This window comes from Olea europaea, chromosome 12 (genome assembly GCF_002742605.1).
Source record: "Olea europaea var. sylvestris chromosome 12, O_europaea_v1, whole genome shotgun sequence".
NCBI lineage: Eukaryota > Viridiplantae > Streptophyta > Magnoliopsida > Lamiales > Oleaceae > Olea > Olea europaea.
Window position 1 is genome coordinate 12,952,933 of NC_036248.1, and position 71,246 is coordinate 13,024,178.

The 71,246-nt window shown below is 34.1% G+C and overlaps 6 protein-coding genes, 2 long non-coding RNA genes and 1 other non-coding gene across 15 annotated transcripts in view; 3 read left to right on the forward strand and 6 right to left on the reverse strand.

The window, feature by feature from the left end:
- Nucleotides 1-953, reverse strand: part of LOC111405706 (pto-interacting protein 1-like) — a 6,855-nt gene extending 5,902 nt beyond the window's left edge. Inside the window, exon 1 of one of the 3 annotated variants that reach the window (XM_023034710.1) lies at nt 711-953. The gene's annotated coding sequence lies outside the window, so the exon portion shown is untranslated. Of the gene's footprint in view, nt 1-675 lie in introns of all 3 variants that reach the window. The other 2 variants (XM_023034709.1, XM_023034708.1) reach the window with 2 other exon arrangements.
- A 625-nt stretch (nt 954-1,578) lies between these two features.
- Nucleotides 1,579-5,591, reverse strand: LOC111405707 (pto-interacting protein 1-like). 3 transcript variants are annotated; one of them, XM_023034712.1, is made up of 4 exons: nt 5,327-5,591; nt 4,027-4,089; nt 2,894-3,027; nt 1,579-1,986 (listed from the first exon to the last, which is right to left on the reverse strand). In XM_023034712.1, exons 3-4 carry the CDS (start codon nt 2,976-2,978, stop codon nt 1,598-1,600), a joined length of 474 nt encoding a protein of 157 aa, XP_022890480.1. In that variant the 5' UTR covers nt 2,979-3,027; nt 4,027-4,089; nt 5,327-5,591; the 3' UTR covers nt 1,579-1,597. The 3 variants fall into 3 exon arrangements, with proteins under 3 accessions (XP_022890480.1, XP_022890481.1, XP_022890479.1); XM_023034713.1 differs by lacking the exon at nt 4,027-4,089 and having other exon boundaries at nt 5,362-5,591; XM_023034711.1 differs by lacking the exon at nt 4,027-4,089.
- Nucleotides 5,592-15,680: 10,089 nt separating this feature from the next.
- LOC111405708 (squamosa promoter-binding-like protein 1) lies at nt 15,681-21,613 on the forward strand. Of its 2 annotated transcripts, none has more exons than XM_023034714.1 (11): nt 15,681-15,855; nt 15,935-16,840; nt 17,100-17,296; nt 17,379-17,944; nt 18,452-18,526; nt 18,683-18,790; nt 18,885-19,005; nt 19,108-19,249; nt 19,399-19,537; nt 19,830-20,462; nt 20,945-21,613. In XM_023034714.1, exons 2-11 carry the CDS (start codon nt 16,245-16,247, stop codon nt 21,374-21,376), a joined length of 3,009 nt encoding a protein of 1,002 aa, XP_022890482.1. In that variant the 5' UTR covers nt 15,681-15,855; nt 15,935-16,244; the 3' UTR covers nt 21,377-21,613. The 2 variants fall into 2 exon arrangements, with proteins under 2 accessions (XP_022890482.1, XP_022890483.1); XM_023034715.1 differs by having other exon boundaries at nt 17,100-17,281.
- A 2,983-nt stretch (nt 21,614-24,596) lies between these two features.
- TRNAF-GAA lies at nt 24,597-24,669 on the reverse strand. Its single transcript has one exon. It is a non-coding gene; the product is annotated as a tRNA-Phe (tRNA).
- An 11-nt stretch (nt 24,670-24,680) lies between these two features.
- On the forward strand, nt 24,681-27,668 carry LOC111405710 (autophagy-related protein 8i-like). Its single transcript, XM_023034716.1, has 5 exons — nt 24,681-24,833; nt 24,922-24,977; nt 26,191-26,243; nt 27,141-27,259; nt 27,361-27,668. Exons 1-5 carry the CDS (start codon nt 24,788-24,790, stop codon nt 27,465-27,467), a joined length of 381 nt encoding a protein of 126 aa, XP_022890484.1. The 5' UTR covers nt 24,681-24,787; the 3' UTR covers nt 27,468-27,668.
- A 364-nt stretch (nt 27,669-28,032) lies between these two features.
- Nucleotides 28,033-31,164, reverse strand: LOC111405711. Its single transcript, XM_023034717.1, has 5 exons — nt 30,933-31,164; nt 30,800-30,848; nt 30,619-30,708; nt 30,395-30,457; nt 28,033-30,233 (listed from the first exon to the last, which is right to left on the reverse strand). The coding sequence occupies exons 1-5, from the start codon at nt 31,034-31,036 to the stop codon at nt 28,470-28,472; spliced, it is 2,070 nt and encodes a 689-aa protein (XP_022890485.1). The 5' UTR covers nt 31,037-31,164; the 3' UTR covers nt 28,033-28,469.
- Nucleotides 31,165-46,307: 15,143 nt separating this feature from the next.
- Nucleotides 46,308-48,660, reverse strand: LOC111406979. Its single transcript, XR_002705011.1, has 3 exons — nt 47,647-48,660; nt 46,966-47,152; nt 46,308-46,873 (listed from the first exon to the last, which is right to left on the reverse strand). It is a non-coding gene; the product is annotated as an uncharacterized LOC111406979 (long non-coding RNA).
- A 9,074-nt stretch (nt 48,661-57,734) lies between these two features.
- Nucleotides 57,735-58,461, reverse strand: LOC111406980. The gene is made up of 2 exons (XR_002705012.1): nt 58,374-58,461; nt 57,735-58,162 (listed from the first exon to the last, which is right to left on the reverse strand). It is a non-coding gene; the product is annotated as an uncharacterized LOC111406980 (long non-coding RNA).
- A 3,909-nt stretch (nt 58,462-62,370) lies between these two features.
- LOC111405712 (shaggy-related protein kinase alpha-like) lies at nt 62,371-67,121 on the forward strand. 2 transcript variants are annotated; one of them, XM_023034720.1, is made up of 13 exons: nt 62,371-62,654; nt 63,928-64,118; nt 64,212-64,304; nt 64,387-64,446; nt 64,572-64,844; nt 64,997-65,071; nt 65,189-65,245; nt 65,336-65,476; nt 65,568-65,618; nt 65,748-65,843; nt 65,928-66,011; nt 66,530-66,632; nt 66,735-67,121. In XM_023034720.1, exons 2-13 carry the CDS (start codon nt 64,005-64,007, stop codon nt 66,815-66,817), a joined length of 1,230 nt encoding a protein of 409 aa, XP_022890488.1. In that variant the 5' UTR covers nt 62,371-62,654; nt 63,928-64,004; the 3' UTR covers nt 66,818-67,121. The 2 variants fall into 2 exon arrangements, with proteins under 2 accessions (XP_022890488.1, XP_022890487.1); XM_023034719.1 differs by having other exon boundaries at nt 62,372-62,705.
- The last annotated feature ends 4,125 nt before the right edge of the window (nt 67,122-71,246 follow it).

A 71,246-nucleotide genomic window follows, 5' to 3' on the forward strand; every position in this document is an offset into this window, starting at 1 on the left:
ATCAACCAATATTGACATAAAAAATTTTTGGCAATGAATTTATTTCTCATTGCATCCTGTACCGTATATATTGTTGCCAACATGTCTTCAATGTCTTTTGTTGTCAAAATATCTGAGTAGAAGCCAAACAATGTGTTTGACAAAGAGTTGCAGGTGTGACCCTAATACCATTTCCCATTTCAGTCTTCATCGAGTCAATGCAAAGGTTTCATCCTCCCTGATCTCTCTAGATCAGGAGATCGGAAAATAGGAACCATTTCATCAAGTCTATGCAACAGTTTCATCCTCCATGGTTTCTCTACCTCGGGAGATGGGCAAATAGGAACTATACTTGATCGCCAAAGCGGATAAATAATTAATACTTGTAACCAGGCATTTAAACTCTTTATACCTTTAAAATACAATGACTGTGTAACGATTCCAACACAAGATGCATTCATTCGTCCACAATGTTGTAGATCGAAACAATATAATACTCATAAACGGACAAACACGAGAAGGACGGAAAACTAATTTAGATATTTAAGACAAGACTGTTGATACGAACAAACACAGGGATCTAGGAGGAACCAGTTAGATAACATATGATCATCAATTATAATTGAAGCAACAAATTCAAGTAACATATTTATCAAAAACACCAAGATCAAAATTGAAGGAAAGCAATAACTAAACCTGAAATCAGCAAGCGATGCAAGAGAGTCTTATACCAATATACTCAAGTAACTCCACAATCCACACACTGAGTGAGTCAGAGAGAAAGCGATATAGAAGAGAGATTGGGCAATCGAGGAGAGGATGATCGGAAATCGAATCCGGCGATAAATGAGGAAGGAATTAAGCGTAATGGGAGAATCAATGGGTTTATATATATTATTATAATGTGCGTGTGAGAAAGAGAGAGACTCGTCTTTGCTTATATAAAAATCGGGCTTTGATTCGTTCAAGAATCGAGTTAACTTTGCATAATACTCGAAGGTTTAGAGCATGTTTGAGTTTGCTTCTTTTGTAGAAGTCGTCAATTTTTAAAAGAGGAAATTAGATGGCAAGGTCAAAAGGTGAGATGTCTTCATCACTTTCGGTTTTTAGAATAGAGTAATGGGCACAAAATTATTATTGTGCAAATCGTTGTTATCGTTTCATTGTTGATACTTGAACTCACGTATCGATCATTCTTTGCACAAATTATTCGTGCCGTCTCATCCCGTTTATTTTCTATGTCAAATGTTCGCATGTAGTCTACTGGTATGATTTGCTTAATGACACTTGGTTAAGACACTAACTAACCATCTTTTTCCATTTAATCCTACTTAATCTTATATGGTAATACTATCTGCATATAAATTATAGGTTTATATCAGCGTATATATGTGTGCAAAAAAAATATATTCAGATTTATATATGTAAAATTATACCAAATCTTCTTTCTACACCAGAAAATAACAATGAATTATTTAAATGCTCTTTAAAATTTATTCCACATTATCTGCATAAAAAATCTACGTTTATTTGCATCCTAGAAGGGAATTTCGAATTGAATTTTTCCATCATAAATTCACACAATAAAATATTCTACACACAAACCAATAAAGTTTCTTTAAATTTTAACCACACATTCTCCAAAAAAAATATTGTTCAAAACTCTACAATTTCTCCTATAATGGGAGACAAATAGGCTCTTAATGCTGAATGCCTGATTCCTCATAGGACTGAGTAAGTTATAATATTCAAATGAAACCTGGGCTAAGAATTCGTCATCTGGTTGCTTGCTTGCATCCAACTTCTTTATTGCAGCAGCCCTTCCATTCTTAAGGATTCCATAATATACCCGTCCATATGAGCCTTCCCCAATTAAAGAATCAGAGCCAAAGTTATCTGTAATTTCTTTCAATTCATCCCCGGGAATTGACGGAACTGCAATAGGCTGGACATTAACAGCTTGAGATTTCAGTGCAGCATCTGTTGTATGATAATGTCCTTCATTTCCTGGAGGAAGAACTCTAACTTAGTTTAAACTTGGTCTAGTCACTAAAGATAAAAATAATATGAATCATGTAGCGTGAAACAGGAAAGAAAAAACAAGAATAGAAAAGTCAGAAAGATCGCAAAGTAGTAGTGAATGCACATATTTCAAGGTGTCGATTAAATCAGACACCTATAAACAATGAATAAATCCACCTGTCTTAGCTGAATGCTTGACTTGATTGGAGAATTAAATCATTCTAAACATTAAGTAAAACCAAAATTCAATACTTCTAAGTTTATCAATGTAGACCAGAATGATAAACAATGTTTAGAAGGACTGTAATGTTTAACCCACCCAGGCACTTTGTCCCCAGAAAACATATGTAAATAAATTAACCAATTCTCAAACAATATTGAAAATCGGTCTGATTTTCTAAGTCCTAGTTAATTATTCTATCATAAAAGTAGCATTGATACTATCGGCGTGAATATTCATCCTGTTATCTATAATTTTTTAGACTCTTTGTTGCTACATCACAACTACGCAACATTAGAATATTGTGGAGAGGAGGTGTACAGAAGGAACAGGCAAGATACTCTAGGTGAATAGTAGCACTACAATTATTCAACCCGTATAATATCGATTTATCCATGTGCTTTTCTTTCTAAATAGAAAAAGGAAGGGGTTGAGGGCCCAACAGGACAACAATAACAAACGCATGTAAAGGAAGAAAAATATATATTACATCATGCAAACTAGGCAAATAAACCAGATACATAGCAGATTAACGTAGAGGCAAAGTTAGAGCATTCATTCTAATAGCAAGAGCAATACAAACAAACTAATTTAAGCTAATGCAGAGAAAATTGATTGTCATGACTTGGTGCCCTTCATGTGAATGCCTAAATATGGGGTTTTCAGATTTACCAACTGAATTTTTCATCATATAATGGCCTCCACCATCAGCATGTTTACCAATGTCATCTTCTTCACAACAACCAAAACAGCTCATGTTTGTTTTCCTCAAAGTATCTCCTCTCCGTATAACAGGATTCCTTTTCCTGTAAGAAAGAGAAAGCTCCCTTTGATGCGTAATGCATAGCATGAAAAAGGATTTAATGAGCTAGAAAGAAACTGTATTTCTGAGTCAATATTCAGAGTAATTCCATCTGAATATTTGGAAAATCGTACAAAATTCATATTCAACGGAGCAACAATTTCCAAAAAGTTAACAAATTTAGAAAGATTTCTACTGGAGCTTAAACCTTTCAGCAAACGCTTATTTGACCTAGCCACAGCACTTTGATTTCAGTCCAAAAAGTGCAAGAAAATTATTAGAATACAACCATTTTACCGACTGCAATTCTGCATCTTTTCCATGCTTCCGGGGTTTTCAGACTACTTGCTACACAATTAGCATAATTATGATAAAAGTGTAAACAGAAAATTCTGAAATCAAGGATGTGAAATGACAAAGACGGTTGGGGTGCTTTGATCAAGCATAAATCAACAGTTCATGACTCAAGGACCACTGGCTGAAAATTATGGCAGTGTTTAAAGATATTTCAAAATCTTGTATACAAGACCAAATGTAGACTACTAACACTACTATTATATTTACTAAGTTTTTTACTTCTAATGTAATATTAGGTCTAATACAAGCTATCCAATAGCACTAGCCAGACTACTAAGCTACTAGTAAATTTACTAAGTTTTTCAACTGTTGATGTAATATTAGTTGTAATACAAGCTATAAACATCCAATAACACCAGCCACTAATATCATACTCATTGGACACCGACGCAGTGATATATCAAAAGGTGTACTAACAGTTGTACAGTCACAGCGATAAATTTTTGAATTGTTGTTTATGCAAAGAGAGCGGTATAGTATGATGCTATCTTGAGCATTATCTATTTCAGCTGAATCAGTATTATCTACTTTTTATTTCAGCGGCATCATTTCTTTGCAAAATATAAAGTAAAATAAATTCACGATTAATTGCACAGTTGTCACAAAATACAAGATCGTGATATTCACCGGCTCTAGTAGTTCTTACCATGTTGTGATACATAATTCAACTTGCACGCTTCAAAATTTGTTCAAAGCATCATAGTTTGAACTGAAAAGACAAACATAATAAAACCTACAATAATCATCAATATAAGTAAAATAATTAACCAAAATCATTTTCATCCCCTTTGACTGCAACAATTGTTCATATCCATGTACATGACACTACCTAGTTCCTTGGGTGTATAATCAAATAATAGACTTGTTTCTAGAAACATGCCTGGTCATACCAAAATCAGTACACTGAGACAGGTCACTTGAAGGAGGTTAACTTCAGAAAGCATATCCACAACCTTGTCTTTGCATTTTGCTTCTTCATCTGCCATGTCATTGTAGCTACTTCCTTCCCCATCAAACTTTGGAGCCATCATTATAGTTGTCAAGAGTTATCTTTCTATCATCCTTTTCAGTTTTTGAATAGCTCTCAAGTTAGCAAGAGTTATCTTTTTTCTTTTTTATGCTTAGGATCATTCTTAAAGAATTTCCATAACCGAGGAAGTGCATCTATAATAGCATACACAATTATAGATTCTATCCTGATTTATAAGACATGTAATAAACTGATCAGCATTTTGCTAAATTTCATTAAATTGCTCGGCATCATTTCTACCATCAACCAATATTGACATAAAAAATTTTTGGCAATGAATTTATTTCTCATTGCATCCTGTACCGTATATATTGTTGCCAACATGTCTTCAATGTCTTTTGTTGTCAAAATATCTGAGTAGAAGCCAAACAATGTGTTTGACAAAGAGTTGCAGGTGTGACCCTAATACCATTTCCCATTTCAGTCTTCATCGAGTCAATGCAAAGGTTTCATCCTCCCTGATCTCTCTAGATCAGGAGATCGGAAAATAGGAACCATTTCATCAAGTCTATGCAACAGTTTCATCCTCCATGGTTTCTCTACCTCGGGAGATGGGCAAATAGGAACTATACTTGATCGCCAAAGCGGATAAATAATTAATACTTGTAACCAGGCATTTAAACTCTTTATACCTTTAAAATACAATGACTGTGTAACGATTCCAACACAAGATGCATTCATTCGTCCACAATGTTGTAGATCGAAACAATATAATACTCATAAACGGACAAACACGAGAAGGACGGAAAACTAATTTAGATATTTAAGACAAGACTGTTGATACGAACAAACACAGGGATCTAGGAGGAACCAGTTAGATAACATATGATCATCAATTATAATTGAAGCAACAAATTCAAGTAACATATTTATCAAAAACACCAAGATCAAAATTGAAGGAAAGCAATAACTAAACCTGAAATCAGCAAGCGATGCAAGAGAGTCTTATACCAATATACTCAAGTAACTCCACAATCCACACACTGAGTGAGTCAGAGAGAAAGCGATATAGAAGAGAGATTGGGCAATCGAGGAGAGGATGATCGGAAATCGAATCCGGCGATAAATGAGGAAGGAATTAAGCGTAATGGGAGAATCAATGGGTTTATATATATTATTATAATGTGCGTGTGAGAAAGAGAGAGACTCGTCTTTGCTTATATAAAAATCGGGCTTTGATTCGTTCAAGAATCGAGTTAAGTTTGCATAATACTCGAAGGTTTAGAGCATGTTTGAGTTTGCTTCTTTTGTAGAAGTCGTCAATTTTTAAAAGAGGAAATTAGATGGCAAGGTCAAAAGGTGAGATGTCTTCATCACTTTCGGTTTTTAGAATAGAGTAATGGGCACAAAATTATTATTGTGCAAATCGTTATCGTTTCATTGTAGATACTTGAACTCACGTATCGATCATTCTTTGCACAAATTATTCGTGCCGTCTCATCCCGTTTATTTTCTATGTCAAATGTTCGCATGTAGTCTACTGGTATGATTTGCTTAATGACACTTGGTTAAGACACTAACTAACCATCTTTTTCCATTTAATCCTACTTAATCTTATATGGTAATACTATCTGCATATAAATTATAGGTTTATATCAGCGTATATATGTGTGCAAAAAAAATATATTCAGATTTATATATGTAAAATTATACCAAATCTTCTTTCTACACCAGAAAATAACAATGAATTATTTAAATGCTCTTTAAAATTTATTCCACATTATCTGCATAAAAAATCTACGTTTATTTGCATCCTAGAAGGGAATTTCGAATTGAATTTTGTAATAAAATCTAGTTTGATGGGTGAAATAGCGAGTTTTCGTTAGGCCAATATCGAAATTTGTAAACATTTAACGAGTAGTTAGTCAAATATCGAGTTTGAATGGGAAATCTTGAGTTAGTCATTTTTTTATTTTTTATTTTTTAAATCAACAACTCCAATTGCCTTCATTATTTGGGTTAGACATTAAAATTGGATAATGTTGTGTGTACACCTGATGGTGTACACACAGCTTTACACCCCTCTCACATGGAGGGGGGTCACGAATATTTTATTACATGTGGACCTCCCTCCATGTGAGGGAAGTGTAAGCGTGTGTACACTATTGTATACGCACAGCACAACCCTTTAAAATTAATTATGTCTTCAATTGTTTATTATTTACCATGTGAAGATTTGTGTACAGAAGTTATTCGAGCTAACTTCCGCACAATCCACAACAAAATCAAGATTTACACAATAAACTCTATATTAGCTTAGCACGCTCGACGTTTGCATAGCAAACTCGATATTTAACATGTTAACTCAGCAAATATCTACAAAATTCGATATTTGACCAACAAAACCTCATCATTTCACCTATTAAATTAGAGATTATGTACAACATCCGGTCCGAATTTTACTTTGAGAATGCAGAGGCCAGAGGGTAAGTTTAGTAAGCATTAATTTAGTTGACTCGCACGATCCATTCTTCTTCTCTCGTGCAAAGAGGGAAAAAAGGGTTATTAGGCCCCGTTTGATTGCACGAGATTTTCCATGGAACTTGAAATTCGAATTCCAACTTCCACTTTTAGCCTGTTTGATTGACGGGGTAGGTGGTTTTTGATTTTCCCCCTTTTTTTTTTTTTTTTTTTGCTTTTTGTTTTTTTTTTTTTAAATTTTTGGCAATGGGAACAAATTATAGGAACAATTGTAAAAGAGGATATTCCTAAAATTGACAATTTTCATGTAAAACAACCAAACGAACATCAAAATATAGATGATTTTTTGATCTTTTTTTTCCTTTTTTTTTTTGGTTGGCAATGGTAACAAATTCTAGGAACAATGGTAGAAGTGGATATCCCTTAAATTAACAATTTTCATGTAAAATAAAGCCAAACGAACACCGAAAAACACTTTTACTTCAACATTTTCCACGTGAAAATTATACCAATCAAACACAATAATTTACAATTCCCAATAAAACAATTTTTAAATAATTCAATTCCTTGGAATTCATTTTCTTTCGACCCAAATTCCATCTTCGCAATCAAACAGCTTAATGTTTTGACCAATATACCATTGGACAAATTACATGGGTGGATTACACAACCATTTGACATAGCAAATGGACGAATGAGACAACATGAGTGCTTTGTGCAAAGAATGATCGATTTGAAGGGCAATTGTCATAAGTGAAATGATATGGATCATTCAACGATATGAAAATTTAACGAGAATTTCCATTTCTAGTTCATTTACATAATCGAGTCTTCATGATGAATATGGACAATGAATTCTATATTAACGAGAATCTCGTAAATTTTATATATATTTGATTAGAGAACATTTAAATAAAGGCATTACAATTAATTTGCAAAAGTAAATGAACATATATTAAGGATATATGAGGTTTTCATTATTTTTTTTTTTTGACTAAGTAGATTAGTCTAAAAACTTTCATTTTCTACATCTTGATACCAATAAATTGACCTTTTTTCTCTTAAACTAAATCAAACATGCTAGCTTACTACTACTCCTCCTCCTAACTCACGATTGGATCACTTCTGATAGTAATTCTTTTGAAGACATTTTTAGTATAGATTCCCTTTATTTACAAGTTCATAGGATTCAACTGTTAGCTTCGCTAATTCTTTTTTTATTATTTTTTTTTATTATTTTGAAGGGTGGTTGGGGGTGGGGGAATCCACCAAGTTGTGAATAAAACATCCTTTCAATCATGAATACGTAAAATCACTTACCAAATGCAATGAACTTTTACATATGATTGGATGTGTTGGTTATACATGTGAGCATGTGATTCTAGTCCAATAATATCATTTCATTAAGACGCCACTTTAAATGTGTCGTCGTTTGTAATTTTCTATAATCCAAAAAGAATACTCATAATCGATTTAGAAATACACCAAATTTATTTCATTGACGAATGATGCATAAGTCACAGGGAAAGGGAACGTCATTTTTTTGGGATAGTGTATTTTGGAAGTGAATTTTTGGAGAATGTATGATTAAAAATTGGAGAAAAAAATTGAATTTATGTGTAAAATTATCTTATGGGATAATGCGTGGTTGAAAATAAATTTTGAAAATAATGAAATTCAAACGTGGGCTTAATTTTATTCAAGAATTATTGTCTAATAATATACTTATAACTTATTCATGAGATGCGCTACACGTACAGATGAGGGGTTCACAAAATCCCTCTAGATCACATACAACAGGGGTGTGGGTGTTTTTTGACAATATTTTATTTACATGGATCTCACCCTCTCTGTACATACGAAAAAACTGTTGATTCATTGTCCTTTACAATACAAGGCAGTGCTAGGATCCTTGTCAATTGCATGTTAGGTTAGATTCTAAAATTCTGAACAAGATTTGAGGAGGAAATTTAGGGTATTGCCTCTTTGCCAGCCCCCTCTGCCAGAGGTCTTACAAAGCCTCTGTCATAAGGTGGGTCCTCCACCTCTTTAAAAAAATACCTCATAAATGCCTATCCACCATATTTTGTGTGAGGCCTGTAAGGGATCTGGCAATGTAGCAAAACCCGAAAATTTAGGTCACTGCTAACTGCAAAGCACAAAATAGTAAGGGGATTGTTTTGTTAGGTTCCATGATCAAAATTTCCCAACACATGACCAACCTCAACCCTTGATGTCATTTTGTATGACAATTCAAAACACAAAAAAAATAAGCCCCTATTTGATTGAGATAAAAAAAAGAAAAAGAAATTTTTAGTAGATTTTGATAAAAAATTGATGAATTGTGTGATTGAAAAGATGTATATCTTGTACGTGTGGTTATAATTAATTATTGATTTTGATATAAATTTTGAACCATTTTCTAATATGAACCAAACACAAATATTAATTTAATAGAGTAAGAAAATGACTCGACTATTAAAAAATTGAGAAAATTACAAAATAAAAGTTGTTTAACTATTACAATTCAAAAATTAGGGATAGAGTTCAATTTTTCACAAATTAGGTAGTAACACAATAATTAAGATGGTGTTTGACATCCATTTTCATGGAAAAATGAATTTTAGAATAGTAAATTGATGGAGACTACGTGGATGAAAAATAAGAAAAAAAATTATTTACGTGTGATATTATTTTAATGAAGAACGTGTTGTTGAAAAGAAGAGAGAGAAAAATTCATTTTGAGAAAAATGGGAATCAAACGTTGTTTAAATATTAAATATTTCCATACAATTCAATTACAAACCCTGTCATTTTCATTCTTCTCACCCACTCTCCATCTTCTTCCTCTCCCTCTCAAGTCCTATTCCCTGGTTGTCGACGTTGTCGGAGCACTCGCTGTCACCGCCACGAAAATAGCACCGTTGTAGTGAAGAGATCGGAGCTTCTACGAACGGAAGCATAGCAACAACGATATGTACACGAAGGACATCATAAATCTTCTTCAATTTGTATAGGTTTGTGCGTCGTCGCTCATTTTCCCTTCTTGTAGAGGCGCTTCATCCATTATCGGAGATGGTGGTGCTGTGAACGCCGCTGCCCACGACTCTGCTTGTTTTTTTTTTTAGGTTGTTGGTAGTTTGCTTGATTGCATGGTGGATCTGGCGGATGGGGGTGTGTTTGGATGGCAGTTTGTTTTGTGGTGGTGACAGTTTTTATGTGGTGGTGAATGTGTCAGTTTGGGATGTTGAATTGCTTGAATAGCGGTCGGAAGAGACCCGTCATGAGGTTATGGTTGTTTTTGTTGTTGGCGGTGGTTATGATGGTGTTATGCAGGCGACGACTTTGTGGCGATGGTCATGGTGGTATTGTGGAGTGAGCGGGATGGGATAGTGATTGTGACCAACTATTTAATTGATTTCTGATAAAAAATTGATAGTGGATCGGGATCGATGGTGGGGTTATTGGTGTATGTGATCAACGCTTTTGTTTTTTGTGACTCACCATTAAACCGTGATCTTAAAATTCGATAATTTGTGACTAATAAATTTGAAAATCTGCGATCGAAAATAAATTGTGACCTGTATTTTTTTTTTTAATTTGTGACCAATGAAATAAACCGTGGCCTATAAAAAAATTTATTGTGACTTTGAAATAATTTGTAACCTACCAAATTTTTGATTCTTAACCTCAAAATAATCTATGACCAATTAATTTGACAATATATGCCCAGTAAAAAAGTTGTGACCTATAATTTTGTATATGTGACCATTATTTGTATATTTGTTACCTTATTAAGTTTAATTAATTAGCTAATATATGAGTTTTGCATTTTGAAAATTGACATCTGAAAATTAAGGCCTTGTTTGATTCTCATTTTTATCAAAACAAAATACATTTTTCTCATCATTCTTTTTAACCACACATTCTTCATTTAAATAATATTATATGTAAATAAAAAAATTTCCTTATTTTTCATTCACACATCTTCTATCAATTTACTATTCTAAAATTCATTTTTCCATAACAATGGATGTCAAGCACCCTCTAAACTTGTCATACTTAACTCTTGGTTTTTGAATTTTTCCCTTTTAAATTTCTTACAAACTTGAATGAACCCTGTTTCTTGAACAGTCGTGTTACTGTTAGAAAGAAAAGGAAAAAAGTGTCGCCGAGGAATAATTCAGTGGTGCAAAGGACATGAGTGAGGTAGTCTCAGCCTTGCTGGTAGCTGTAGTGTGAGAGTTCGATTCCGGAGATATGAAATTGGACTCTTTGTGGACACTAGTGTGCGGGTAAGCTCTTGTTCCCTAACCTATTGGGGCACATCCCGCGATTTACCTCCCTCACGATACTTTAGGGGCAGAGCAGTGGGGGCCCTCAAAGTTGGGTAGTGATGGCAACGGGGCGAGTGGGGCGGTGCGGGGGAGGGTTCGGGGCAGTGTTTTGTCTCGTTTATTGCCCCATTTAATTTTTTTTTACATAACATCAATATTCAAAGAAACGCTCGAAAAAATAATATCCAAAAAAAAAATTTATTGTTATTTTTTTAATATTCACAGGGAGGGTTCGGAGCGGGGAATTATGCCCCACCCCGCCCCATCAACCCGTCGGGGCGGAGCGAGTTAAATTGTCATCTCTAAGGTTGGGGTTCAAACTTCTTTCTTTTTTTTTGTTCAGAAAAGGAAAAAGGTTAAATATATTCACGTGACATTTTGTAATAACTTTTTTCACATTATCATATTTATTTCTCCAACATTATTCATCGCATTATTACTATCAAATTAACATAAATTTTCCCTAGTCATGGTTTCTTTTCAAAATTTTCTTTAAGATTAAACTAATTTCTCAATTTCATTTTTAAGTATGCAAAAAAATTAATAATGCAATATATTTGTTACGCCTCGCACTAAACCATTTCGGCAATAGATTCCCTCTCGTCTATGAAGTGCTACGTGTTCCAACGATGTGTTTCCGAAGTGGTTCGACTTCAGCCGAACCCCAACCCGACGCACCGCAAGGCACACACTATAAACTAAATCTGTTGAAGCGACCGAACTGTCCCCCGATAACCGAAGCGCTCGGCTATCCGAGATGCTCCCTTGACAGACACCTCTGTCGCCAGTTTCAGAAACACATCTCTGTCAGAATCCTCTATGGATGTGACATCTCCATGTGTCTAGTTGATGTGACATCAACTTTATGTCAACTCAATCCAAGGAAATTAATAACCCGCCCACTCTAGACATAGCTGATTGACGCCTACGAGCAGACGTCTCACGTCGTCAGATGCATACACGTGTCCCACATTCAACGGTGCTCCTCACCTATAAATAGTCAAAATTTGGCAAGAGGCAAATGTAATGAAACATATACTAAGCTCTCCACACACAAGTATCATATATTCTTCTCCCCGCTCTCTTGCTTCGACACCGTTCCGATCATCCACCACTGACTTGACCGTCGGAGTGTATGCGGCCACCACTACCACGCTAGTTCCAATCTTGTGCTCCTGATCATGCATTGTTGTGTGTAAGGAGGAACACGTGAAGTGGTTCTCGGTTGGCCACGTGGAGGTTCATTTCGCAAGGTCAACAATATTTACCCGCATTTTAAAGTATGTTAACAATGTTTTTGGACGAAAATTATGATTAAAAATAAATTTTGATTGATAAAATGTAGAAAGTAAGAATATGATTAAAAAATAAAAATATAAGTGTAATAATGAATAAAAGATTAATTACTTTCCATTTAGCCCATGTTTGTCATTCATTTTTTCTACAGTACTTATTTTAATCACACACTCATTAAAATAATATCACACGCACATCAATTTTTTTCTTTTTTAACCACACATTTTTTATCAATTAATATTCTATCATATATATATTTTTTCAATTTAATGGAGCAAACGGAGATCTATTTCTAACTTCTAATAAAAAGGGGAATGAGTATCTACTATTGATACAATAGTAAATTAATCTAATTTTACTATGCATGATGTCATTTTTTATTTTTCATTTTGTTTATGTCAAACAAATATTCTTCCACACATCATGCCACTAGCATTAAAAAAATAATTATGTCAAACAAATGTTTTTCCACACATCATGTCACTATCATTAAAAAAAATAATATAAACTGATAAAAAAAACACTTTTCGCACATGAGTTTAAAAAAAAAAATTCTTTGTACAATGCGGAGAGACAACAAACCATGTGCGGAATAAAAAAGGAAAAAAACTCTCCGTATAGTGCGGAGAGATAGCAAACCATGTAAGTTGGCAAACTCTCCGCACAGTACGAAGTAAAAAAAAATCTCTCCACACAGTGTGGAAAGATGACAAACACCATGGCAAAACTCTTCGCACAGTACGGAGAAATGAAATTCTGTGCGGACAATGTCCTCTCAAAGTACGGACACTTCGTACAGTCGGACTAAAAAAAACAAAAAAAAAATTTCGCACGGTGCGGAGAGTTGGCAAATTTTCCGTACAGTGCGAAGTTTAAAAAAAAAAAAAAAAACCTCTCCGCACAGTAACTGTCACGCGCGTTGCACGAGTTTTGCATTTATCGTATTTTTATTAGTTTATGAATTTTATTTTTTTGAAAGTTTTTGAAACAATATCTAGAAATATTTTCATGATATAAAAAAATAATTGCAAATTATTTTTACAATTGCATAACAGTATTATGTCATCTAGAAGAAATATACTTATATATTTCACACTTGAATAAGAAATATACGAGATTATACAAATTATTTTGCTTGTATTCTTTGATAGTGTTGATATGATTTAGTTGAATGCGAAAATTATATTTCTAAATGTTGTGTAATTCAATATTGGAAAATTGAAGATTGAGCACCATATTCATATGCATTTATAATTTATGCTTCATATATATTTAATATTTAATTTATGCTTATGTTGAAAAAATAAAAATCTGAAATTTTTTTTGAAATTCGATTTGGCAAGTGAATATACGGTGTTCTGCATTCTCGGTGTTTGTAAATATAAAAATCGACATATAAAAATATAGTAAACTGCAAATACGGTAGGCAGCATATACGATAAACTGCAAATGAGTAAGTTGTTTGCAAATACGATAGGCTGCAAATACAGTAAGATGTAAATACGATAGGCAGCATATACGGTAAGTTGCCTGCAAATACGGTAAGTTGCATATATAGATTTATAATTTATTATAAATGTACAAAATTTATTTAATATTGAATTTCTTAAGTATTAAATGTTGTAATTCAATATTGTTTCATTTTTTATAATTGTATTTCCGAAAAAAAAGTGGTTATGAAATTGCTAATTTTTAAATGTGTTTTTTTTGTTGAAGATAAAAATAAATTTTTTTATATTATTTGTAAAAAAAAATTATTATAATTTTATCAGCGTAATAAGAAGATTTATTATTTATTTTTATTTTTTGTATTTTGTAAAGAATTTTGTTTATGGTGATTGACAAATATTCTTCCACACACGCATCATGACAACAACATTAAAAAAAAAATTTTAGTATATATAAATTTCATGAGATAAAAAAAGAAAGACTCCGCAAAGTGCGGAGAGATGGCAAACTATCTCTCCACACAGTGTGAAGAGAAAAATAAAAATTTTCGGGACTTTATCTGCAAGTTCCAAGAAACATTTTCTTAAATAACTTTTGAGTAATGCATTGAACACTTTAATTCCTGACCTACAACCCGAAAGTATAATTTCATTGAAAATTGTATCCGCTTCTAATGTCCAAGAGCTGTTATTAAGTAAGTGTAAAATATTGAATTTGGGTGGTATCCTATAGTTTCCGTTTGTGAAAGCAATGCCATAGTACTATCAATATCCCATTCTTTGCACAACTCACATATTATTTCATTGTATGAATCACGAGAAAGCTCATTTCCAATACTGTAAATATAATTTGCATGCTCAGAAATTGAGCTATGACTGAAATTTAAAGAATACATAATTGATTTTGAGTCATGTTTTTCGACTCTGTTTTATTGTGTATACGAAAAATTTATAATATTAAAATTTGACTTGTAACTAAGAAATTTGAAAAGAACTTTCCGTACTGTGCGGAGAGTTTTTTCTCTCTATACTGTGCAGAGAGTTTGGAGTTTTTTTTACTCCGCACATAGTTCAACTCTCTCCGCACTGTGCGGAGAGGTTTTTTTCTCTCCACACTTTTTTTTTACTTCGCACATGATTCAACTCTACGCACTGTACGGGGAGTTTTTTTTCTCTCCGCACTGTACGAAGAGTTTTACTATGGTGCGTACCAACTCTTCGCACTATATAGAGAGATTTTTTTTATTTAACAACTCATTGTGCGAAGAGTTTGCCAACTCTCCGCACATGGTTCCACTCTATTCGCATTGTGCGGAGAGGATTTTCCTCTCCGCACCTTTTTAATTTTTTATTTTTACTCTGCACTTGGTTCAACTCTCTCCACACTGTGCGAAGAGTTTTTTTCAATTTTACAATATTGAATTACAAAAAATTTAGAAATATAATCTTCACATTCAATTCAATCATATCAACACTATCAAAGAATACAAGCAAAATAGTTTGTATATTTCTTATTCAAGCATGAAATATACAAGCATATTTTTCTAAATAACATATTACAATCCAATTGTACAAAAAAAAATTCAATTATTTTCTTATATCATGGAAATATTTTTAGATATTGTTTCAAAAACTTTTCAAAAAATTCAAAATTCATACCCTAATAATATTACGATAAATATAAAATTTGTGCAACGCACCGAAAGCGACTTGTTTATAAAAAATTTTGGTGTAAATATTCGTAAAGTGAAAAAAGAAAAACCAATAGCTTAGGAAACCAAAACCACCACTCACCCCGCTACAGTACGACATTTCCCATTCATATCCCACTGTGGTCTGCCCCGCACATTTCGGCGTCTTCCCCCACTCAACTTGCCATTTGTTTTATTCTCTCCTACCACGACTCGCCGGAACACGTACAAATTAAGTCAATTGTCCACCAGGTTTTGTTGTTTTCTTATAGTAGCGTTTATTTTCTTGATTCTTTTCATCTTTACTTTACTGATGTTGCTATCATACCAGGTTGTATTGGGAATCTGGGATTTTATTGTAATTTCATATTGATTTTTGGAATTGGAAAGGTTTGAGGCTGTTTAGAGTGAATTTGGTTATGTGGGTTGCTTTGAATTGGAATCACGGTTGTGTCGGTGTACTGTTTTTGGACTTCTGGAGTAGAACAGAGGCTGACTAGTTAAAAATTAAGGATTTTGTATCTAAAGGTAGCAGCTTCAAAGATTTGATTTCTGATCTGGTCCTGGAATAAGAATTGAGCACCTGGTTGCCTGGTTGCTCCCCACTTTTGGCCCTTCTTGAGTTTTTGGGTAGTAAATCTATGGAGGCTAGACTAGGATGCGAAGCTCCAGTTTATTATGGAATGGGTTCTGCCAGTTTAAGGATGGTGGAACAGAGAAGCCTGGAATGGGATCCCCGCGATTGGAAATGGGATGGAGATCTCTTCCTTGCTACCCCTATCAATCCTAATCTCTCGAATTGCCCGAGCAGGCAGTTTTTTCCACTCGAGACTGGAATAACTACAACTGGGGGTTCTTCTAACAGGTCCTTCTGCTCTGAAGAATTGAATAACGGGACTCTTAAAGAGAAGAATGATTTGGATAAGAAACGGAGGCTTATTGTTGTTGAAGATGAGAATTTGACAGACGAGGTTGGTAGTGTTGCACTGCAGCTCTTCAATGAAGGCAATTCTAGAATGGAGAGAGGTGAGGCGAGCCCTGATAAAATGCCTGGGAAAAAGACCAAGTTCACTGGAGCTACTTCAAGTCGTGCAGTTTGTCAGGTTGAGGATTGTGGGGCTGAGCTGAGTAAGGCCAAAGAATATCATAGACGGCATAAGGTTTGTGAGATGCATTCCAAGGCCAATAAGGCAGTTGTTGGTGGTGTCATGCAACGATTCTGCCAGCAGTGCAGCAGGTTGGTCCAAATTCCTCAGCCTCCTTGAGTTTTCTAATGCTATCTTTGTCAAGTCATCACTACTATCTTGGGAATTTGTTATTTTGTTCGTAATGCTCCAAATAATTATGTTGAACATATCTTTACTCAAATTTGGTTTTCAGTAAGGTGCAGGATTTGATGTTACCGGGGCCCAAGTACTAGAAAGCTTTTAGAAGCACATTATTAATTTCAGTAGGTTTTGTTTTTTAGATGCCTAAGGTTTCTTGCATATCTGCAGGTTCCATGCTCTCCAAGAGTTTGATGAGGGTAAGCGAAGTTGCAGGCGGCGTTTAGCTGGCCACAACAAAAGGAGGAGGAAAACCCAACCTGACAATGATAAAAACAACAGCCCTATGAATGATAATCAAACGAATGGTTATCTATTAATGAGCTTGCTGAAAATACTCACTGACATGCATTGTAATATAATTTCATGCAAGTTCTTTTCGTTTATTATTTTCAATTATCTTATATACGTTTCATAAAAACTGATTATTCTGGAATCCATGAGTTGCAGCCAGTAGATTGAACAACAAAGATGATCAGGATCTACTATCTCATCTTCTACAGAGCTTTACTAGTCATGGCAACTTACAAGGTGAAAGGAACATATCAGGGCTTCTGCAGGAATCTCAAAACGTGTTGAGGAGTCTACCATGTATGGAGAATTCGGAGTCGGTAGTGGCCTTGCTCTCAAATGGTTCTCGTGGCCAAAGACAACATTCTATGATCCCCGCTGATGATATGCCAAAGAAGGACAAGCCCATACAATCTGCAACTTCTCAAAGGCCAGACATTGCGTTCCCTGTCCTAAGCAGTTCTCCAGCTTATGAAGTAGTCAGGGACAATTCTGCTGGGAGAAGCAAACTAAATAACTTTGATTTGAATGATGTATATGTGGATTCTGATGAAGGCACTGAGGATGTAGAAAGGTTGCCCACCCCTGTGGATCTGGGAGCTGGTTCTCGTGAATACTCTTTATGGGTGCAACAAGAATCCCATCAATCCAGTCCTCCTCGAACAAGTGGAAATTCAGATTCAGCATCTGCCCCATCACCTTCCTGTTCCAGCGGGGATGCTCAGGTATATTTAATTATGCAGTGTACTCTTCATATTCTTCACCTAGAATATTTTAAATTTTGTTATTTTTGTTGTTGGTGCTGAAATTTATTTTCCATGTCAAATCTCAAGCTAAAAATAACATTGATTGGTATAATTGGGCATTCACTTGTCATTCTATGAAGATGTTCGCCTTGAGTTTTTCTATAATTAGGAGAGTTACATTGTGTGATAATCAACAGTTTTTTTTTTTTTTTAATTGTATCCCACCTCTGCTTATCGTTGTAGTTGTAAAAACCATATTTTTATCTTTCGGTTGATGATAAGAAATTGATCCATCATCTGAAAATTGAACTGCTTTCTAAGTTCATGTAGAATTTAGTTTAATTATCAGTTGGACTGATGTATGTTATGCAAATCTTCTAGACACACTTTTGTCTGGATTTTAGTAAATGAATAATTTCTTCTTTGATTTAGCTATTTAGCAGTGGCATTGATCAATTTTAACTTGTTTTACATTCCATTTTGCAGAGCCGCACAGATCGCATTGTTTGCAAACTATTTGGAAAACAACCAAGCGATTTTCCCATCTTTTTACGATCACAGGTATTTTTGAAGTTCCTTTTACTTGTTTAATCCTAATTTTTCTTTCTAGTTGTCGTTGGACAAGCAATCTTCCCCAGCCAAAAAGGGGGGAAACTGAAAAGATAAAACCTCTTTCTTTCTCCAAAAGTTTAACAATGTAAAATTTTGAACTTCCAGATTTTTGATTGGTTATCTCACAGTCCTAGTGACATAGAGAGCTACATTAGACCTGGCTGTATCATTTTAACAATTTATCTTCGTCAATCTGAGTCTGCATGGAAGGAGGTATGCTAGTTTTTATAAATGTGATCGTGAAACTTCTGTTTCTACATTTGTTAATTTACCTCATAAAATTCTTAAATCTAATCACTTTTTACAGCTCTGTCGTGATTTAAGCTCCAGTTTGAGTAGGGTTCTGGGTTTCTCTAATGATGACACTTTCTGGAGCACGGGATGGATTTACATCAGGGTGCAAAATCAAATAGCATTTGCATTCAATGGTCAGTGTATTACTTGAACAATATTTTTTTCGATCATATGTTAGCTCAAGGATTCTAAGTTTTGTGTAAGATTGGTTAGTTGGGTCTGTTCTTGTACTGCAGGTAACGTTGTTGTGGATACCACTTTGCCTTTCAGCAGAAATAATCACAGTACAATTCTATGTATCAAACCAATTGCCGTGCCTTCATCTGAGAGAGCTCAATTTGTTGTTAAAGGCTTCAATTTATCGCGGCCTTCGGCAAGGTATGTTTATCATTTGTTATCGCCTTATCTTGTCCATCTTGTGTTGTACCTGCCCTCCCCAATATTCAGAAATTGTTGTGTCATTTACATTGGACATTGTGTCAAATCAATGGAATGTCACATGTAACTGTTAAACCTTTGTTTGCCAGGTTACTTTGTTCCATAGAAGGTAATTATCTGGAAGGTAATAATGACTCGTTGGAACTTGTTGATTGCCTTGAAGGGAATGTTCAGTGTCTGAACCTCTCCTGTTCTATTCCAGCAGTTACTGGGAGAGGCTTTATAGAGGTGATGTCTATTCCGTTTGTAATATGTTGTGTTTTATAAGGGGGTGTGTCATATTTTTTATCTACTGCATGCATCATTTTGTGCAATATCATTTATATGTCAGGAAAGCTGATAATAAAACACTCTAATTTAGAGGATTAATTCTGTCTGGCCTCTTGCATTGACTTGACTTTTATGCAGACAGAATGTCCATATTGTAGAGCTGGGTTCTGTGATTCTCACATGATGTGGCATGGTGGCCATTTAAATTTACAAGCTTGCTAACCTTTGTATGTTATCTGAAATTATTCAGGTTGAAGATCATGGTCTCAGCAGCAGCTTCTTTCCATTCATAGTTGCTGAGGATGATGTTTGCACTGAGATCTGTACACTTGAGAGAGAAATAGAATTGGCTATGACAGGTTTGTTCCTCGGAGGCCCTGGAAAACTGGAGGCACACAATCAAGCCATGGATTTCATCCATGAAATGGGATGGCTTCTCCACAGAAATAGTTTGAAGTCTAGGTTGGGGCACTTGGATCCCAACTCTGACTGTTTTCCTTTTGAACGGTTTAAGTACCTCATGGAGTTTTCTGTTGACCATGATTGGTGTGCTGTTGTAAATAAACTCCTGGGCATTCTTTTCAGTGGAATAGTGGGTGCAGGAGAGCAGCCTTTCTTGAAGTTTGCATTGCATGAGATGGGCCTCCTTCACCGAGTGGTGCGGAAAAATTCTAGGTCTCTTGTAGAACTACTGTTGAAATATGCTCCAGAGAGTGTAGCAGATGAACTAAATTTGGAACACAAATCCCTGGTTGAAAGTCATGGGGATTTCTTATTCAGACCTGATGTTGTAGGGCCCGCAGGTTTGACACCTCTTCATGTTGCTGCTGGTAGGGATGGATCCGAGGATATACTGGATGCACTGACCGATGATCCTGGAAAGGTAATCTAGTTCGTCTTTCCGCACCGTCTGTTTTGATGTTCACGGCGAGCCATATAAATTTGTTCTACCACGCATGCATTCTTCTACCAAACCGTTCATATCTTACTGCACCTGTGCTATATTTGCTTGGCCTTTAGAGCATTCTTACATGGTAGAGCTGGTATTGGGTTAATGGATTTTGACACTCGTGGCTCTACTCTTATTAGCATTCAATTTATCAATGAACTAGGGCCGAGTACTGCTGCTTCTGTTTAAAAAGATCTTGCCAATTTACCGCATGGATTTATGTAGTGCATGTTTGGCATAGCTAAATTTTATTTTTACAGCTGATCAAACATACTTTTTATCCACACATTTCGTAGGACCTACAACTTACTACCTGCTTATTATCCACACATTCCATATGAATCACAACTTATTAGAACTTATAAGCATGACCAAGCAAGCACTTGTATAATTAAATTGCTGGCGTTTTAATTCAGCTTGGAATTGAAGCTTGGAAGAGTGCTCGTGACAGCACAGGATATACGCCTGAAGACTATGCTCGACTGCGAGGCCACTATTCCTACATTCATCTAGTGCAAAAGAAAATTAACAAGAAAGTATCCTCTAGGCACGTGGTGGTTGATATTTCTGGCACTCTTTCTGATGGAAGCATCAATCAGAAGCAAAATGGAGGGGTTACAACTGGTTTTGAGATAGGAAGGAACATTAGGCAGTCTTGTAGGGTTTGTGATCAGAAGCTTGCTTATGGTATTGGCAGGCGATCTCTGGTTTACAGGCCTGCAATGCTCTCAATGGTGGCCATAGCTGCTGTGTGTGTTTGCGTGGCTCTTCTTTTCAAAAGCTCGCCTGAAGTTCTCTTTGTGTTCAGTCCCTTCAGGTGGGAACTGTTGGACTATGGTTCCGGCTGAGTTTGACACGAAACAAAGTGTATTAAAAGAAATAGGTCTTTTATATTTGTATAAGCTGTAGAGTTGATACAAGTACAGAAATAGCTCTTTTGACAAGATTTCAGAGTATTACCCTATTTATGTTGTTCCATGAAAATGTAATTTGCTTTGCTTTTTTGTGTTTGGGGAGTGTATCTGTAACTTTTATCGCTTAAATAAAAGCAACTTACTCATGAGATTGTCGTGAGATTTCTCTTCCGTGAAGCAATAGGCCACACCATGTTAGAAAGAAGCTATACATATTTAATGCTCTATTGAATACACGTCTACACGCTCCTCACATGAGGAGGGGGTCATGCCCAATAAAAAAATGCACTGGCTCACCTCTTGTGAGGGGGGTGTAGCACGGCTCTGAATGCACATGAGCTGTTCACTGCATTGGAAACTTTCCAGATGTTGCATAAATTATTTTTTATTTTGAAAAACGTCCCATTAATTTCTAATCTGCATGTGATGAGACGGGGTTGGTGTTTGTGCTTGATGGCAGAGACTATCGTGTTTGGGTTATGTCTAGCAAGTTGTTGACAGATGGAGTAACATAATGGATGCTGACAAGATGTAATTGGATAAAAAAAGTTGATTGCAGGAACGGACCCAGGATTGGATCCAAGATCGGGCTACTACGTGAAAAAAAAAATTTACATATAAAAAATTGATTTTTTACCAAAAAAAAAAAAAAAACCTTAAAAAAAAAAGTTCTTGGGCCTGAGGTGGGGGGGAGGGGGGGCTACAGCCCAGCCTAGCACCCCTAAATCCATCTCTAGTTGATTGTATTTAAAACAGTTCAATGATGAAATATCGTGTGCACTATGTTATTTATTATGTCAAGAATTATGTCACTATGATTGATCATGTTTCTATGCCTCGAAATTTGTGACAGGCTTCGAGTCACATTCATCAAGTAGCTAATGTCGATAATTTGCCAAGCATCTGGCATCAGCTCAAGTATCGGCGGGGCCATGCAGGCATCTTTCATGAATAATTACTTTGTTGCATTTTGTTTAATTATTATTTTTAGTATCAGTGAATCACCATTGATTTAGTCTGAATCTGAAGTCATGTTAGGGAGACATAGTTGGCATTGTAGTACTACGTGAAAAAATATAAACAAGACTGTATTAACATTTTCATCCAGATTAAGGGTCCGATTATAATTAATTTTGAGTTTGCTTCATGTAGAAGAATTTTCTCAATTTACTTCGAAATTAATTCTCAAAAGAGAATTCTATTTCGAAAGTGCTTTTAGAGAAAAACACATTAAACCAACTTCTTTTGAAAACTCTTTTAATTAGAAGAAAACTTTTACAAAATTCATCAAATAAGTTCAAAATCAACTTTTGAATTTCAAAACCTCCTTTCAACTTTTCAAATACATGCCAAACGGAGTATATTCTCTCGTCCAACATATGTTTTGTCATCAATATTCTCACATTTTTCTTCTTTTAATCGTATGTTTATGTGTTGCCGCCTAATGGAGGGAGCCAAAATAATATAATAATGCTATTTTCAGTCGTTTACTGCGGTAGTCGCTGTACGTGGCATACACATGGCAGGTGGTTATTTGATGCATTAATGAATAAAAAAGCTACCACATTAATGTATCAAATAATCACCTGTCATGTGTATGCCACGTAGGGCGACAACCGCAGTGAGCGACTACGAATAGCATTACTCCAAAATAATATCATCTTCCATTAGAGAATCTTTATGTGAAATGTGGAGATTTGCATAGCTGGTTTCAAATCTTTGCTCAAATTGTGTTTTTGGTCCATGTCTTTCAAATGTGACACAAACGGTATTTTTGAAAAATACGTGCAATGCAGTTGTCCATTTTTTTTTTCCATGGATAATTTCATCAAATGACTTTTATCCACTTAAAATGCCCTCAAAAAACAGAAAATATAATTTCAAAACGGAAAAAAATTAAAAATGAAAAGTTTTATCTTCTTCCTCCCATTCCACCGTCACTGCACTCATGAACAATCGGAAACTCTCATTGAAAAATGAAGAAAGTCATTTTATGTTTATATGCATACAAGAAGAAGACTACATATTATCTCTAATAACCTTCATATATGCTAAACTTGAGTATTTTGGAGGGAACGATGAAAACTACAAATTGCACGGTCAAGTTATAGATAGATATATAGTTAAAGTGCAAATAATGAGGTCCAGATCCTACATGAAGCAGAACTTGCAACCTTTATTTCATTTTCTCCATTCTGTACTTCCCCTGAATCCAATTACAAGTTCATTTTCATTTTCATTTTACTGGTTTCAAGAAATTAATTGAAAAGATTGTTGTTTTCATATGCCAAAAAGGAAACTCATTTATTTGTAGAAAATTTATGTAAGGATTCAACTTTTCTATGCATCAATGCTATGAGTACAGATTTTTTTTTTACAGAATTGATACAGAAAGACAGTTGTCTTCTTGTAATTGGCCGTTGTCAAAAATAGTTTTTGGCAACAGCAATATTATATTAACAAAATAAACTTTTCTTTGACATAATATGAAGAAAAAAATTCATTCATGTTCATTTTCAATTGGAAATGTTACCACAATTACTTTTGTTCTATGTTTTTCAGTAAATTAAAGTATGTAATATCAATTTTAGTAAATGAGGCGTGTGACAATTTTGTTATGCTTGCAAGTCCTCATAGCTGTAGAAAAGTTGCAGAGTTTCCGTCCTGCCCTTTTAGACGTGGCGATAGTTGCAGTGTAGGGTGGATTGAGGGAATGATAATTTTTTTTTTTAGAGTGAGAAAATCATTTCATGAAATTCTCCCTTGAAATAAAAATATAATTACGATTACATTGTGCCCACATAGCTAACGGCCATAGTTAATTCCATCCAAAGGGACTATTTGTTAAAAAAAAAAAAATAATAATAATAATAATAATAAATAAATAAAATAAATTTGGAATCATTTGTACGACATTTGAAAGATTTGCACCAACCCTTATGTACCACAAGGGTTTTCTATGAAATTAATAGCATTAAAATGTCCGAAAGTGGATGGAAATGCGGTGAGCGTGGATCGTTTATATTTAGGCGGGCTCCCCTCATGTGAGGGTATGGAAACCATTATGTACCACAAGGGTTTTCTATGAAATTAATAGCATTAAAATGTCTGAAACTCTTGTTTTGAGATAAAAGACAACGAAAAAGGATGGAAATGCGGTGAGCGTGGATCGAACACGCGACCTTCAGATCTTCAGTCTGACGCTCTCCCAACTGAGCTATCCCCGCTTGTTGGGGAAGGAATTTAAACAAATAATATATTTTCAAAACCAAATTACAATCTTCCTCCCCCAGTAATCCAGTTTCAGCGAGGTTTCGAAAGGGCAATTGGGAGTTGTAGAAGAAGATGGGGCGTGCCAAGGTTCAATCCTTCAGACAACAATTCTCTTTCGGTTCGTTCTTTCTCTTTTATTAATTATCTTTTCGACAAAATGTCGCTATTAATAATTAATCCATGTTTAATTCAATGATAATATACAGAAGAAAGATGCCAAGAATCACAAGAAATCATCGTCAATTATCCCGACCGAGTACCGGTAACGTATTCTTTTTACCTTTTTCACAATAATTTTGTTCTTAGTGTTCGATATCAATTGAACTAGATGCTGAAATAATTGCAAGTTTATTCGTTATTTGAATTTATAATATGCATCTTAAGTATCAAAATATGGGGCAGTTTGCAATTTCTAAACTGTCGATGTTAAATGCTTTTCCAAATTTTGGATTGGTAAAGGAAGCTTGGAGGCTTTAATTTGCTGAGTTCATCTAAAAAGGACCTAATTGCCAGTCATTTTCTTTGCATTTATATCAGTTTTCTTATGAGACATTGCATGGTAGGACATGTTAATTGTAAAATCCCAAGTCAGCTACTTATAAAAATGATAACTAAGATATAAGGGTCTGGGCTACCCCAAGATTTACTAGGACAGACTCTCAAATACGTCACAAAATAGTGCGACATTGTCACGTTAATGTGCCCTAGAAGCAATTTATCTCGTAAACCTTGCTAAGTACCTTGTCATCACTCCATGATGGCTCTGATTCCGGCCAATTCCCTTCTACTTCATCCTTTTACTTTTCACTTTCTTCATTGCCATACAAAATGATTAAGGATGGAGTGCTTAGGATCTGCAGAATTCTAAAACTGCAGAACCAACTTGTTTCATACCTGAAGAACAAGATTTACACTCTACGCTTTAATCTATGCTGAGATGGGAAGGGGGAGTGATGACGAACACAACCATACAAAAGCAAGATTGAGAAAGAAAGAGAAGAAGAGTGAGAGAATAGAAATAAACTGGGGAAAAAAGTATCATTTTTTATTCATATCAAAATTTTATATATGACTATGCATAAGCCCCTTCATTTAAACTAGTCCTAATTGAAGTAGGAAAATACTGAAAAATCTATTCAATCAAACCCTAATCATGTTATCTAAAATAAGCGTCTAATTTGAAAAGTAAATTAAATAGTATCTTTACTAAGATTCCCATCGGGGGGAGGTAAAGATATCTGCAGCTTTCAACCTTGATCTGTATACTTGAAAATTGCATTTGTAATTTATCTAACTACGGGGTCAAGAGCTTTAATCTTTGCAGAAGGCAGAGTTGGTGTATACTTGATTGACTGAATAAAAAATTGATAATTGTTAAATTCTTGGTGCCACCATCCACTGAGAGCAATTTCATAATCCTTTCAGATTAATCTCAAGTTTATCATGCCATTATTTTCATTTTCTGCTTATTACAGGTGGTAGTTGAGAGGTATTCCAAAACTGACCTCCCTGAGATGGAGAAGAGAAAGTAAGATATGGGTGTTATGGCCATCACTAAACTTCCCTTTGCTTTCTCGCCCTTTTTATGCCAAGTGGTACTAGTTACTTCAAATAGGCAATATATCTCCGTTCTCTTCTTATTTATGGCTGTTTACAGGGAATGTGCATGTACACTTGCCTTTCTTCGTAATACATTAATACAATGACATCATTTGTTTGTGGGTCTTTTTGTGCTCTATGCATCCAAAGAACAAAATATATTAGAAAAACAGACAGACTAGTTAAACAGAACAGCTTTCTTGATAGTACCCTTAGTCATTTAATCGTACTAATTTTTGTGAACAATGCTTTCCAGTGTGTGAAAATTATCCTGGCATCTCTCGCCAACTACATGCAGAACAATCATTGTTCCAAAATTGTTTAGGACTCGTTTAACTTTTTCTGTGTACTGGTGCCGTGTTCAAGAAAGAAGGCTGGTTTAATGTTCTTTTGTGTAAGCTATTCTTCTCTTCCCAAGATAGTAATTTAACTTTGAATTTAGACGTGTCCACCACATGTCATTCTAGCAAGATGCTCTAGGCATGAGGTGTAGTTGTTCCTTTATCAGAAGAAATCAATTTGTTTCTGGAAGTCATTCCTCAATTGATAAGTTTTACTGAAGTGGGGGCTTGTGGTGAGTCTCTGTCTGTACCCCCTCAGTTAATGCATCTGTCTCTTTCTGCATTCATGTCATTCAAACAGAATTGTATTTTGGAAACTCAAAATTGATTTTTATTCAACATTTTTTAGTTGCAAATCTTCTTGTGTCATTTATTATTAGTGACTAGCCTGTGAATCAAAGTTCAATCCTAAAATTTGTTGAAGATCGAAGTTATTCATGAACTGAGATGTGACGATCAAATCCTTCATTTGCTTTTGACGGCAGATTCCTGGTCCCCCGAGACATGTCTGTTGGGCAATTCATTTACATCCTGAGTGGCAGGCTCCATCTGAGTCCTGGGAAAGCTCTCTTTGTATTCGTGAAAGATACCTTACCTCAAACATGTAAAATCTCCATTACCTCTCTTAATTATCCTTGGAGTAGTAATGATATGCGGTTCCTTCATAAGGGGTGATCTGTTTATGTTGTTAACTGTTGGTTGCAGCAAGCTTGATGGAGTCTGTATACGATTCATACAAGGATGATGATGGGTTCCTCTACATGTGTTACAGCAGCGAGAAAACCTTTGGTTGTTTTCTTAACCCAGTATGATGCCACCACTTATCTTGATTATTGTACTGTTCTTGTTTTGATATCATGTGGGGATATGGGCAACTATTTCGTTTCTTTAAATTCACCTCTAATCAGAAGTGTTTAAATCAAACGTGTGACAATATTGTGCATCTTCTAACAATGAGGTGCTGTTTGGAATAAAGGTTTGGATAGTATTTGTTTCTGTAAATTCACCTGTAATTAGAAGCATTTATATCTACGTTAAAAAATATCCACGTGAAACAGATATTTGTATGTTGCTTGCGAGTTGTGTGTCAGGTTATTGAGAAGCAATGTTTATACCGACGGTACGGATTGTTGTTGTTTTGTACATAAAACAGAAGTTTGTCATCGTCATCGATGCACACAATATAGAGTCCAAATCGCCATTTATAGTCACAAATAGATTCGTAGTTAGTTCGTGGTTAACAATTAAAACTGCACAGGAAATTGAAGAAAAAGCATAGCCTTGAGGGACCAAGATACATGGAAGCTCTGAACGAATTGGGATTTTTATTTTCCAGTATACAAATTATAATGGAATGAAAACTATGACTTTCAACAATTCACAGCAAATCAGACGGGTAATCTGAGCATCATTTGAATTCATTCAAGAAACAAAAAGTTCCAAGATTCATTATAATATACAATTTCATATAAATACGATACTGTGGAAATTCCCACACATGCAGTGTTTCAACACAGTTGAGAACACCTAAAAGCTTAGAACTGATAATCCGTCATTCTATGGCAACCATCCCTGCACCTTTAGATTGAAGACTTCAGTAGAAAAAATACATGTACATGAACAGGGCGTAAAAACATGGACCTTTGTCAAAAGGGGAAACCCCAGCAGCATTCGGCAAAAACTGTTTTAACTTGGACTTCAAATTACTGCAGAAGCAACTCATCAAAAAAGCTAGCTCAACTTAGAAAGTCGTCAAACCAACAGATGGAGACTTCAAATTACTTTCAGTTCCTCAAAACTTATCTCCTTTCGCTTCAAATTTTCGTCCCTTTCGACGGAACTGCCAAAAGCCTCTGACCTCCACCATTTCGCCAAACGCCATGCACAGGCAAACCTTCCGAAGCATTATCCTGCTTGTCTGAGGCTGCCTTCCTCTGATTTAGGTCAGAATCTGAATCAGGATCCGAATTTTTATGATCCAAGAATGCTTCGGCAGAGCCATCACCTAGGCGGTTTCTGTGGAACTTCGAGGTTTTTTTCTGTTGTTTACCTTTTCCATTACCATTTCCTGAATTTTGATTGGACATACCACCAGCTGACGTAGAGTTGTTCTTGCTTTTCTGCTTTATAGATTCGCTCGATCCTCTCAATTCAGCTCGTGAGTCGTCAATCACCATGTTTGATTTGCCTTTTCGAGCTCGATACTCATCCTTAGACAACACTTCTACATCTTCATCTGAAGGCTTGTTGCTCGACTGCAGTTCTTTTACAGTGCTAACAAAGTTGTCTGCTAAGTTATTTTGTGAAATGCTCTTTCCAGAATCTAAAGCTTTGCCTTTGCCTTTGCCTTTACCTTTCTTAGAACTATTACCATCTTTCAAGCTAATACCACTACTACTATAAACATTCTCTCTTGAAGCGTTGTATTTCATATTAGCATTGTACGTATCAATCAACTCTCTCTGCTTTCGAGCATCAGGAAGGAGTCTAGTCAAGTCTAGAACAAGATGCGACAAACCAAACTGTTCCACACAAGCTAGATATGTTTCAGTGTCCATTAAATCTTGACGAAATTCACTGGATATCATTTTAAAAGCAGTGTATTTCTCCTCGTCAAACCCTAGAGCAGCACGCATTTTCTCCACCAAAGATTTGTTTGCACTGTGAACGTCTTCCACCTTCAAAACAGCTTGGTCACTCGCAGGTTTCTTGCTAGGGTGAGCTACAGAAACTGGAGGGAAACCAGAATAGGAAGAGTCAAAAGATACCCTCTGAGAAAGATTAGGGGCTGATGTGGAATGACTGATCAGATTTGTGTTCCCACTATTCTTGGATGAACTTAAAGAACCTGCAAATGATGAATCGTGAATTGACAAGGGTCGTGCTTGAGCAGAACTTGAATGACTAGATAAAGCCGCTCCATTTTCCATAGCACGGCCAGAGCTAGATGCTGAACCAGAAGCAGAATTTAGCGCAGGCCAAGCATGAGGATTAACTGTTGGTTTCACACGTGCTGGTGCTTGTTTAGACTTGCCGGAGCTAGATGCTGACCTAGAACCAGTATCTATCGCAGGCCATGCATTTGAAGTAATAGCTGGTTGGGCAGGGGTACGGCTCGCAGCTGACCAAGGCACAGCAGAACTAGATGCATTGATTTTTCTATTGCTCTGACGTCGGAGTTGTGCAGCCATAGTGTTCTTGTGTAAAATATCTGGTTGAGAGTCTTGTTGACCACCTCCTGGAGCCATAGAGAGTGGAGGAAACAAAGACTCGAGTGTAGAATTTCTTGTTATCTGTGACACGGCTTGAAGGTATCTTGAAGTTGGCTCAGCATCAGCGGTAGCTAAAGATTCAAGAGGTGGAATAAGAGACTCAACATCACTAATGTCTCCATGATCAGCACCTGCATTGGAACTAGACGATGTGACATGAAATCTACCATCTGAACTGGCTGTCTGTAGACTTGCTTGGATTGCCATAGAGAGTTCATTATCAGAAGTATCACGATGGAAGTTACGTCCCCTTCCACGCCGATTATCCTGTTCATTACTTCGCCGATATCGAAAACTGATAGGTATCTACGCAAGGATAAACCAAGACAGCATGTTTTAATACTCATGTAATAAAGAGAAAAATGAAAGATGAGTCATTCAACAAAAGGGGTTGGCTCTAAATGAATAGTGCAGTAGTTACTAATTAGACAAAGGGGGTGGGGGTCAATTAAGTTGGATAAAGATACCTGAAGAGCAGCACTACGCTGTGAACGAGACATACGGCCTCCATGCTCTAAAGCGTTGTGCTTCTGAATTGAACAAGCAAAAAATTCAAGAAACTGTTAAACACCAGAAAATTAAGGAATAATAGATAGATTATAAAGGTCATTGTCCATGCAAGGCTGAAAAATTAACATAGCAATCTTCAAGCATGAATGTTAACAAAAATGCATATGCAGGATTTGCAGACCTTCAATTCAGGTTCAAATTGGAAGACAATGAACTTTTTGGCGAGGCATGCCTCATCCTCGCACAAGAAATGATCTCGGCGGAAGTGCACCTGAAAAAGAAAATAAAAATTCCTTTCGGATAAACAAATTAAGGAAGCAATTATGAAGATTTCAAGAAACTGCCATGTAGTAACCTCTAACCTCCAAGTCGTCATAATTCTTGTAATACTCAAATTGTCCTGGATTCTGCCTGCAAGAAACAAAATAAGATTACAATAAATTCTACATATGTTGATAAAATCCAATCAATAGTAAGCAGAAGCCCAGAAATCACCTTTGGCAGATATGACAAGTATAATGTTCAGTGGACATGTGCGTGTACAGCTCATTATCCCCGTAAAAAGGCGTCTTGCAGAATTCACACAGAGGATGCCCCATGAAACCACCTCTTTCACTTTCAGTTCCATCCACCTCAGAATCGCCAGTCTTTATATGCTGACTCAGTTGTGCTCTAGTGTATAACTTTTGTTCACATATAAAAACCTGATTGAATCAAAAGCAGCTTGTCAGGTCTTCTAGCCAAATTTATAATGAATCGACGTAGTTAAGAGGACAAATGCTGGATTCTTATTTAGAGGGGAAAAAAAAAGAAAAAGGGAAAAAAAAAAAAAAAAAAAACAATGGGGATATACATCATCTAATGTAAAAATTGAAGCTCAGAACTCAACATGCAGAGAACTGGAGTCAGCAGCATTTGTGTCAAAATACAGTCAAGATAATCCCTCTTTACCAAGGAAAATACAGTCAGCTAATGTCCTCAGATATAACAGGAGAAAATAAGTTATCAGACAAATTCTATTATTGATTGTGTGAGTTTCCATTTCCATCTACTGCATAAATGTGGCATGTTGACCAATGTAAACATCTCATGTGGAAATCTAAGAAGCACCAATACTTGTAAACTTGTTACGTACCCGCATCCGATATGTATCCAAGTTCCAATACTCTCCGATACCCTCCGATATGTACCGGGATGCTTTTTTTTTTTTAAATTATTTTACATATTAATACAGCAGCGGCGATCATCGCAGATGAATCGCAGGCGAGCGACACAAGTTGAGCAGACATCTTTGTGGCCGCACTCCCCGTACGCCACCCACTCCAACACCTCCGCACACACCGCACAGCTATCGTCCATCGCCATTGTTCTCTCGTCTAAGATTGATTCAGAATTGAAATCGAATGTGGATTGCGCGAACGAACGGGACAACAGGACGATCTAGGGTTTCTAGGTGGTCAAAAAACTCAAAATAGAAAAAATTAGACAAGACGGTTCATGTGATACAATAATATATATACGTAGAGTAGTCGAATAGCAGTACATTTAGGATTTCTAGTTTTGACGCGTATTGAAACGGGAATATGAATAGTTTATTGTACTTTTAAGTAAGTATTAAGTCCTTGATTGATTGAGGTTTTAATTTAAACTAAAATAAACAATCAATTTTAATAATATATTTTATGGGATTCACAATTTTATCAATTCTTATCAAAATATTCTAAAAATCTAGATTTAATCCCCACGGGGGCTAAGTATATGCAATAAAATAGGCATTTAAAAATTTAAAAGCCAATATTGTGATTGAATAATGCTACTTTGACAGAAAAGATTGACAGAAGCAATGCTAGATCTTAGGTGACGAGAAGTGATTTGATGTAAAAGATAATTGTGTTTTAAACCGTTCAATGATAAAGTACCATGTAATATTATGACAATCATTATATCAAGTATTATGACATTGGAGCATGGGGAGGGGTTGGGGTTGGGGTTAGCTTCAATTTTCGAAGCCACCCAAATGGATCAAAACCATATTGATTTGTCGATTGGATCGACTTTCAGTTAATATTTAACTCACGAAGAAGATAATGTGCTCCGTATCCTTAATGTTTAAATTAGAGAAATAAGGCGATTATTCAAATTTTTGAAAATCGGATATTTAAGAATTTTATTAATTTAAATAATTGGAAATGTGGGGCAATTTTTTTATTGATTATACAATATGTTTTGATTTCTAGTCTTTATCACTATTCGTGTTTGTAGAAACATGCATGGCATGTAGAACGTGCATAGGTAACAAAACATGACTGTGGTGCTAGTTTGGGGTAAAAAAAAAAAAGGTCACACGACACAAAAAATTAATTGTTTACTCAATTGTATTGATTATACAATATGTTTTGATTTCTAGTCTTTATCACTATTCGTGTTTGTAGAAACATGCATGGCATGTAGAACGTGCATAGGTAACAAAACATGACTGTGGTGCTAGTTTGGGGTAAAAAAAAAAAAGGTCACACGACACAAAAAATTAATTGTTTACTCAATTGTGATGGACGATTGATAAATATAGTTCAGCAATGCTTGTTGACACTTCAAGCAAGTTTGAGATAGCCAACGCTTAGATCCAGCTCTGTCCAAACTTTTTTGATTCATCCCAACATTCCCCACTTGTCCTTTTTTACATTCTCATTTGTGATGCAGTATAGACGATTTGATATGTTTTAATTAATTAACTATGATGAAAAAAAAATGCCTAATTAGATATTGAGTTTAATTGAATTTGGTCTAATATGAATATGTATTTTTAATTTGATGTGTTTAATTTTATTGAATTGGATAAAATTTAAATTAATTTAATTCCAAATTTATTTTTTATAAATGATTTGATGGTTTGCAAAAATTGAAATATAAATAAAACCACTTTGATTTGGTTCTAAATCAAAATATAGACAAAATTCATGTGGAACCAAATCTACAATTTCGAAAACCCAATTTGGAGTAGTATTTTGATGAAAAATTCGTGGTCAAAAATAAAATTAAAAAAGGATTTACATGTAATATATTTTATTAAAAAATACGTGGTTAAAAATAAGAGAGAAAAAAGTGTATTTTGAAAATTATGGGGACCAAACAAGTAATTATTGAATTTGGATTTTGACAATTTCGTTGTTCAACCATATTTGACCCACATTATTTGATGTTATAAATTTTGAATTAGTGTTGTTTGGAGAATGTGCGATAAGAAGAAAATGTTTTTGATTTATGTATAATAATATTTTATTAGAAAATATATGGTTAAAAAGAAGATAGGAAAAAATGTATTATAAATTTAATGGAGTTCAAACAAGTGCTAAATGCAATCATAAACCAAGCCCTAGTCTAGCCCAATGTTGGAACCCAACGTCGTCGATAGACCACCTAGTTGCAACCCTCTTAGAAAAGCCCTAATATTTTAGGAGACCATTGGTGGCATCTTTTAGAGTTAATTGTTCTGAGGAAAAATTACATAAAAACCAACATTTAAAGATTACTTTCAAAAAATAAGGGGAATCAATATTGGGGGACGTTTGTTTCCTATTTTTTGTAAAAATGAGAATGAAAAATATAGCTTTTATGGACTCTACACAAGTGATAAAAATTCAAATTTGGTGGCTTGAGCCTTGATATGATGAATAACGATCATATTTTTCATTTTAATGGAGAAAGAATGAAAAATAAATAGGGACTTAATTTCACAAATAAGATAGTAATTAAAAATTATTAAATTAATTAATACAGGTTTAATTATGGGTCCGTTTGATTCCTATTCTTTTGTCACAAAAATAAAAAATATGCCCGTTATCTATCGTATCAAGTCACCTTATTTGACTTTCTATCTCTTGTGTAGGTCTCGTAACAAATATATTTTTTATTCTCATTCTTAGAAAAATGGAAATCAAACGAGCTCTATAGAAAACAAATATGACCCAGTTTATTTTTCATTTTTTTGGCTAAAAAATGAAAAGTATGATCGTTATCAATCACATCAAATCATCGTATTTGATTTCGTCTTTTTAATGTGATTCCGACTATAATTTTCACTGAGAATAGAACGGAGGCTATATAAACATTTCCCCGCTTATGCCCAATCAATATTTCTCTCTCCTTTACCTCTTCTATTGTCTTTTCTTCCTTTCTTGTTACCGTCGTCGGAATCCATCGTAGTGGTGAGCGCCGACGAGCACTACGCAGTCGCTTCCAAGGTACAACATCAAGTCACCATATTTGATTTCCTCTTTTTAATGTGATTCCGACTATAATTTTCATTGAGAATCGAACGGAGGCTATATAAACATTTCCTCGCTTATGTCCAATCAATATTTCTCTCTCCTCTACCTCTTTTATTGTCTTTTCTTCCTTTCTTGTTCCTGTCGTTGGAATCCATCGTAGTGGTGAGCGTCGACGAGCACTGCGCAGTCGCTTCCAAGGTACAGCGTAGGTAATCCCTGCCATATCTCCCTATCTTCTCCTCTACCTCTCTATCTAACAGCGAAGCAATTCTTCACATAGTGTGTGTGGAAATTTCACCCTTTGGTCTTTCAAATGCCTAATCTTCAACACTCAATTTCTTGCCCATCAATTGCATCCTCTTCCCGTCACAGCAAAAACATGTCTTTTTTGGTAGATTCAAAATATGGGAGAGTGATGAAGTGAAGAAAAGCATAGGAATAGGTTGCTTTAATTTTGTCAATGCTGTGGAGAAAGACCTGTAGTTTGAAGTTGATCTAGATAAGGCCCGTGAAGCTTTGAGAAAGCTTGATGAATAGATTCTGTCTCTTTACAAAAAAACAAGTCAGTCCTCCCAAAAATTAGAAGTTACTTTTCTCTCTCTACTGTTTGTTTTGTGATTATTTGTTGTGATTTGCAATTAGATAACTAGTTTAAAGTAAAATTAGAACCAGAACTATATTTGTTTATGGATTACTATTAGATAGAGAATTAGTTTATCTGTTGCAAGGAAAACAAGAATTAAGAAGAGATGATGTTAAATTATTGATTGATCTCATTCACAAATATTCTTAACTGAGCTTTTAAAGAAGGAATTTTATATTGTGGTGTTAATTGTTGGTGATGTTTGGTAATATTTGAGGTGACGTTAGTATTCATGGTCATCGATTTGATTTGAGTTGAAGATGATAGTGGTGGTGCATTAGAGATAGTGACTAGTACTATCTATGGTGTGTGCAAATTTGTTTGTGATGACCTTCTATGACCAAATATGTATTTATTGTGACTGGTTGTGATCAATTTTATTTTGATTGTGACCTATTATGATTTGATCACATACCGTGACGATTAAAATTGACATAGTCATAGACAATCACATTGAAGACAAATTTAGTCACAGTTGGTCACACTGATGATAAATTTGATCACAGTTTAATCATAGATAACAATATGTTAGTGACTTGGTTACATACAATCACAAATTATACGGTCACATACAGTCACTTATAAATAAGTTATGATCAATTAATTTAATAATTTGTGATCGTGAAATAAGTTGTGATCTATAGCATTTGTGATTTGTGACTGAGAAATAAGTTGTGATCAATTAATTTGATAAATTTTAATCGAGAAATAACTTGTAACCTATTTACAATGTGGTTTGTTTTGTCGTGACTAGGTACTACATACAGAGGTTGTGTGTGATCGGGTTTGTTTAAACTGTTATTGTTTGTGATCATATTTATGTAAGCCATTTTTTATGACCAAGCATGTGGTATCTGAGACTATAAGTGACCATGTTTGTCTTTATTGTGACTGTTTGTGACCGAGCATTTCTTAACTATGACTGTATGTCATCAAGTCTATGTTAACATTTGCACGTATAATCACACATATATTAACTGTGAAGTAACAAAAATGTTTACATTTAAATTTTGTGATTGTTTATTTGTTAATGGTGATCTTCTGTGACCAAGTTTAAGTTAATTGTGATCGATTTCGACCAAATTTATTTTCGTTGTGACTATCTATGATCATGTCTGTCTTAATTATGACTGTATGTGCCAATTCTATATTAATAGTGACACGTGTAACTAAACATCTATTAACAGAAAATATTTTTGACAAAATATGTTTACATTTAAAGTTTGTAACCATTTATATGTTAATTGTGACCAAGTCTGCATTAGTTGTGATCGATTTGTGACTAGTACTTTGTTGAATGTGACTTGTTGTTTGTTTATGACTAGTTCATCATTAAACAGTGGCAGATAAGCAAAATGAATCATATATTCAAGCTTTGCTCACTTTTATCTGGCCAATTCATTGTTTAGTTCGAAAACAAAAAAAGATATGATTTTATTTATTTATGAAATGGAATTATACAACTTGGGACAAACACTTACCAAGACCACTATCTAATATTTTAATTTATTCACTCAAATAAAATTTTGCCGCTCTAACAAAACATACACACTGCTATGCCTATCCACACTTACTTTCTATATGTTAGCTCTCTCTTCTTTTACAACTTGCTTATCTCTCTTTGTTCTCACTCACACTTACATCAAATACACGCATGTATATCGATATTTGTTGATCGAAAAATGTACCTTCAATGTGGCTAACGAATCTCAAAACCTCTCACGTCCTGATAAGTTGTATTCCTGCACACTAGGACAAACCGTTAAACACATGTGACCTTCTTCGGTGGGGGTGGAGTCGACTGCGCGCACTCCGACGGTCAAATCAGTTTGGGAAGAAATATATTGAGTGTAGGCGGGTTTTTAACGTGAGCCTCCAATATAGAATAAAGGAGGGTCCGTATTGGGAGTCGAATAAAGGACGTAGAGAGTAAAGTTATAGTATCAAAGTCTAAACTTACATTATCTTTGAATAACACTATGTCTGAGTTTTTATAGTGTGAGATAGTAAGTGTAGACTATCAGATAAGAAGACACGTGACCTCATCCTCTTGGGCTTAACTTCCTATCATGGGCATCAATCAATCACAGTGTATTAATGCTAATGCCAACTTCCCCTCCATAAATTATAGCTTTGCGGTAGTAGACTTGACCAAATAGGCTGGTTGAGGTGGCGGTGGCAGTGGGTTGTCACATCAATCATATCAATAGATTTTATTCGGAGAGTCTTTGGCCAAAGGGCCTCACCTCCCTTTCCTGAGGGGGCTTGGTACATCTCATGGGTTTGTCCGATGATTTGGCCTCGAGTCCGTACACGTGGGTTTCATCCATGTCAATTTAACTGCTAAGTAGGACTCGGATAGGGCCTCTGTTGGAGATGGTATAACAACATTCATGGGAATGGCTAATGTTTCTAGTATGGCGATGAAAAATAAAATTATTGTTGCTGCTTTCTAGTTTCTTCTCTTATGTTGTGATTCTTGAGGAAAACTCTTGAATTTTGAGAAGCAAAAAAATCATAACCACCGATGTATTCATGTCTGTATATATACAAAAAAAAATTCATAAATATAAACACAGTGGAGAGATGTCTTCTTGCTCAGTTCAATTAGTTGAAACAGTGGATTCCATCTCTTAGATGCCATCTCTCAAGCTATATTAGATATTTCTTCTTTTGGAAGAGACCCGTTGAAAGGTCTTTCTAGATGTAAAGCTCAAAGTATTTTCCTTAACAGATCTTGTTCTTGTTTTTAATGGGAATGAGGGCTAGAGGTAAACGTTGAGGCTTAATTCATTGGCATGGAGGACCATTATACCCTCCCCTGCTGCAGACGCATGGCAACGCTAAATGAGAATGAAAATTGAAATCCCTTACAGCTAAAATCTGCATTGTGTATACATCTATAAAGGAGTCACAACTAGTGTGATATCACTTGCTCTCAATTAAGCAGATTATATGAGTAAAAAAATATAACGCTCACGGAACAATCTATTAATTATAATAATTACACATCAATTACTGAATGCTAAAGAGCTAACCAGGGGTAGATACCAGTCAATCTGCAGAATTAAATCCCGACATTCTTACATGGCGTGGTATAAAACATAGCATGAGTTTTCTATAAAATACATACCCAAGACACAAAAATTCAAGAACTTGGTGTAATTCATAGATGCATCGTAGTAAAGCACGTCATAAGCCAAAAATCCGCAAAGTATAGACAATGATGCAAAACGAAGTCCAAGCAGCCAGCTGGGGTACAACCCTCTCCAACCAGTGCTCCATAGCTGAGAGGACCTCAAGTTTCCTGTCGGATGCTTCTCAATTAACAGGCTCTCATTGTTACAATCTACATTTTTATCTAGTCAAAGTCAATAGTGAAATTTTCAAAGTCAAGTCAAATGAGGACTTGTATGAAATAAATCATTTTTATTGGGACTTGATTGACCAAATCATTTTATTTGGGTTTATTTTACAATTGACAAAATATGAAGGTAAATTGCATACATTTCAAAGTTTGGAATTTACTTATATATTTTTGGAAGTTTAGGATTAAAGGTGATATAAAAATGGAGTTAGAGGACTTTCCTTGCAGTTTTTGAGTAAGTGGAATTTATATTCAACATTTGACCCATTTTTCACTCAAAATCACACACACACACACACACACAGAGTGAGAAAACGGCAGCAAGCTGGGACCGAAAAAGAGAGGAAAAATTAGGGAAAAAAATGGAAGAAAAAGGGAAAGAAGGAAGGAAAGAAGAAAAGAGGTAAGGCTAATTTTTTCAAGCTTGGGTTGAATTTTTCCATTTTTTTCAAGTGATAAAGTATGAATTATGTTAAAATTCTAGGGTTTTATTTTGGCTCGAAATTTTCAGATTTTTTTGAGAGGAATACTACTTGGAGCCCAAGTTATTGATTCTTGAATTTCTATCTACATTAAGATAAGGAGATGTCAATTTTTTTTTGGAAACCCTAGAATTCGATTTTGGGATTGTTGATTGATTAATTGTGGAAATGATTATATAAATGGAATATTTCACTTGGGAGTTGATTTTATGGAACAAATGTATATTAAATGGGTGGAATTGTGGTTACTAGTTTCACTAGATTGGAGACTAAAATTAGTTTTGAACTTGGGAAGAAGGTTTTGTTGATGAATTAGTTATTAGAAAAGGAATTAGAAAGTGGGATTAGCTCCAATTGATCAAAAGAATATTTGAGAAATTCATTCGAGCATCCACCAATTTTAGTTAAGTATTATAGAAATAGATTTTAAAGTTTCTTAATTTAATAGTAGTTGATTAGTCATCTTGTTACGTATTCCAGGTGGTGACGAGGAAATTGGAAGAGCCTATCGACCAGCTTAGGTTCAACTTGTATTGTGTGAGTGGATAAGCTTATTTTTCAGAAATTAGTATTATTTAATTTATATTAACTCAGAAAATTTATTAATTCATACAGTTGATTTGACAATACGATTTTCAGAATAAAGTTGATTTATAACCAGTTGTTTTTAAAAGTTAAATTCAATTTAGTAAATCATTTTATTAGCATGTTATTTTAGTATTAAATATTTTAGTATATTCAAAGTTATTTTAAAACCACTAGAAAGTACTCAAGTGATTTTACCCTTGTCTGCACTGGTGTGAATGTGTTTCCACAGTGTATGACTTCATATGGTTATTTTACCCACTCTGCTCTGGTGTGAATGTGTTTCCACAACGTATGATCAGTATAATGATTTTACCCGCTCTGCACTATTGTGAATGTGTTTCCATAGTGTGTGACCATTTTATAGCTCTGCGCGAGTACGACCAGAATTACAGAATTTCATAACCTTGCTATGTATATCGAGATTAATCGATTCACGAGTATGGTTATTCCGGGTACATTTTTGGTGTGATGTTTCAGTATTACATAGCTTATCAGATTTTAAAAATGCAGTATACAGAATAAAGATGTTTATGATGACAGTATATTTTAGTTTTGATAGTATCATCAGATTGTAAGCTACAGAACTCAGCCTATTCAGTTTAACGAATAAATATTTTAGTTTATATGTCTGTGGAAAGAAATTTTATGCTATATGTCGGTTTTCAGAAAGATTTTATGAATGGAAAATTATACTTTTGCAAATATCCACTCACTGAGTTATAGGCTCACATTTTTATCACTATTTCTCTTATCAGTTAGTAGCTGAGTTGAACACTACTGGGCCAGTTGATCTATCAAGTTGAGCCATAGCTTTTCAAGCATTGTATGAATTATCTTTTCAGTTTAATAGTTCATATTTTGGGATAGACAGCTCTTTTGGTCATAAATTAGTTCCATATGTTGGGCTTGCTATGTTTTGTATATATATATTATGCATTTTGGGTAATGTGGTTTAGAAATTGTTGCAAAAGTCGAATTGCCAGTGTTGTATTTGAATAGTTAATATTTTGAAAGGCCGGTGTACCCTATTTTGAATGATATGTACATGTTTGGGATATTTGATTTTATTTTCAGGTGGTTTTAGACCATTTTTCTGAGGGAATTCTGTTGAAATTTTTATAAAATTATAATAGTCAAAGCATGTCAAGTTTGCCTTGGTGGTGGGTTTGGCACTTCGTTAGTATCTACTATCGGCGCACGACACGTGTCGGATCCTTTAGGGTGATCGGGACGGGTCGTGTCACTCATAATTGTTGTTTTGTTGTCAAATACTTCCTCTCTCCATAGCACGTAGAGGGCAACGATGAAGGCCACACTTATTATGCCGAAACAAGTGTAATCGTAACAATATCCCACCACAAGTGCCATCTTTGGATATCTTCTTGCTCAGTTATGCTTCATTGTGCTTACATATTTGCAAAAGAGGTAATTTTTAAGTAGTTTCTTATATATAGCTGGAGACTAACAGGTGCATGCAGGCTCATTGGACTGGTAGTTTTGACTTATTGGTAATTTAGATCTGAGATTAATTATGTATGTATGTGAGACATAGATTGTTTATACTTTTTCGTGTGTATATATTTTTAGTATTTTTAAGGTAATTTTTGGGTTTTCCTCTTATGCTGAGATTATTCAAGTTCCGTTTGGTCTGCATTTAAGTTTTCTATTTTGAGTTTATTTTCGATTTCCTATTTTGAGGATCCGTTTTAAGATTGCTAAAAATTCATTTGATTTGGCATTTTGAAAATTTGTTTCTCAAAACTGAAAATTGAAAAAACACATATAATTTAAAAGTTTTGGGAAATTGTTTTATGACATTTAATTTCATGAAATTTGATGATCAATACTATTATGTTACCGTGCTATTTCCCACCCTACCTAAATAATATAAAAACAAATGATAAATTTAGGTGGCGAAATATAGAAAATAAAAATAAAAATTAGCAATGTAGGTTGAGAACTTTTATATGTGTTCACTTAAATATATTTATTTAGAAATTTTTATTTAAATAACTAATAAGAGTTTGAACTGTTTTTATTTTTTATTTTTTAGAATTTTCTAGAATTTTTTCTTTCAGATTTTTTATTTTAAAATTCAAAACTCAGTTGAGCAGAGCACAATGTCACGGGCCTAGTTTTGTTACACCCGAACAAACTAGAACCATGCGACCTTAACGTTCTACAATTCCCGCATCTCACGAGAAAACGTTAAGTCAGCCTTTCCACGCTCACAAATAATTTATCCAATGAGGCTAAATTATACCCACGTTGAGAAAAGAATTTTGAAGTAAGTAATATATGGAAAACAAGTAAAGATGGGGAAACTTTCTTTGTATAAATGAAAGGAAAAACTTTACAATCTCTTTAATGAATAAACTCACTTCTCTCTACACTCTCTACACTTTCTAACATCTACTCCATCCATTTACAAATGAGACTACATCTCTATTTATAGGCAAACTTAAACCTCCTTAAGCATTCCACTTTACAACTTGCGCTTAGTTGTCGCCACCTCGCGCTTAGTTGTCGCCAACTCATTCTTAGTTGTCTTCAAGTGGATTGTCTTACAACTTGCCTTGTAAGTTGTCACCAACTCGTGCCAACTCGTGTTTAGCTTGCACTCTTCATAATATCTTTGCCAACTCGCGCTTAGCTTGCAAGTGGCACACAAGTGGACATGTTGTGCAAGTTGCCCACTTGCATCCTCAAAATATCCGGCTGCAGGTTCATGTATTTTACCTCCCAAAATGGCTGGGTCGGGATTTAGAAAAACCTCATTAACGTCTTGGAAAATTGCACGATCTAGGCAGCCTGCATTCTACCCCAAAATCATCTATTTGCGTCCTCAACCGGAGTTTGCCTACATCCTTTGCCGAATCTGCTTGTGTCCCCTATCGCAAGCTGGTCCGTCCTTCAGAAACGCGTTACCCGCGCTATCTTGCGACCGCTACCGGGACGGATCGAACGCGACCGCGTGGGCGTAATTCACTCCCCCACTGAATTTGGTGACACGCTCATCGCCATATATCGCCGAAGCATAGACCTTATTTGCCATAAGTCTATCTCATTTTCCCACCTTGTGCCATGACATTCCCGTGTCATGTCAAGCCTTAAGTCATGACCTTGCGATCCGTGACATTCTCCCCCACTGAATTCGCTAACGCCCTCGTAGCGAAAAGTGTTCGGTGCATCCTCATGCAACCTTGCATTGTCTTCCACATCTATAGGCATCAAAGTTCTCCCAACTTGCGGCACCATCTCCTCGATGACCGGGTTTCCACAGTGCCCCTTGCCCCTCTTCCCGTTGCAACCTCTTGCATGCCACCTTCGATACCAACATTCACCCTCAGCACCTCTGCCTTGGTTCCTCGGATGGACAGCTCCTTTGGTTGTAATGTCCCCACATAAGTCGAAGTTTTGAACCTTCGTGCACCCAATTTCGGACTTCTCTGACAATGCTTCCTCAATTTTCTTCTTTTTCGATAGTTCCCTCGACAACTCCGCGAGCATGTCCTTATCATCTTCAAGGACTTCCATTAACTGCATCCCTGACAGTTGTTGTATTTCCATCCCCACAGAAACTGTTTCAACACTCATAGCATTAAACAGCTGGAATGAATTCATTCGAATTTCATCCTCATCTTGGCTATCCATAGCCTCCGGTTTGCTCTCCGAAATGGAAATAGATGCCAATGATCCCAACTCAGGACAATCCCTCATGAAATGTGGTTCTTTGCAAATAAAGCAACCTCGAGGTGTAAAATTACTCATCTTCTTCTCCTCATACTGCTTACTCCAAGTAGTTGGTTTGTTGCCAACGAGTTTGTAATCAACTTTGGGATTTGGCCTCGAATCCAGCTTACTCCATTGCATAGTTTTCCCTGTATCTTCCCTGTTACCCCCAAAATTTCCTTTGGCGGGTTTGATAGTTTGAGCTTCGGTCTCAAAACTTTCTTCAAACTCCGTCAAGGATTCGGCTACTGCAATGGCCTCATCTACGGTTTTGATATCACGACGTTGTAACTCTTGTCGTACCCATGTTGTACAACCATCTAGGAAATAGAATAGCATATCATCCTCCGGCATGCTTGGGATTTGAAGCATAAGGGTCGTGAACTCTTTGACATAGTCACAAATTGTTCCCGTATGTTTCAATTTCCTCAATTTCGTGCGCGCCTCATAGACGACATTCTCCGGGTAGAATTGCCTCTTTATTTCCCTTTTGAACTCATCCCAAGTCTCAACCGTGCAAGTCCCCCTTGCAATTTCGCCATGCTTACGACGCCACCACAACGCCGCAATATCCAAGAGATACATAGAAGCGGTCCGGACTTTCATGGCTTCATCAACAAGATTTACACCTTCAAAGTAGACTTCCATTTGCCATAGGAAGTTTTCCACATCTTTGGCATCCCGTCACCCATCATAATGTTTAGGCTTCGGGTATTCAATCCTCGGGGTAACCATAACTGAAGCGGCACCTCCGCTTGTACCAACAGTGGAGTGCTTGTATCGATCAAGCTCCTTGCTCATTCTTTCCATCATCATAGCCAATTGGTTAACTTGGCCATGCATGGTGGAAACGGCATCCATGACTTTGGTTTGGAGACGACCAAAATCATTTGTCACCGTGGCTTGTCCGGCTACCACAGCTCGAACATCACCTTTCATCGCTTGGACATCATCCCCCAACGATGCCTTTGTGTCCATTACCTCTTGGACATTAATTTGTAGAGTTTCTAGCTTTCCAATGGCGTGTCCCTCCAATGCCTCGAATGAGTTTTCAAGAGATTCGACCCGATCACCCATATTTGAGATGATTTGGTCAAGTTTAGCTTCCATGTTTGTTGTTTCCCTCACCTTACTTTTTCCTCTAGTCTTCCTTACTTCAGTTTGGGCAGTACCTCAACCCCTCTCCTCAATCTCAATATCAACAGTTTCTTGAGATTCCGCCATTTGAGCACCTCACCCAAATCTAGCTTCCAAGAATCTCCGGCGAATCTGGCTACCACAGCGCACTTGGTTACCACAACCAAACCTTCGCCTTGAACTGCCTCCGTAGTCCACACCACGTGAACCTTACACAGACGTCACCTCACCTCTGAGATGAAAATTTGGTTCAACCCACATGAACCTTGCTCTGATACCACTTGTCACGGGCCTAGTTTCGTTATACCCGAACAAACTCAAACCGTGCGGCCTTAACGTTCTACAATTCTCGCACCTCACGAGAAAACGTTAAGTCAGCCTTTCCACGCTCACAAATAATTTAACCAATGAGGCTAAATTATACTCACGTTGAGAAGAGAATTTTGAAGTAAGTAATATATGGAAAACAAGTAAAGATGGGGAAACTTTCTTTGTATAAATGAAAGGAAAAACTTTACAATCTCTCTAATGAATAAACTCACTTCTCTCTACACTCTCTACACTTTCTAACAGCTACTCCATCCCATTTACAAATGAGACTACATCTCTATTTATAGGCAAACTTAAACCTCCTTAAGCATTCCACTTTACAACTTGCGCTTAATTGTCGCCACCTCGCGCTTAGTTGTCGCCAACTCATTCTTAGTTGTCTTCAAGTGGATTGTCTTACAACTTGCCTTGTAAGTTGTCACCAACTCGTGCCAACTCGTGTTTAGCTTGCACTCTTCATAATATCTTTGCCAACTCGCGCTTAGCTTGCAAGTGGCACACAAGTGGACATGTTGTGCAAGTTGCCCACTTGCATCCTCAAAATATCCGGCTGCAGGTTCATGTATTTTACCTCCCAAAATGGCTGGGTCGGGATTTAGAAAAACCTCATTAACGTCTTGGAAAATTGCACGATCTAGGCAGCCTGCATTCTGACCCAAAATCATCTATTTGCATCCCCAGCCCGAGTCTGCCTGCATCCTTTGCCGAATTTGCTTGCGTCCCCCATCGCAAGCTGTTCCGTTCTTCAGAAACGCGTTACCCGTGCTATCTTACGACCGCTACCGGGACGGATCGAACGCGACCGCGTGGGCGTAATTCACTCCCCCACTGAATTTGGCGACACGCTCATCGCCATATATCGCCGAAGCATAGACCTTATTTGCCATAAGTCTATCTCATTTTCCCACCTTGTGCCATGACATTCCTGTGTCATGCCAAACCTTAAGTCATGACCTTGCGATCCATGACAACAAGCTAGCTTGCCTGAAAATTTTTGAGCCTGCTCGTCCCCACTGACTCTTGAGCGCTCGCCCGTAATTTTTTCTAAAAAGTTGATTAATTTATTTTGAGCCTGGTTGTGAATGATTTTGAAAATTGACTTTTTGACCGTTAGGAGAAAAGTGGGGTCCATCTGTGAAAGAAGAAGTCAACTCTGACGACTATAATAATGAAATAACGGTCAAAAAATCAATTTTTTGGGAGAAAAAATCACTCTCAAACAGGTCCTTTATATTTTAAGGGTGCATCTAGCACGCCGGATTAGACCCCGGGGTCAATACATCGTGCACGTAATATGTTAATTTTATCTAGCTAACTAAAATATGATATAGCAAGAATATATTTACCAAACATTTTAGTCAATATATACACAAATCAATAGTGAGTGAATATGAAAGCAAGAGCCTTCAAACTTGACAATTGGCTACAACAATTCCAGTTGTCTCAAAATGGAATACTACAGTCAATTCACCACCGGCCAACCAATTCTTATGTATAGATAACAGCCTTCCTGCCTTCTCAAAGTAGTGGGCATCTCCAATAAAAAGTCAACTACAAAGTCAGTGGTTACCGTTCCCGTAGAGGAGAATCCTCCTCAGCCGACAGGCCACAACACCTTAGATTTCGTTGGCGTGCTGGTGATGGTGATGGTTCTGCATGATCGAGGGAAGTGAAACAAACTATGATGACTATGAGATTGTCAAAAGTGTTGCGCCGCATGGCCTTCATCACAATGTCCTTGGCACATTGCTCAGGGTCGTCATGCCGTCTCAGTCCACGACTCACGAGGCTAACTGCTTGTTGACTAGATTTCACGTCCCATATCCCATCGCTCCCCGTTATGAGGAATTCATCATTCTCTGGTAGAACAATTTGATGAAATTTTGGCTCTGCAATAAGAGGACAAGGAGAACCCCGAGGCAACTTAACGCTAGAAACACAGAGGAAATCAATTAACGTGCCAGAAATTATCAGTACTTACAGTTTCAAGCTGTTGGAAAACAGGTCATGGGTTGCCCATGTGGGCTCTCCCGACCCTAAAGATACTAAATATGGATAGGAAGGAATAATTTGAACTTGTATTCAAATCCTTAACTTCTGTCAACCTCTCTCAACTTCATATAACCTCTCAACATGTGTTATATTGAGATAGAAGAGAAATGAACGGTCTGCAATGGAGAAATTCGTTAAGAAAATGCATCTAAACTACAAAGGGATTAGAACCATATTTTTGGCTAGAAAACTCACAAAATTTAGCATTCAGATTCTCCTTCCAATGTGATTGAGATTGAGACCATATGACCATATGAGTGCAATTAAATGCACATTGGAGCACGGAAAAGTAAGGTGATTCAACCATGAAGATCTTGGAAATTAATTCTTTTCAAGCAAGAATTTTTGAACTTCAACCATGCATGTTGCGTATTCATTCATAAACTCATTATGTTATCTAAAATACAAGCTTGGAACACTGTAGCTCTTATGTTGAGATGACACTCATTCAAGAAATCAAAATTTTATGAAATGCATATGAAAGGAAGGTATCCAAATGCCATCTAATATGAAGCTTAGAGTATAAGAGGCCAAGATATCAAGAACTCAATAGGCAATTTATTTCTGTCAAATTCCAAAGCATTAAGAGATGACTGGCACAAAGATTTACCTTCCAAGTACAAGAACTGTCAAAGCGGTTGTTCTAGAAGAAGTGTTCACACTACTGTCATCAGCCAAGGCCATGTCCGCCAGAAGAAATCCTTTCTTTAGACAATTTTCAACATCTAATCGAAAAGCATCATCAACTTCAGAAGTTTCTGGGAAATTAGCATCTTCAAAAAAGAATCTGATTGCATTTTTTCTAACATAGGTTGCTGCCTCAGGCCCTCCATGGTCATCAAACACCCGTAAGATGCAAAAAGGAACCAATGAGAAAATGATCGGACCACTGTAATATAGGACTAAAACAACTATAGGACGAGAAAATCACTTACCCCATAGAATGCACTTGGCTTGGGAGAACTAAAGAGTGAACAGAAGTGTGCAGATAGATCATCTATTCTTATGTGCTCATCCTCCATGTACCTTCGTGGCCCAATATCAGCAAAATTAACCGAACGAATGCTGGGAATACATTGCAGAACGGATGTTTCTGGGAATTTGACATCCTGACAGATAAAGTTGTTTTCAAATAAAGTTTTGCCTTAAAAGTAAAAGATCATAGGGTGTGACTTTAACTTAAAATATGTCTACGTACGTTTGAGTAACTAGTAACTGATGAGGAACAATACAAATGGCATTCATCACATTATTCAACATATTACAAGAAAGAGTTTCTTAAGCATGTACTAAAAGGGTTTCTTGTTGCCTGCATATTTGGATGTTATTTCCTTCATGACCGTCACTTATACTATAGGTCGTCTAGGCACATAAGCAAGTGATTGGAAGCTCATCGACCAAGATCTTGTACCATTACTATCTCATCGAATCTCATTTTCTAGAGAATTATTACGGAAGTCCGGAGAATTCAGGAAAAGAAAATTGGACTTTCATTACTACCTAAAACCACGATCATATAAAGCTTAACACAACCACTAGCTAGATGAGGAAAAACAAATGTTTACACAGCAAGCAGTAATCTAATGGAGCAAGAGTTGATACATGTAAGAAAGCTTTGTGAATAAAAAAATTCAGTGCAGAACAGGTTTCAATTTTTCGGGTTATATGGTATAAGCAGATAAAGATATTGATTTCGAACTTGATCCTCAACCCACAGTGACTGCTGGCATATATAATTAATCAAATAAAGCATATTATTATTATTTTTTTCTTTGCAGATTCAAATGAGGAGAGCGGATGATACAGACTAACCTAATTCTCCCCTCAAACACCCCTCCACCCAGATAAGGAAGAGGAAAATTGTAAGAAATAGAAATTGATTAAAAAAGACTCGTCTTTTACCTAATAATGATGCATAAAATTTTGCATCATTTTCTTAGCCTTTAAAAATCTATTCTTTAATTATAATCTTTAATTTTCCATTTTAGTTTTTCCAATCACGGTTCAAGCAGTTCAGGTCATGTAATCTAACACTTTTCTTAACATAATAGCTAATCGTCATACATCAAAACATATATTCCACAGTTCAAGATCTAATAAACAATTTGATGCAAAAATTAAAGAAAATTTATGAACAGCTTGTGAAAACTATAAAGGCGGAAAATAATACAAAACCCATAACCAAAACTTGTGAACAAAAATTAAAATCTAAATCAGAAACAAAGTAGAAAAACAAGAACTAGTTCTATTAAAGCTTTTACTACTTCAGAGCACGGCACATGCAAGACAGGAACACTCTTTTGAATGACAACTGCAGCTTCAGCTCCCATTTTTTTCAGATCATCACACTCAAAATCAACTAACGCGCTTCAAGATTATCTTGGAAAACAAAACAAAACCAAGAATCTCGACTTTAAACAAGATTTGTGATGGAAGTAAATATTTGAGGTCTTTTTCTTGAGTAATATGCTTCTGAGACTTTCTTGGGATTTCTATGAAAGTGGAATCGAGAAAATAACGATCAAAGATTTAGAACAAGAGGGTTGAATTTCTATTATATAGGAGCATATTCATTTTTTCATCCTAATTTATATTCGGATCGATTTAAATTTAAATTCTAATCCAACGAACTCAAAAATGACATTTTTGCCGCAAAATGCAATTTGTATCTCCTTTGCATCTTACGGGAGAATGTTTCGATTACTTTGAAAATGTAAATCTCTATTTTACATTACCATGTGAAGGGAGACAATGAACCGGTGGTAACACTTTTAAAGTAGTCGGTGTGAATGAATTGGTGTGAGTTACTCAAATCTAATTGAATTTTTCGATTCACACATAAATCGGTTGATACGAAGTCTAAAGGTTTCAGTTATGGACATGTGGATGTTTCCGATGGGTAAATTTGGGTGGGTCAATCGATGCGTGAAAGCGATTTCTTAATATATAGACCTACTGACTTTAAATACCTATTAGTCAATTCAGATTGTGGGCATGAATCGAAGTATTTATAAATTGGTTGTACTACGGCCCGCATGTACGAGAGAAATTTCAATGGGGCGGTCACACCACATGACGATGTGACCGTCCTATTAGGGTGCGCCACCTCAGCGGGTGGCCCATCACACACCCCCAAAGTATGTGGGCCACCCGTCGAGGTGGCACCCTGCCCCATTGAAGATTTAATCCGCATGTACATCAAAATTTTAAAGTTAATTTATCAACAAATAATATGAGGGTCAAAATCTCATTAACCTAATGAAAAAAATTCTCACACTTTTTATGATACCTCATCAATCTATATAAACGTTGGTGTACAACAAGTACTTTTCATTTATAAATAGGTGGATGAAGTAAACAGTACTGATTTGGGAAATGTGTAAATAAAAAGTGATTTGATTAAAAATATTTTTTAATCAAGATGTTTATTAATACCTAGTCTCTTACTTTCTACCACACAATTTTTCATAAAATAATATTACTTGTAAATCGAAAAAATTTTCTTCTTTTTCAACCATTCATTTTTCCCAAAAAAAACTATTTCACCCATTTTAATTTCAAAAAATGGGGGCCAAACGAGGGTTAAAAATTATGAGCCAAACATAGAAACGATTAAATATTTACACATTTATAAAAAAGGGGGAAAAATTGGATTTATGTGTAATATTATTTTATTAAAAAATGTGTGATTAAAAATAAAGAAAAAACATATATTAAAATTAAGATGGAGCCCATACAGAAACATAATTTTAATAAAAACAATTCAAAATAAATTACTTGATGGTATTTGATATTGAAATACTGGTAAAGTCAGAAAGAAGATAAAGCAAGAGCCCGATGCGTGCCTCCACCCGGCATCGATCACAATCATTCACAAATTAAAGCATATCTCAAATTTATACATCTTTCAATTTTGATGGAAAACATAATGACTACATTGAGAATCACTTCAATCATTTAACCGACTAGTGATGAAATCATTGCAACCTTTTGAGACTGAATGAGTTATGAAATACTTTTATTTGTTTATATGATCAACTTGATATTTGGTGGAAACCTTAATCATTATTGTTGAAGTTAGCCCAATAAGTAATATGGCTACTATTTGATGCTCATTATAGGATTTTTGAATGGTGATTTTTGGATGAAGCGAGGTTAAAAGTAGGGAATTTTTTGTACGTACGTATAAAATATTTTGTTATATAAATAAATGATTTAAAATAGGATAAAGATATGTGTAAAAAATATTGTACAAAATATTTGACAAACTCGACAAGTAGTGGCTCCCTATTGGAGGGGTGGCTGTGGGACAGTCACTCCTCCTATAGGGAGCCGTCACTTGTCGAGTTTGTCAAACATTTTGTAGATGAGTTTGTTAATGTAGCATTGTCCTTTAAAATAAGTCTCAAAATTAAAAGAGACAAACGGGGGCATAGCTTAACTAGGTAGAATAATGAATTCGCATTTTTTTAGTTAATCTTGTCATTGATTTATTTTTGTACTTTTTAACATTAAAAGGCTGATAGTGACAAACCCCAAAATCCAAACCTTTTTAGAAACCTGAAAACACACAAATTGTCAGCCATTCTTTGGACGTAGATTGAACCACTGTGCATTTGATGGCTAATATATACTTGTTCGACGGAAATATCAACTTGTACGCTAGTTCCTTTTGCCTGGGTGCATCAATATAATTGTAGTGCAGTTCTTGTCACCTTTGTTTGATCGAGTTCCATTGATAGAATACCAAATTGGAGTTGAATTTTTGCTATTTAATTTACTGTCAATCCAATCACAAATTGACACGTCATGAAAAAAAATTAAAGTTGTCATCAATTTTAATTTTCTATGATATGTCAATTTGTAATTGAATTGACAACAAATTGGATAATAGATATCAACTCTATAAGTGAATTATAATAAACTTGTGTCAGTATTGCAACGTAGAAGATTTTATTTATAGAATTATAAGTAACTCTGAAATAAAAAAAAATTGTGATAATTACACATTCAATTATTAAAAAATAATAATAATAATCCCACACAATTGAAAAAACTGTCATGAAAATTTATCTTTTTATATCTTCAGCATCCCATCAAACTCAATATGGAGTAGTCAAAATCAAATTGAGTTTGAGTTTGAATATTAAATTGATACGAGTACATCATAATTTTCAAGATTTAAATGGTACTTCAAAATTGTATTTACATGTTTCATGTTAGGCCAACCAAGAACTAGAAGTTGGTGCCAAAAAATCGTTATTCACCTTGACCATCACAAGACTTGAATGACACATCCCATAAGCAGAAAAAATAGCCCTTCAAAAATACATGAGATTACCCATAAACCACTCAAAGATGAAGCCGAAGACTAGCCTAACAATAAGAACCTAGGTGCACTATGAGGCTAAGAAAATGTGAAGGACATAAATTTTGTGGAAAATTAATAATATTTTCTTCTAAACAAGGAGTGCCAACAATATAATCACCAACAATCCATTCTCAACAACCACATTATTTTAAAATGAGACGTGGGTTGTAAGGAGGCTATGTAAATCATTTCAGTTGTTACTAACATTCAATTTAAATACCCCTCAAGTCTTAATAAATGTCTTGGACTTGAATTGTTGGGGACACGAAAAAAATTCGTAAGAAGTGAAATAGCATAGACTCTTACGAAGCAGGCATTATGAATGAATGAGGTAGAACAAGATTTCGAGAAAATTGATTCTCGTCATTACGAAAAAAGGTCAACCCTTAGGATTCAACTAAAAGCCCCGTTCTAAAGTCCAAAATGAACTATGTGTCTACTTATATTAGCCATGCTGCCATGAAATCTTGGGTTTTGTGTTGGTGTTATGGATCTTTGATGAAGTGCCCAATCTGACGTGGCTCCACGTGGAATGGAAGTATAATAATAAAATAATATTATTTGTAATCACTCACTAAAACGATCATTTTATATAACATACACATGACAGATGATTATTTGATGTATTAATGTAGTAATGTTTATTAATTTATGCATCTAATATGTATGTCATATAGAGTGACTGCTATAATTAGCGACTTAGAATAATATTATTAATAATAATAGTATATCAAGTCCATATATAATATTTTTGCTAGATTTGGAATTTGTGTAGGTGCCGTGACTTGTAACACGTTTAACTAGTACCGCTTCCTTTTGCCTTACCTAGTTACCCATCTATCCTTTAGGGTAATTAGAACATAATGTCCCTATATTTTATTATTATTGTGAAAAATGTCCATATATTTCAATTTTTTTGATATTTTCACTCATAACTACGCATTTGATTGTGGAAAACATTATTTTCATCCATTTCTATTCAATTTCTCAATGAAAAGCTATGAAATGACAAATGAAACAAAAAGTAGAGAAAAGAAAAATAAAAGACTAACTGCAACTATGTTTCAAATCCCTCCTTATCTTAAAAAAGAAAATATGAGATTTACTGTTCATTTTTGTCACATAAGTTTTAACATGAAACTGGTTTGAAATTGCTTTGGCAACACTAAATTACTCTATTCAATCACACTGTAGCATTATTTTCACACGTCATTTCACCATTTTCACACGCCGTTTTACTGCGATATTACCCCCACTAAAATATTTCTCCATTTTCATACACTAGTTCACTTGATTAAAGCCAATACAATACTATCTATATATTATATAATAAAGAAACGAAATTAAATATATATTGTAGACAAAAATAGAAAAATATATTATAAGGTTTTTAAATTAAATTAAAATGATTTTAAAAAATAAATATTATTTAATTCAAATTTAACGAATGTCATTCTATCATAAAGAATGTATAAAGATTATTTTGTTAAACTAAATTAAACAAATAAAATAAAAGAAAGTTAAAAAAAATTAAATAAATGATATGTAAATATTATTTGACTAATTAAAATTGAACAAATTAAATTTATATATATATATATATATATCCTCCATGGATTCTCTCCAACCATGGAGAAATAGTCTCTCCTTTCAAAATGAAAGTTCTCTCTTTTTGACTTATCAAAAGGAGAGAATTCTCCTTCTATCACTTTGTGCAATGAGTGATTCCACTCTATGCGCGGAGTGATTTTACTCCGTGCACAGACTGACAATATTTTTTTTAATAGTAATTTTTTTATTAATAAATATTTAATTTGAAAAAATTAAATATGTCTAAATTCCTCTTTACCTTAAAAGAGAGGATATGATATTTACTTTTCATTTTTATCACATTGATTTTCACATTGAACTAGTTTGAGATTGGTTCGGTCATTTGAATTTGACACAAAATAACTTTCTCTATTTTCTCACACTATCAACTATATCCTATAATTTTATTAATAGTAATATTCTCTTAAATAATATTTTGTCATACTGTAGTTTTTTTTTTAATTGTTGTAGCAGAAACGACATCGTTTTCTATTTTACCTGTAGCTTACATGCTTTGAATCTGGAACAGAGTACTCTTTCTCCATTTTTTCATGTTATCAACTATCGATCATATCTTATAATTTTGTTAGTAATAATATTTTTTAAAATAATTTTTTACATAAAAGTTATTCTTTATTTCTAAATCTAAAATGTAAAAAGTTACTTCTAACTAAAAAGATCATTTCAAATTATTTAAAAGTAAAACGGACTTATAATTGCAAAAGTTACTTATAAGTAAAAAATATCACCTTAAAATTTTTTAAGTATCAATATTTAAATATATTAGTTTTTAAAATTAAATAGTAAAAAAAAGATTACACTATCTAGAATGTAAAAAGTTAGAAGTAAAAAAGCACTTCAAGTTATTTAAAAGTAATAAAAAACTTATAATTGTAAAAGCTACTTATGGGTAAAAAAAATATTAATCACTATTTCTCTTATAATTGCAAAAGCTACTTATAAGTAAAAAAATATTAATTTAAAAATTTTTTTAAGTATAAATATTTTGATATATTTAATTTAAAAATATTAATAAAAAGATTATTCTATCTAGAATGTAAAATGTTTTTTATAAAAAAAAAAATCACTTCAAATTATCTAAAAGTAATAAAAAAACTTATAATTGTAAAAGCTACTTATAGATAAAAAAAAATATTAATCCATCTTTCTCTTATAATTGCAAAAATTACTTATAAGTAAAAAATATTAATTTAAAATTTTTTAAGTATAAATATTTAGATATATTTAATTTAAAAATATTAATAAAAAGATTACACTATCTAGAATGTAAAAAGTTAAATTTATAAGAAAAAAATAACTTCAAGTTATTTAAAAGTAATAAAAAAAATTTATAATTGTAAAAGCAACTTATAGATAAAAAAGTATTAACTTCAACATTTTTAAATAAATATTTACATATATTTATTTTTTAAAATTAAATGTTGATAAAAAAAATTACTATAGATAAAATTTAAGAAAAAAAACATATTTCCATTCCGTGCACGAAGTGTTAACACTCCATTTGTATGCAAATATGTTTTTTTATATATATATAGTAATTCTTTTATTAATATTTAATTTAAAAAATTAAATATATCTAAATGTTTATTTAAAAATGTTGAAGTTAATATTTTTTTTTATCTATAAGTAGCTTTTACAATTATAAGTTTTTTATTACTTTTAAATAACTTGAAGTGATTTTTTTACCTTATAAGTAACTTTTTACATTTTAAATAGTGTCATCTTTTTATTAATATTTAATTTAAAAAATTAAATATATCTAAATATTTATATTTAAAAAATTTTAAATTAATATTTTTTACTTATAAGTAGCTTTTGCAATTATAAGAAAATGAGCGATTAATATTTTTTTACCTATAAGTAGCTTTTACAATTATAAATTTTTTATAAGTAACTTTTTACATTCTAAATAGTGTAATCTTTTTATTAATATTTAATTTAAAAAACTAAACATATCTAAATATCTATACTTAAAAAATTTTAAGTTAATATTTTTTTACTTATAAGTAGCTTTTACAATTATAAATTCGTTTTACTTTTAAATAACTTGAATTGATCTTTCTAGTTATAAGTAACTTTCTACAATTTAGAAATAAAGAATAAATTTTATTTAAAAAATATTATTACTAATAAAATTATAGAATATTGTCAATAGTTGTAGCGTGATAAAATGGAAAAAGAGTACTCTATGTTAGATTTAAAGCATGTAAGTTCCAGGTAACATAGAAAACGACGTCGTTTCTACTTTACCAATTACAAAAAGTTATAGTGTGACAAAATATTATTACTGATAAAATTATAGAATATGATTTATAGTTGATAGCGTGAGTAAATGGAGAAAGATATTGTGTGTCAGATTCAAAGGATCAAACAGTTTCAAAATCAGTTTAATGTGAAAACCAATATGACAAAAATGAACAGTAAATCTTACATTAGGCTCCGTGCACGGAGCAAAAAAAAATTTGCGTTTTTTATTTTTTTTATTTTTTTCCTTTTCTCGCTTCTCGGAGAATTTTTTTTCGTTTTTATTTTTCTCATCACGCAACTATACAAGACATAAGACCTAAACCTAATATCTTCAATCTCTCTCTTTCTCTCACGCCACAATCACATTCCACATCGCTTCTCCCATTTTTTTGGCCAAATCGTCAATGGTAAGCAAGCGATCGAAGCCGACGTTTTTCTTCGTGATGGCCACACCTGCTTAATCTTTTTCTGTAATCTAATAAATTTTTAACCCATATTTTTTCAATTTCTTCGAATTTTAGGATATTATGTTTTTTCTGATAATTTTGACACGATGGGTTTATTCCTACAATTTGGTGCCTTTTAAGTGTAATTGTGTATATGTTCATATGTTTGAAACTGATTTCCTAAACCTGCTCTCTTTGAAAAACGGACAACGATATTCGAAGAATTTAGTCTTAATGGTGTTAGTAGAGCTAGAATTCAGTCCAGCATTCGCTTGGGCCTCATTTCTGTGAATGGCCGGGTCATCTGTAAGGTGACTTATTTTTCCTCCGTCTTCAGTGTTTTGAAGATATAAAAATCTGATTCCATTGCTAAGTTTTTTTAAATATCAAAAGATATTCTTCTCTCTGTTTGACTGCATTTTGTGTAGAATTTAAGTGCTTAATTTTGTACTTTTCATAAGAAAGTGTTATGCAGTTTTTTCCATGATATTGTGCATCTTTTATAATAATCTTTTCCTATTTTTTATCAGGAATTTTGATGCTTTTGTAATCAGGTTGAAACAAAAACACAAGTACTCATTGGAGATTCAAAGGAAAAGATTATGCTCTGCCTGAAGACTCGGTACTTTCAGATTTAATTCATATTGCTGGTTTGTTTCCCAATCCTGAAATTGTATTGGACTCCTTGTCTATTTGGTAAGGTTAAATTTCACCATTCTTTTGTCTACTTCAAAAACCATTTCATGTTCTAAAAAATTAAAATAATTAGTTAATTAATTAATATGCAGTGTCACAGTCCTTATGATATCCTTTTTCCCTTTTCTAATTTTCCAATGGTTTGCTAAGTATTGAATTAATTTTTTTCACTTCTCATGACCAAAGTATTAATCCTTCTTTAGAATTTATGTTGTAAGGTTAACATTGTTTTATTATGGATATCTCCTGTTCCATTTCAAAAGTAGGACCATACATTTTTCAATTTGTCATACACTAATATTACCTTAAGAAAAAACACAATGCACGAGCATGAGACTAATGTTTTACAAAAATACAAACGGCCCAGATAAATTATTAAAAAATCAAAAATAAAAAGAAGAAGAAAATGAAAAGGACAATCATCATCTTCTTCCTCATTCCCCTCCACTCAACCCATCCTTACCCCTAAAGTGCAAATCAAAGCAAAAATGACTACCACCTAACAAAGTCACCACCACAAACCACCAGTACTGCTAGCACTACAGATGGCAAAACCCAGAAACAATCCCTTACCTTCTCCCTCAATTTACCGACAAATATAAAATTGAGCAAGCTGTAGAAGAATTGGTAGCTAAATGACTTGTTGGATGCACTGGACTTTAATCAAGACGTTATCTTTGTCAAGAGCGTGAACAGAGCAGCGGAGCTTAATAAGTTGCTCGTGGAATGTAATTTTCCATCAATCCGCTTCTTCTCTGGCATGTCCCAGGATGAAATGTTTTATAAATTCAAATATTATAAATATTTATATGGTAAAATGTATCGTGATTTGAACCAAAGTTTGGTTCATTTATCAGAGCTACTTAACAATGGCAAATTTGTGAAATTGCAAAATGAAGGTTTATAACAGTACGCTGGAGTAATTAACGGTTAAAAATAATTATATTGCACGTGTTTACTTGATACCTTCAACAGATGCACATATGGAGAATCCTTTACTCAAATCTGGTTTTTCTTCATATGTAGGGAGAGCTAAGTTGATATAAAGTAACAGCTGATTTTGCTTGGAATCAAATGAAACCACGAATGTGGGCGAGAAGGTAACGGATTGTTTTGAGTTTTGCCATCCGTGGTGGTGATGGTGATTTTTTGCTTTGGTTTACGGTTTGGGAATAAGAACGGGATTGGGGGTGGTGATTAAAGGTAGTGACGTTATCTGCTAATTATTCCTAATGTTACTGTCAGCGTGCGTATTACGCTCCGTAAAGTGTGGGTATTGTGTTGAAGTGACCATCCACACGGGATGGAAAGAAACAATGTTTTAATATAAATAATAAAATTTTGAACTTTGCTACACGTATAAAATCGAGTTCTCAGAATTCATACAGGTGGACTACTTGGCAAAATCTAGGCAAAAGATGGCAATAAAAAAAAATATAAAAATTGAACCACTCATATGCTACTCTGTAAAATTTCTGTGAATAAAAATCTATGCACTTAGCATTTTTTTAAAATTTTAACCTTTTTTTTTATTTTTAGGAAAATGCTTCTTATAAATAACTATTTAGAGGGTGTTTGACACCTATTTTTAAGGAAAAATGAATTTTAGAATAATATATTGATGGGAAATATGTGGATAAAATGTTTTTGATTTACATATAATATTATTTTAATGAATAATATATGGTTGAAAAGAAGAGAAAAAAATGCATTTTGAGAAAAATAGGAATCAAATGGGGCCTAACATAATATTTTACATAATGATGAGGTGTCAAAATATAAGTGGGAAGGTTATGTGATTGATGAGATTTTGATCCAATTAAATCTTTTCACATTATCGATTGGTAAATTATTACGTAAGTTGTTATGTACATTTAGCATAAGTTATCTCGAAATGTGCCCTACAAGTATATAATAATTATAAGTGTATCACCATTAATTTATTCTATTGTTTGCCCATTATTCACCCATAACTATCCTCTATTCTCTTCTCATGTAAACTGTCCAATCTGAAAACGTGTCTACTCAGTAGGTTTGTGGGTTTCTCATCATACAAATTACAACTTGCATCCAAACCCGTAAGTCTGATAAAGTAACAATCTCATTTTGAATTTGATTTGAGAAAGTAACATTTGGATTAATTAATTAAGCATGGAGATACGTGGGCTACAATGTTTACTTGCAAAAAATACGATGGATATTGGATGAAATTAACTTATATCTTCCCATTAACACGACACTTGAGTTACATTTTGATACCACTTTACCTAAACACGGGTGGTGAACTTGAAAATAAGGCATTAGGCGAGTAAAAAATAGCTATTGAATTCAATTTGGCATTTACTTTACTTGAAACAATACCGCGGCTCGGGGAGTAAAGAACATCGAATTAATTAATCGTGCAATTATCAGTTAACTTTGTCTTGTTGTCTCTCATAGAAAAGAAGTGAAATCGTGATTTTTCTTTGTGTAGTACAATCTTTGGTAGCGAAATTAGAAATCCTAATTTCTTAGATTTCGTGAGAGGTTCAAATTATTGGAAATAATGCTTATATATAGTCATATTTCAAGATTTGATTCTTGCTGATTTTCAGGGTTGCCATTTGGTAAACAAGTTAAAAATAAATAAATAGAACTTTAAACAATTTTGCCTTTGATTATTGAATTATTAGGTTCTGGTGTGTCTACAATTGAGTATTATACGTTGGTCATAAGGTCAACATAGTCTGGTCATGAGAAGAATTCAAAATAGAAATGGTCAGAGAAGAATAGAAATCGGTCTCATTTGACCATGTTTGTGAGCTTTTACTTTTACATTCTTTTTTGTACCGTACTACATTCATCGTTAAAATAATATTACGCATAAATAAATAAAAAATTTATTCTTTTTTAACTATACATTATTCAACAATTAATATTTCATAATACGTTTGTTCAAATTAATGTGACTCAAACAGCGCTAATTAATTACAATTGGAGTGGACCATCAGGTCTCATTAAATATCTTGTATCATCAGATTTGATTGATTCAACGGTTGAGTTGGGGAGGTATTCCTCAGTTCTACAATGCAAGTGTCGAATGATTCTTATGAATCTATGATGGTTGCCGGGAGTAAATATTAAGTCATGTTTGGTCTCTATTAAATTTTATTTTATTTTTTATTATCATATTTTTAATCACACAATCTTTCATAAAATAATATTACATGTAAATCGAAAAATTTTCTTTTTTATAACCACTCATTTTTCAAAAAAAAAAAAAACACTATTTCTCCCATTTTAATTTCAAAAAATGGGAGCCAAACGGGGCTAAGTTTAAGTTCAGTAGAGTTTTACCGGGGCACAGCTCAACTGGTGGATCAATCAACATTGTCTTGCTTCCAGCGACAGGGTGGAGAGTTCGATTCCTGGTGAGAACCTGCAGCCAAAAAATTTGGTATGGAGCAATCACTGTGGAGGAGAGTCTCTTGTGCACAGAAGTGTACAGGTAATGGGGGGAACCTGTGATCTAGTTGAGGCATAACCCGCGATTTATCCCCTCCAAGATTCTAGGGGCAAGGGTCTTGTAGGTCCAGGATTTAGTTTGGTGTAAGTTGGGATACCTGAATATCAAAAAAATAATAATAAATAAGATTTTTAGTAAATTTTATCGAAAATTAATGAAATATGTGGCTGTTAAAATTTAATAATTGATTCTAACTTATATTTTAATCCAAATTTTAATACGCACCAAACATGGACTAAATATTATTAGATAATGAATTCTTTTTATAATTTTAAAGTATATGTAAATGTTAAGACGTCAAATTAACTGACTTTAACGGGCTTGTCAGCCCATAAAACTCGTAAGCTCAACTCGTCGAACATGTGTTGGCTCGTTCGAGCGTTCGTGACTCGGCCAGGTTTATATTCATAATTGTGCTATTTGTCCTAATATATTACTTGGGATTATTGTACCTTGGCTCAGTGTATTATAGGATTTGTCATAATGCATTTTTTTCCCTAATTTTTTTTGTTCTAACTCCGTCACGTTGTATTTGCACTTTGTCATAGAAATAACGTATTTATCCTGACTTTGTCTCCGCTTTCATTGAATTAATTAATTGCCACAAGATTTAATGGGCTGTCATCGAGTTTTAAGTAGATGTTGCTAAATGGATGACCTATTATGTATCATTATTTAGGTTCAATATCTAAATAGATCGCAAATTTTTTTTAATATTTGTTCGGTAGTGATTATGAGAATTAATTTTTTAACTATTGAAGAGAAAAGTGGATCTCATCTATTAGTGAAGTAATAAATAACGACTAGAATAGTGGAAAAACAATCAAAAAATTAATTTTTTAGGGGTGAAAATTGCTACCAAACAGAAGCTTAATAGCACATTCGTGAAATTAATTCAAATATAAATTATTCAAAAGAATAATGTTACGTATTCCCACTCCATTTTAGATAGCACTAGATGATTAGTTAAATGAAAGGTAAATTTAATGTCATATTAACGTCATCTAGATTAAAATTGCAACCCCGACAGAATTAAAAGCTTGTTTGGTATAATTTTTAATCAAATTAAAATTATTTTTTTGACTGCTATTTCACTATTACAACCGTCATTTTTGAATTCTTCTCTCACAGGTAGAACCAACTTTATCTTTAACGGTCAAAAAATCAATTATCAAAATTCTTACCAAACAAGCACTAAGCCCCTATTTGTTTTTCATTATTTGGTCATTAAAATGAAAAATATGATCGTTATTCATCATATTAAGTCAATATTTTTGAATTTCTATCTTTTGTGTAGAATTCGTAACGATTATATTTTTCATTCTCATTTTTACGTTAATAAAAAACAAACGGGATCTAAATAACATTACTCTATTTAAACAGTCAATTCGAGTTTTCAAAAACATCTAGTCTAGGTAGAAAAAGTACAGAAAGCAGATGTTGAACGGTCAAAAAGCATAGACTAACGACTTGTAATGATTCATGACTCAAAAAAGGTGGGAATTTCTAAGAACATTGCAATATAAAATTTAGTTTCCTCCTTTTTGTGATTGGATTGTTATCAAATACCAATATACCAATAGTATAAAAATAAGAGGAATTGTTGCCTAACTTTAACTTGTATCTTGCTGGGCTTGGAATTTTCTTTGAACATTCTAGCCGAGAATCGAAGATTTATTGATTCATCTATCAGGGTTTTGAGAGCTCGGGTCTAGTTCATGTTTGCGATTGAAGTTGTACAGGTCAAGTTTTACAGTCGGAGCAGTTTGTTGCTTTAATTCTCGAACTGATCGGTACATTATCTTATGCCTTTTTTACTTCTTGCTGTTTTTGAATTTGCATTTGTTAGATTCGCAGTTCTGGTGGCGTCATTCTATTTTAGTTTTTCTTTTTAGGGTTTGTGGAATTTGATTGTTTGACTAGTCTTGCATTTCTCTTTTTAATGAACTGTTTCCCCCTTGTAGTCGACTATAAATGATATTGATCGCTTCCCAGATCTCATCATGCGATGGTCTTCATAATTAATAACGGGTTTATTTAGTACCAACCTGGAAAATTTTACTGTATTCTTGACTCGGACTTAATAAGGCTGGTTTTTTCTTTTCTTTTTTTAAAATTATTTTTCTTCTTAGCTAAATAATTATGAATTAGAAGTTTTAAAAATTTTGCTATCTTGAACTTCAGTTTTGAAGGCTGCCGTTCTGCAATCCGTCTCGCACTATCTTAAAATTCAGTCTTCTTCTCGTCACTCCAAGATGAGTCGACCATCAATCTAATAAAATAAGTTTGTTAGGGATTTGTTTCTTTAATTGATCCACGACAAACAATAAAAATAAATAAATAAATAAAATAAAATAAAAGAGAAATTCTTTACCTAATTTCTTCTTTTCTTTTGGCGGTCAGTTGGCATTTAGTTGTTTCCAAGTGTTACTGATTTTAGAATTGGATGGTAATTATCTTCACTGAGCTTGTATGAAGCAGTGCCAATATCAAAAGAAATGTAGTTGTTCTGGGTCAATTTTTATTAAACCTATCTGTTGGTAGACGATACCATACTCAACTGCCTCACCTATCTGTGCTTTTATGACAGATTTGAAGACATTAATGTGCTTTTATGTCTCTCTCAAGTTATGATCTTAGCTTCATTCATTTGTTGAACCTTAGGGACTTCCATGACACCTCATCCTGTCTCTCGTTGTTGCCCATTTCTTCTTGGCCTTCCCTTCTGTTCACGCTTTGGTGTCCTGTTTCACTTTGAGGGAAAGGATTTGTCGCTTTATCTTGTTTTCTGAGAAAGTCACAAAAACCAATCTTTTACCTCTTCCTCCTGATGATCCTCACTCAACCTTAATTCCATACTAAGCCTTTCTATATTCTTCTTGATTCTATTTTCCGATTATAATGGGAATTGTGCCATAGTTTTTACTATTCTTAATAATGACAATCACTAGTCCTAAATAATTTGAGCATTTGTAACTTCAAAGGTTCCATAAACTAACAAGCGTTTTGCCGCAGGTGGTTTCTTGGTTCTTCTTGACTCGTTGTGATAAGCCTGGTAGGAAACGTGCTTTGATTTGTGTGTTAAGATCAGAATGGCTTCTGTAGGTGTTGTTCCATCTTCTGGTGTTGGGGAATCTAGTAAAAATACAATTGGTCTTGATAGGCTGCCAAGCAAGATAAATGACATGAAAATTAGGGATGACAAGGTAGATACTTCGATCTTTACTTGTTTATCACTATTTCGTTGCAATCTTGCGTCAGATCAGATGGTCATGATTCCTATTATTATTTTGTGATAGGACATGGAACCAGCTGTTGTAGATGGTAATGGAACAGAAAATGGTCATATAATCGTTACAACTATTGGTGGTAACGATGGCCAACCAAAGCAGGTGATATTTGGCATCCTATTCTTGTCTTGGTTTGGTAGACTTGTTCTTCTATTCTGACAAAATTTCACCATTTCTATTTTAGACTATCAGCTACATGGCTGAACGTGTAGTGGGACAGGGATCTTTTGGAGTAGTTTTTCAGGTAGCCGCTGATATCTTTGTACAAAGTTTTGTTGTTTCAGTAAAAGATTACTACTGATTTCTGCTTGAATAATTTATGGCTTTTGTGAGCTAAATATTGACATTTCTATGGGTATGCTCATGCAGGCAAAGTGTCTGGAGACAGGTGAAACTGTTGCAATAAAAAAGGTTCTTCAAGATAAGAGATACAAGAACCGTGAGTTGCAAACCATGCGTATTCTAGACCACCCTAATGTGGTGTCTTTGAAGCATTGTTTCTTTTCAACTACTAAAAAGGATGGGCTTTACCTTAACTTGGTATTGGAATATGTTCCTGAAACTATTCATCGGGTGATTAGACATTATAGCAAGATGAGTCAAAGGATGCCTATGATATATGTGAAACTTTATGCTTATCAGGCACGTTTTACTTGTATCACTTTTGTTTTTCAGTTTCACCGTTGAATTTTGATTTACCACTTTCTGTGTTAAATTTATAATTCTGATTATCTTATTTTCTCTAAATGAGTCTCTTTCTTAGTTGTGACTTGTGAGTTCCTCTTTATCAGCAGATTTTCAGAGCACTGGCTTATATTCATGGCAGTATTGGAGTATGCCACAGGGACATCAAACCTCAAAATCTATTGGTAGGCATATGAAGCACACACGTGTTGGCAAAAACTGTAATGATGTGCAATATTCAGCCGTCCATCTTTGCATGATTTCACGCGTGTTAATTGCCATGTTTCTCATGTGACTTACAGGTTAATCCACATACTCACCAGGTGAAACTATGTGACTTTGGAAGTGCTAAAGTACTGGTAAGTGTCATCTTTTTAACTGTTCAGCATATTGTTTGCTTTTCATTTTATTTTTCCTGATGTTGTTTGACTATATGGCTTAATTTATAGGTAAAAGGAGAGCCAAACATTTCTTATATATGCTCTAGGTACTATCGGGCTCCTGAGCTCATATTCGGCGCCACAGAGTACACTACTGCCATAGATATCTGGTCTGCCGGATGTGTTTTGGCTGAATTACTGCTAGGACAGGTAATATAACTTATGTATTTTAAAATCCTTTAATATTTAGGAAAGTTATTATGACCATGTACTGAAGAGAGAATTTCCTTGGGAATTTCAGCCCCTCTTTCCTGGTGAGAGTGGAGTGGACCAGCTTGTTGAAATAATTAAGGTAATTGCGATTAGATGAATCCTTCAATTTTTCTTAAAACTTAATTCATACTATTATATTTTGCCAGTGCCCTATGGTTAATGCATTCCATCCAATCAGCTCACTTTAGAAGTGCTTATTTCCACGTAGGTCTTGGGCACCCCAACAAGGGAGGAGATCAAGTGTATGAACCCCAACTACTCTGAGTTTAAATTCCCTCAAATTAAACCGCATCCATGGCACAAGGTACCAAGGATATTATTCTATGTTCCTTGCTTTGATGTGGTCATCATTTTGCTTTGTTTAATTTGACAATATCATCATCTTCAGATATTCCACAAGCACATGCCTGTAGAAGCTGTGGATCTTGTATCAAGGCTACTGCAATATTCTCCAAATTTACGATGCACAGCAGTGAGTATCAGAAACTTTGACGAACTATATAGTAGAAAAACTCTATTTCCAATTTTCATAGTATTTCTTCCATTTTCTCCAAATCCTTGTAAGGCAGCGTATCAATGGTTAAGCTGCTTTAACATCATATCATGCGAGTCTGGGGTTTCTCATACTGTTGATTTTATAGTAATTTCAAAGTCCCAACCCTGAAAGACACCATTTAACACAGTTAGCTTCTTATAGAACCAGTCAAGGTCTTTTTGTGCCATTTATTCTATGGTTATTTCTTAGTGGCACTGGCAGAATTTTCCTCTACTGTATATCTAATGTAAAGAGACTAAGATCTACAGTACTCCTTACCCTACTCAGGAGAAAAAAGAAACGAAAAACTGCTGTTTGCTTTTGCATATATGCGTCTGGCGGGTATATAGGCAGCTAGCTAGGGCATTTCAGCTGATTATATGAATGTAACATTGATGTCATTGGATTTTCATAATTAGTATTTCTCATTTATGGTTTTGCTTATTCCAATGAAGCTGGAGGCATTGATACACCCTTTCTTTGATGGGTTGCGCGATCCAAATGTTCGCCTACCAAATGGACGTTTTCTTCCTCCATTGTTCAATTTCAAACCACATGGCAAGCATTAAGCACTCATTCTTGCTACTTTGTTCTTCTGTTTTTTTAAATGTCTCTTGTAGCGATCTTCTCTTTATTGTTTCTTCTGCTAATGTTTATTAGAGCTCAAGGGCGTGCCAGTCGAGTTGCTTGAGAAGTTGATACCTGAGCACGCACGGAAGCAATGTCCATTTCTTGCTCTCTGACGTGCTTTTCTAGCCTTTCAATTCTAGCTGCAGATAGTTGCTACTAATCGGGAAATGCGAGTTTGTTGCAGTTCTGTTCAAGTAATTTCTTTTCGTCTTTTGTTCGAAATGTCTTGTATTTATTTTATTTGCTTGTACCATTCAAACAAGAAGGTTCTCCAGCTCTCCAGTTAAGTAGGAATTTGACTAACTTTATTTCCTGACAACAACTGTAATGTACTGTTGAATGGAAAGCTTGATCTATTCTTTCTACTAGTGTAAGTTTTTCAGTTTTTTAATGATGGATCCCTAGTCAGTGTTTTTATATGTTGATTTATATTTTGATATTTTGTTAATGTGAGATTTATCCCTTAACATATTTTCGCAAGATGATGATTTGTTTGAGCAGATCAATTTTGAAATTCATGTGCCTATTTTTTAAGACTTAGTCGGATCAGATTGTTCGTTTGAACTTAACGAGCTTTGATATCATGTTAAAATTTAGAATTTTATCTTGGGAGGTCAATTTTATTAAGATGAATAGTGAAAACACTTATATGTTGGCCTATATCTCAATATTTAATCGATGTAGAATTCATCTCTTAATATTAACGTTAATATGGTAATAACGTGTATCACTACTAGACTTAGGGCTACAAAAAAAATCGCGAAATCGCAAACCGAATCGAAACCGTTGGTTCGGGTTCACGTGAATCCGTGGTTTCTTTTTCCTCAAATCGAACCAAATCGTTTTAAAATGGTTTTGTTTAGGTTTTGATTTTTAGAAATCGCACAAAATCGAACCGAACCGTTTTTAAATTTTTTAATTAAAAATTAATTTTATTAACTTAAAAATTTAACGTGTTTCACTTAAAAAAAATATTAATTTAGCAATACAAATTACAACAAGCCTACGTAAATAGTCATAGAAAGTAAATTATGATCATGATTATTGACTTATGATTTAACAAGTTCACAATACATGCCTTTACCAGATATCTAAACTAAATTAAACTAAAATTATTCCAAAATTATATGAAATGAAAAAAAGCATATATTTTCAACAATTCAAATTATAATTCTATGAAACTATGTCAACAAATCACATCCAAAGTTTCACAAATCATAATATAAACTCTCATTTTACTAACATCTGACGCTTGTCTGCCACTACTGAACAAATCCCCAGTCGCCATTACCCGTTGATTTACTAATCTCTACATGAATTGCATCTTTCTTTCGGTAAGTCTTATATTGTTATCAAGTCATTTTTCCATTATTCATTCCTTTACTTGTTTTTGTGAACTTATTATATACTTGTGAGTTGTGATTTTGATAGAAAAATGATTGTTTGTGTCCTAAATGATTAATGAACTTGTTTGTAATTTGGAAAGAACAAAGGACGAAGCGTATTGATTACGTGAAAATGTTAAAATTCTTTACCTAGTACTATTACCTTCTACTTTTATGAAGTAGTTAGATGATAAAATTCATCAATTCCCAATAAGTCAAAACTCTATCAATCTTTGTACATCTAAACATATCTCATTCAATCCTTATTTAACATCTCACTAACAAAACGAAAGGAGTTTTAACTAAACTATAATAACAGAATGTATCTCCACCTTTATCATCCGCTATATGAAAATAAAAATGTCAAACAAGGAAATGTAAATAAAAATGAAGAAAGATGTATTTGTTCTATTAACATCTTTTAGTAATCAATTTTGAAAATAATTTATTTATATGTTTCATGGTAAATATGAATGTAATTTAACATTATTAGTTCTCGTTTAAACTTATATTTAACTTATGTTAAATACATTACTATAATATTGAAAGGTAAACCAAGGATTAAAATCAAACCAAACCGCAAATTATGGTTTGGTTTAGTTCGAAAAATAAAATGGTTTAGCTTGGTTTGATTTGAAAAAATTTCAAACAACATAAAATGGCTTGAGTTGAAAATATAGCACAAACCATTCAAATCGAATTGCATTCACCCGTGTGGACTTATAAATATTATAGAGACACTCCCCGCATTTAAAAAAAAAAAAAAGGAAATTTAGCTAAAGTTCATTTCCCAGATCTTGGAACCAAAATATTTTCCATTGTAGGCCAGCCGAATAACTCTATGGCCCAAACATGACTCGTGTTGGGCTACTCTGGCCCGGAAGGCCAGCTATTTTATTATTATTAATATTATTATAATTTATTTTTTTAAATGAAAACAATAAAATTGCTCCGCCGCTATGTTGTCAGATTTTTGGGAGAAATTTAAAAAAGAGTAATGTCATTTATCATGATAATTAATAATGTGGCAATTCATTCTCCCTCATATTTCTCTCTTTTGAAATCACTTTTAGGGATAATAATTTGAACCGTCAAAATCGAAAATCGCGGTTAATCGAATCGAATGGATCGAAAAAAATCGAACCGATAGTACGATGGGGCGGATATGATTTTTATTTTAATGAACCGGTTCTTGGCGGTGCGGTATGGTATTTACGCCGTCGAACCGAAATCGAACCGATTACCCGCTAAAAATAAAATAAAAAAAATTGAATTGATTATTGGGCTTTACACTACTTTTCTATCTAACCCAAAACAAAATCCCCCCTCCCAATTACATCTACATGACTCAGCCGGCCAACCCACTTATTATTACCCCATAATAATAGCATTAGTATGACATTATATAAATGCAAATCCTACTGTTCACAAATTACAAACTCACGCACGGCTCCTTTTATTGTTAATTTTTTTCTATTGTGTGTAGAAAATTCTACTTTTTCATCATACTCTAGAACTTGTGCAACGTTTAGCGAGAAGAAAGCTGACGAAGAGGTATATTTTTTTATTTAAATCTTAGTTAAAACCATTCTAGAATACGTAGTATCGTTGTAATCTCTACTTACATTTCTTATTTACTATATAGGAATCAACTTTGAGTGTTGTCTATGCTAGTAAGTTTTGTGGGGAAGAATGAATCAAGTAATTTGGATGTACAATAATTAAGAATGAAGGAAAAGTTTAGTATTGTTATATTTATAATATTGTTTGTTAAATTTGTATTTTACAATTGAAAATTAGGATAATATTTGCTTTTTCGTTTGAAATATTGTTTGATAATGTTTGCATTTTTGTTTAAAATATTGTGTTTTTATTTTCATTGACTTTTTTCATAAATTGTTTTATATCAATTTTATAGATGAACTTATAAAAAATAATTTATTTTCGTGGTTATTAACTGAATCGAACCGTGCCGAACTAAGATAACAACCGAACTGAACCAATTTACGTAATTATGGTGCGATTATGATATGATCAAAAAATTGATGGTGCGATTATGATTTTAGTCGAACCGACCCATAACCAAACCGTTGCCAATCCTAACCACTCTCCTCGCCGCTCTCACAAAAAATGATCTGTCTAATCCCATTATTTATGTAACCTGTCACATCACCAATATTTTATTATGATAATGACAAATAATATTATTCATTGAAAAAAAAAGGGGTCCCTTAACGTGCAAACTACTTATGTGACTTTGAATTTAAACCTCTGACCACCAATTATTATGCCCCACCATGCATGATATGGATGTTAATTATTAACGCGTTGCTGATAAAGTAAGTAACGAACAAGTCTAGTCTAGCCCTGTTTGAAGTCCTTTTTCAAAATACATTTTGTAGTGTGATTTTTTTTTTTAAATATTATTGAAAAGTAAAAAAAAAAAAATTAATTTACATATAAAATTATTTTATTGAAAGAATGTATGATTAGAAATAATTTCTAAAAAATTAGGCTCAAATAAAGTCTAGAATATTAGACAGACTAATATTCTGTTTTGACAATTAATATTTGATTATTTCAATTAAGTTACACAATTTTAATTTACTCAAATATCACCATTATGTATATCAACTTCGCTAAACCAACGATCTTTTACTAATTCTTAACCGGATATTACGTGGCATCCACGAGGTATCTAGTGAGTCTATTAATCAATATTCTTATTTTGTCGAATAAATAAAACAAAATCAATACTTAAATATGTGTTGTAAATTAAATTCTCTTTTTCTTTTTTTTTTCCTTTTTTTTTTTTTTATATTTTTTGGCGTGGGGTGGGATCGTAAGGGAAATTGACACATTGGACCTTAATCTATGTGATTGTTGTGCGAATGGTCCCCAATATTCAAATCTTGACGCAAACATCCATAATCTATTTATTTTAGATGGTTCTCAATCAAATAACCGTTACAGAGGTCAGACTTTTGATTTAGAGATTAAAAATACCCTTACATTAGTTTAAATTATAAAATTTTTAAAATGCATACAAGACAAAGAAAAGTTAACCCATCCTACCAATCAAACGCAAATAAGAGCATTTCCAAAGCAATATTTGCTTTAAAAATTGAATGCAAAAATTAAAATAAAATGTGTGTAA

Excerpts from the sequence above, each read along its gene's own strand:
- LOC111405707 (XM_023034713.1), bottom strand. The coding sequence starts at position 2,978 with ATGAGCTGTTTTGGTTGTTGTGAAGAAGATGACATTGGTAAACATGCT. Across the intron at positions 1,987-2,893 it reads TATGATGAAAAATTCAGTTG|GAAATGAAGGACATTATCAT; the intron begins GTAAATCTGAAA and ends TTCTTCCTCCAG.
- LOC111405708 (XM_023034714.1), top strand. The coding sequence starts at position 16,245 with ATGGAGGCTAGACTAGGATGCGAAGCTCCAGTTTATTATGGAATGGGT. Across the intron at positions 16,841-17,099 it reads TTCTGCCAGCAGTGCAGCAG|GTTCCATGCTCTCCAAGAGT; the intron begins GTTGGTCCAAAT and ends GCATATCTGCAG. Across the intron at positions 19,538-19,829 it reads CTGGGAGAGGCTTTATAGAG|GTTGAAGATCATGGTCTCAG; the intron begins GTGATGTCTATT and ends GAAATTATTCAG.
- LOC111405710 (XM_023034716.1), top strand. The coding sequence starts at position 24,788 with ATGGGGCGTGCCAAGGTTCAATCCTTCAGACAACAATTCTCTTTCG. Across the intron at positions 24,978-26,190 it reads ATTATCCCGACCGAGTACCG|GTGGTAGTTGAGAGGTATTC; the intron begins GTAACGTATTCT and ends TGCTTATTACAG. Across the intron at positions 27,260-27,360 it reads AGATACCTTACCTCAAACAT|CAAGCTTGATGGAGTCTGTA; the intron begins GTAAAATCTCCA and ends TGTTGGTTGCAG.
- LOC111405711 (XM_023034717.1), bottom strand. The coding sequence starts at position 31,036 with ATGGGGCATCCTCTGTGTGAATTCTGCAAGACGCCTTTTTACGGGGAT. Across the intron at positions 30,709-30,799 it reads AGAATTATGACGACTTGGAG|GTGCACTTCCGCCGAGATCA; the intron begins GTTAGAGGTTAC and ends TTTCTTTTTCAG. Across the intron at positions 30,234-30,394 it reads AGCGTAGTGCTGCTCTTCAG|ATACCTATCAGTTTTCGATA; the intron begins GTATCTTTATCC and ends ATCCTTGCGTAG.
- LOC111405712 (XM_023034720.1), top strand. The coding sequence starts at position 64,005 with ATGGCTTCTGTAGGTGTTGTTCCATCTTCTGGTGTTGGGGAATCTAGT. Across the intron at positions 65,246-65,335 it reads TTGGAAGTGCTAAAGTACTG|GTAAAAGGAGAGCCAAACAT; the intron begins GTAAGTGTCATC and ends CTTAATTTATAG. Across the intron at positions 65,619-65,747 it reads AGCTTGTTGAAATAATTAAG|GTCTTGGGCACCCCAACAAG; the intron begins GTAATTGCGATT and ends ATTTCCACGTAG.